Source organism: Myotis yumanensis, unplaced genomic scaffold, assembly GCF_028538775.1.
Source record: "Myotis yumanensis isolate MYYU_CA2020_CCGP unplaced genomic scaffold, mMyoYum1.0.hap1 SCAF_1, whole genome shotgun sequence".
NCBI lineage: Eukaryota > Metazoa > Chordata > Mammalia > Chiroptera > Vespertilionidae > Myotis > Myotis yumanensis.
This window is the reverse complement of record NW_027223752.1, coordinates 95,750,923-95,823,011: the sequence shown is the minus strand read 5'-3', so window position 1 is coordinate 95,823,011 and position 72,089 is coordinate 95,750,923. Positions and strand designations below refer to the sequence as shown.

General features: G+C 44.5%; 1 protein-coding gene across 3 annotated transcripts; it reads left to right on the top strand.

Annotated features, from left to right (window-relative positions):
• Positions 1–41,469: 41,469 nt before the first annotated feature.
• On the top strand, positions 41,470–45,242 carry NKX2-1 (NK2 homeobox 1). Of its 3 annotated transcripts, none has more exons than XM_070428204.1 (3): positions 41,470–41,592; positions 42,304–42,686; positions 43,597–45,242. In XM_070428204.1, the coding sequence occupies exons 1-3, from the start codon at positions 41,516–41,518 to the stop codon at positions 44,331–44,333; spliced, it is 1,197 nt and encodes a 398-aa protein (XP_070284305.1). In that variant the 5' UTR covers positions 41,470–41,515; the 3' UTR covers positions 44,334–45,242. The 3 variants fall into 3 exon arrangements, with proteins under 3 accessions (XP_070284305.1, XP_070284295.1, XP_070284286.1); XM_070428194.1 differs by lacking the exon at positions 41,470–41,592 and adding an exon at positions 41,692–42,203; XM_070428185.1 differs by lacking the exon at positions 41,470–41,592 and having other exon boundaries at positions 41,692–42,686.
• Positions 45,243–72,089: the final 26,847 nt, after the last annotated feature.

Below are 72,089 nucleotides of genomic sequence, written 5' to 3'. Positions count from 1 at the left end.
ATATACATTTAATTCAAGTCCAATCAAAATCCCAATAGTATTTTCTCAGAAATAATACATATATTTTCTTGGAACTGAAATGATATATGAAATATATAAATTTTTTTATTGATTTCAGAGAGGAAGGGAAAGAGAGAGAGATAGAAGCATCAATGATGGGTGAGAATTATCGATTGGCCGCCTCCTGCAGGACCCCCACTGGGGATCGAGCCCACAACCCGAGCACGTGCCCTGACTGGGAATTGAAGCATGACCTCCTAGGTCAGTGCTCAACCACTGAGCCACACTATTCATGTGAAATAATAAATACATCAGAATTGCTACAGAATATTTTTGAAAAAGGAAAAATGTGTCCCATATAAAACCTATGAAGATATAGTGGTCAAAACAATATGATAATGACACATAACTAGAATAGATCAAGAACCTGTTAGAAAGTTCAACCATAGATCCAAGTTCATATGCTAAATGTGTTATTTCAATTCAGTAAGAAAAGAGTAGTTTAATAACAACTGTCCTGGCAAAAATCTCAGTAAATCATGCAGAATCCCCAAATTCAATGTTTCATTTTTTAATGTATAGAGGGTATTAATTAAGAGAGCCAGACTAGGAGAATCTTTTGTATAAGGTTGCTCGTTGAAACTACTTTTTTGCTTAAAAAATATAATATGTATTTATTTATCTTATAAAAATATATAAAATGGACACTGATATTCTCACTTTTTGGATAAAATGTTAAATTATCTTGGATGCAGGATGTAGGGGGTCGAAGGGGGAAAGAAGAGGACATTGTAATACTTTGAATAACAAATATAAATTTTTAAAATTTTTATAAAATATTTTTCAATTTAAAAAATGTTATTTTATCTTATTCTAAAGAGCATGGATGACTGAAAATAAAAATATTAGAGCCCCAGATTCTAAAAATTCTGATTCACAGTTCTGTGGTGCCTCCCTGTTTAAAATCTTCTTCCTGTTCTGGTCTCAGAGCTGCAAGTCCTGCACGCCAGGGAGGTCCCCAGTCCAAGGGAAATGGACAGGTGGGCCTCCCACAAAAGGCCAGACACATTAGAACAGTGATAGAAAAAAAGGATGAAATTAATGAACCATAACTTTGATGAGACTTCTAATATGAAAAATCATTATCAGCTTGAGGAATTTTACTTTTAATTATAGGCAGCACTATATGAAATATTGAGTATGGGTCCCTGCAGAGAAAATCAGTAAAGTATATATGTGAAATTGCCATCCTAACTGACAGGAATATATAACAAATGAAGATATCAAACAAATAAATGATAAATATTTATAAATAACCAAGTTTAGCCAATTTGCTCATTACTTTTTCAATCTCTGAACACATTAGTTGCCAAATTGCTAAAAGCTAGCTAGATGACTATTTAGATGAGTGAGATCAATCTATGACAAATCTTCAACCTTGAATTTCAAAAAAAAAATCATTTCATTTTCTTTCTCTATTGTTTTTAGCTATATAATTTGTATCGTCTACATTCAGTTAGTATTCATGTAAGTAAAAATTATAATGAGAAAGATTGATTCTTAAAAATCTGTAAAATTCATATACATTATCATAAACTTGAAAGAGATTCCTTTTTCCTTGGAATCATCAAATCTAAGCTAGCTCTGTATTGAAGCCCAGATATGGTCGAGTAGGAAGAGTTCACACTTTGGAGTCAAACAGTTTTAATGGTTGTGTGATTTGAGGCAAGTTACATAGCCTTTATAATTTTAGTTTCTTCCTTTATAAAATGAGTATAATACCAACCATCTCAAAAAATTGTGTGAAAGTCAAATGGCATTGTATATAAACTGCGTAGCAAGTAGAAGATCCTCAGGAACTAATAACGGCACATGCCATGATTAACAGTAACAATGGATGATACTAAGATGCAGTTAGAAATACCACAAATCTGGCAAGTTTAAGGTCAAACTTGTCAATAGAAACAGACTCATCAAAGATCAGACTGATGCTTGCCAGAGGGGAAAGGGTTGGTGGTCTGAGTGAAAAAAGGTGAAAGGATCAAGAAGTACAGTTTGGTAGTCACAAAACAGTCATAGGGATGTAAAGTACAGCATAGGGAATATAGTGAATAATATTGTAATAACTATGTATGGTGCCAGGTGGGTACTTGAAATACCAGGGGGATCACTTTGTAAAAAATAGCCAAACCGGTTTGGCTCAGTGGATAGAGCGTCCGCCTGCGGACTGAAAGGTCCCAGTTTTGATTCTGGTCAAGGGCATGTACCTTGGTTGCAGGCACATCCCCAGTAGGAGGTGTGCAGGAGGCAGCTGGTCGATGTTTCTCTCTCATTGATGTTTCTAACTCTCTATCCCTCTCCCTTCCTCTCTATAAAAAATCAATAAAAATATTTTAAATATATATATATATGGTTATCTAACCACTATGATCTGTACCTCAAACTAATACAAATTAATATTGGATATAAACCGTAATCGAAATTTTTTAAAAAATACATTGTGTAAAAAAAAAAGGATCAAATTTTTCACTTACTAACCCGACTTTGAAATATACACTAAACAGTTTTGACTTTCAGTTTCCTCATCTGTAAAATGGGAACTATTTGTCCCTGTGTACCACAAAGGATTTTAGAGCTCATTTTGAAGCTCAAATGAGATAATATTCCTCAGAGTGTGTTGGAGTTTGAAGTACCAAACCTCAGTTGACAATTTTAAAAAAATATAAAGAAGACTCTGATTTGCAACAGGGGTTTTCTTCCTGTTTTGTTTCAACAGTTTAAAGTTAACAATGACTTGATATCATGAGAAGACCCTTCAGCTTAAAAAGTGATATTTTGGGTGGAAGCATCTTGCACAATGTTTTACTACTTTCACTTGTCTGGAGAAGAGTATAATGAGGAGAGTATATTTATTTCCAAGAATGAATGACAACAGTAAATGAACAAAAGTGAATATAGTGCTTATTTCACATTGTTCTTCTGAAACTGGATGTATGTTGGACTGTCTTTTTATTTTTAATTTTTTTTATTGATTTTAGAAAGAGAGAAAGGAAGAGAGACAGAGAGAGAGAGAGAGAGAGAGAGAGAGAGAGAGAGACTTCGGTCAGTTGCTTCCTGTATGCACACTGACTAGGGATCAAACCTGCAACCTGGGCAGGTGCCCAACTAGGAACCAAACCAGTGACCTTTACGTGCTTGGGATGACACTCAACCAATTGAGCCACACCGGTTAGAGCTTGGCCTTTCTTTGTTTTAAATTTGTTTTTATTGATTTTAGAGAGAGAGGAAAGAAGAGAGGAATAGAAACAGAAACATCAAGGAGAGAGAAACATCAATATCAGTAGCTGCCTCTTGCACGCCCCTGCTGGGGATCAAGGCTGCAACCAGGCATGTACCCTGACCAGGAATCCAGCTAGCGACCTCCTGGGGCATAGGTTGATGCTCAACCACTGAGCCGTGCCAGCTGTGCTGGAATCTCTTTTTAAACAGAGCAAATAAGATAGAGCAGGGGTCAGCAAATTTTTCCTGTAAAAGGCCAGGAAGTAAATATTTTCAGCTTTGCAAGCCATATATGGTCTCTCTCTCTCTGGGATTCAACTTTATTGTTGTAATGTAAAAGCAGACATAGACAACAAATAGACTAATGGGTGTAATTGTGTTTCAACAAAAGTATGTTTACAATGTTCTCTCTCTCCCTCTTCCTTTCTCTCTCTCTAAAATCAAAGCAGGTAGCAGAGGTTGGCCTATGGGCCACTGTTTTCAACCTAATATTAGAGACTCATTTGTTGGCCATTTGTACTCCACCCCTCAGGACTATTGAGTCAGAATAATAGAGTAAGGCCACTAAGCAAGGTTGTTAAAGCAAGAGAGATCAGTATAGAACTAAAATCTTAGTAGCAGGGCATCATTCCTTTTTATATCAAACTAGAGGCCTGGTGCACGAAATTCATGCATGGGGGGGGGGGGTGTCCTCAGCCCAGTCTGCACCCTCTCCAATCCGGATCCCAGAGATCAGGCCTAAACTGGCAGTCAGACATCCCTCTCACAATCCTGGACCGGTGGCTCCTAACTGCTCACATGCCTACCTACCTAATGGCCCCTAACTTCCTCCCTACCCCCCGTCAGCCTGATCACACCTAACCACATCTGCCTGCTGGCCTGATGGCCACTAACTTCGCCCCCTGCTGGCCTGGTCATCCCCAACTGCCCCCCCTGCCAGCCTGGTTGCCCCACGCAGCCTGCTGTTCAGTCATTTGGTCATCCCTCACTAACCTCCATGCCGGCCTAGTCGTCCCACACAGCCTGCTGTTCAGTCATTTGGTTGTCCCTCACTAACCCCCTGCTGGCCTGGTCGCCCCATGCAGCCTGCTGTTTGGTGTTACTGTTACTGTGATAGCGTGCCAGACAATTTGCATATTCTTCTATTATTAGTATAGACTAGAGGCCCGGTGCACAAAAATTTGTGCACTCAGGGGTCCCTCAGCCCAGCCTGTGCCCTCTCGCAGTCTGGGACCCCTCAGCGGATGTCCACCTGCTGGCTTAGGCCTGCTCCCTGGGGGATTGTGCCTAAGCTGGCAGTGATACATCCCTTGGGAGATGTCCACTTGCTAGCGGGCCGAAGCTGCAGTTGAACATCCACAGAGCTGCTGAGGAGGCAGGAGAGGCTCCCACCATCGCCAATGTGATGCCTTCAGCCTGGCTTGTGGCTGAGCAGAGCTCCCCCTGTGGGAGTGCACTGACTACCAGGGGGCAGCTCCTGCATTGAGCATCTGCCCCCTGGCGGTCAGTGTGTATCATAGTGACCAGTCATTCCCAGTCGTTCTGCTGTTAGGGTCAATTTGCACATTACCGCCCTAACAGGTTTGGCTTAGCGGATAGAGCGTCGGCCTACGGACTGAAGGGTCCCAGGTTCGATTCTCGTCAAGGGCATGTACTCTGGTTGCGTACACATCCCCAGTAGGGGGTGTGCAGGAGGCAGCTGATCGAAGTTTCGCTCTCATCGATGTTTCTAACTCTCTATCCCTCTCCCTTCCTCTCTGTAAAAAATCAATAAAATATATTTGGGAAAAAAAATTGCATGTGCACATTACCCTTTTATTATATAGGATAGAAGCCTGGTGCACGGGTGGGAGCCAGCTGGCTTGCCCTGAAGGGTGTCCCAGATCAGGGTGGGCAGGGGGCCCCCAGCTCCCTACGATCGCCCACGCCGCCCATGCAGCCTCAGCCCGCAGCTGCAGCTTCCCCCAATCGTGGGCTCCGCCCCTGCCCGGGCCTAAGGCCTCTGGCCCAGGCGTTAGGCCCGGGCAGGGGATCCCCCAAGCTGCAGCCGCCCCTGATCATGGACTCCGCCCCTGCCCGGGCCTTATGCCTCTGGCCGAGACGTTAGGCCCGGGCTGGGGACCCCCCAAGCTGCAGCCCCCCCCCATCGTGGACTCTGCCCTCCCCGGGCCTTACGCCTCTGGCCGAGGCGTTGGGCCCGGGCAGCGGGGACCCCCAGCTGCAGCCGCCCCTGCCCAGCCTAACGCCTCTGGCCGAGTAGTTAGGCCCAGGCAGGGGACCCCCCCAGCTGCAGCCACCCCCTGATCGTGGACTCCACCCCTGCCCGGGCCTTACGCCTCTGGCCGAGGCATTGGGCCCGGGCAGGGGACCCTCCCAGCTGCAGCTGCCCCTGCCCTGGCCTAACGCCTCCTCTGGCCAGGCAGGGGACCCCCCAAGCTGCAGCCGCCCCCCTTTCGTGGGCTCCGCCCCTGCCCGGGCCTTACGCCTCTGGCCGAGGCGTTGGGCCCGGGCAGCGGGGACCCCCAGCTGCAGCCGCCCCTGCCCAGCCTAACGCCTTTGGCCGAGTCGTTAGGCCCAGGCAGGGGACCCCCCCAGCTGCAGCCACCCCCCAATCATGAGCTCCGCCCCTTCCCGGGCCTAATGCCTTTGGCCAGGCTAGGCCCAGGCAGCGGGGACCCCCAGCTGCAGCTGCCCCAATTGTGGGCTCCGCCCCTGCCAGGCTGCAGCCACCCCCGATCGTGCGCTCCGCCCCTGCCCGGGCCTTTCGCCTCTGGCCGAGGCGTTAGGCCCAGGCAGGGGACCCCCCAAGCTGCAGCCGCCCCCCCCACCCAGCTCAACCGCTCCCTGATAGTGGGCTCCAGGCAGCGGACCGACAGCTGCAGCCACCCCAGGATCTCGGGCTCCGCCCCTGTCCAGCTCCCATCGCTGGCTCCACCCCTACTTCCCACTATCACTGGCCAGTGCCGCAAAGGCCAGGATTCTCCGATCATGGCTGGGGGGCCCTAGGGGCCGCCTTTGCCCTGTCCCCCGGCTCTTAGCTCCCCGCTGGGTTTCCGATCACTGTCAGTGCCAGGGTGCTTCTTCTGTGCTTTCCCTTTTGCCTTCCTGCATTGTGCCTACATATGCAAATTAACCGCCATCTTTGTTGACAGTTAACCGCCATCTTGGCTGGTGATTAATTTGCATATCTCGCTAATTAGCCAATGGGAAGGGTAGCGGTTGTACGCCAATTACCATGTTTCTCTTTTATTAGTGTAGATAAGGCCTTAAACATTTAGAAATATTGAAATGTGGCATATCTATATATTCCTCAATATTCCTGAAAGTTTAATGACCTTAACTTAATATCATATTTTATATCATATCATATTTTCTCTGATCCAAAAATGGCAGTAGGGAGAGGAAAAATGTAGTTTTTTAGAATTTTATTTTTATTGAGAAATAATTTACATATAAATTATATTAATTTCAAGTGAACAGCATGATTCAGTATTTGTAATGTTATGAATGTTCACCACAATAAATCTTTGTAGCATCCATCACCAGACATAGTTACAATTTTTTTTTTGTGGTAAGAATTTTTAAGATCTGCTCTTTTATAAGATCTGCTCTTTTAGCAACTCTCAAATATATAATACAGTATTTATTAGCTATAATCACTATGCTATACATTACATCTCCATGACATTTATTTTATAACTGGAAGTTTGTATCTTTGGACCATTTTTACCCATTTAACCATTCCTGGCAACTGCCAATCTGTTCTCTATATTTCTGAGCTTAGTTTTTTTTGTTTTTTGGGATTCCACATGTAAGTGAGACTATACAGGATTTACCTTTCTCTGACTTATTTCACTTAGCATAATGCTGTCAAGGTCCATCTATGTTGTTGCAAACGGCAAGATATCCTTCTTTTTTTTTTAGCTGAATATATATATATATATATATATATATATATATATATATATATACTAGAGGCCCGGTGCATAAAAATTTGTGTACTGGCGGGGGGGCGGGGGGGTGTCCCTCAGCCCCACTTGTGCCCTCTCACAGTCTGGGACCCCTCGGGAGATAATGACCTGCTGGCTTAGGCCCGCTCCCAGGTGGCAGAGGGCAGGCCCAATCCCTAGGTGCAGCCCCTGGTCGGGCTCAGAGCAGGGTCGATGGGGAGGTTGCGGCGCCACCCCCTGTCACGCACAGAGCAGGGCCGATCAGGGGGTTGGGGCGCTGCACCCTGTCACACACAGAGCAGGGCCCATCAGGGGTTGTGGAGCTCCCCCCTGTCAGGCACAGAGTAGGGCCAATAGGGTTGTTGGGGCACCACCCCCTGTCACACACAGAGCAGGGTCGATCAGGGGGTTGGGGCACTCCCCCCTGTCACGAATAGAGCAGGGTGGATAGGGAGGTTGTGGCCCCGCTCCCTGTCACACACAGAGCCGCAGGGCGATCAGGAGGTTTGGGCGCTGCCCCCTGTCATGCTGCTCCAGGGGCCAGGAGGCCTCAAGGCTCCGCTGATCCCAGTGCTGGGAGGCTCCGCTGATCCCGGTGCCAGGAGGCCTCGTGGCTCCACTGATCCCAGTGCCAGGAGGTCTCGAGGCTCCGCTGATACCAGGTTCGGGAGGCCTTGCAGCTCCGCTGATCCCGGTGCTGGGAGGTATTTTACCATTTTACTATATAGGATAGAGACCTGGTGCATGGGTGCGGGCCGGTTGGTTTTCCCTGAAGGGTGTCCTGGATCAGGGTGGGGGTCCCACTTAGGTGCCTGACCAGCCTGGATGAGGGGATGATGGCTGTTTGCAGCTGGTCACACCTCCTTCAGGGTGGGGGTCCCCACTGGGGTACCTGGCCAGTCTGGGTGAGGGGCTAAGGGCTGTTTTCAGGCTGGCGGGTGATTGAAGCTCCCAACCTCTCCTTTTTATTTTTCTGGGATTTATTTACCTTCTATGGCTGTCACTGGAACTGAGAGCCGGCTTTAGCTCTGAGGCTCAGCTCCAGCTCTGAGACCTCGGCTGCTGAAAGCAGGTATCTGGTTTGTTTGGGTTCTATAATTGAAACTCTGTTGCAACTCCAGCTCGGCCACCTGGCTGAAAGCATGGGGATTGTTTAGCTTCTATAATTGCAACGTTTCTTATACTGCAAGCTCAGCACCCAGCAGCAGCAGGCGGGGAACCTTGGCTTCCTCCTTCACTGGAGCAAGCAAGCTTCCTGTTCGCTTCAGCTGCCTGGCTGCCAGCCACCATCTTGGCTGGCAGTTAATTTGCATATTGCCCTGATTAGCCAATGGGAAGCATGTCAGAGGTACGGTTAATTACCATGTTTGTCTATTATTAGATAGGATATTAATACATATCATATTCTCTTTATCCATTTATCCATGAGTGGACACTTAGGTTGCTTCCATGTCTTGTCTATTATAAATAACTAGAGGCCCGGTGCACAAAAATTTGTGCACTCAGGGGTCCCTCAGCCCAGCCTGTGCCCTCTCGCAGTCTGGGACCCCTTGGGGGATGTCCACTTGCTGGCTTAGGCCTGCTCCCTGGGGGATTGTGCCTAAGCTGGCAGTGATACATCCCTTGGGGGATGTCCACTTGCCAGCGGGCCGAAGCTGCAGTTGAACATCCATAGAGCTGCTGAGGAGGCAGGAGAGGCTCCCACCATCGCCGCTGTGATGCCTTCAGCCTGGCTTGTGGCTGAGCAGAGCTCCCCCTGTGGGAGTGCACTGACTACCAGGGGGCAGCTCCTGCATTGAGCATCTGCCCCCTGGTGGTCAGTGTGTGTCATAGTGACCAGTCATTCCCAGTCGTTCTGCTGTTAGGGTCAATTTGCACATTACCGCCCTAACAGGTTTGGCTCAGCGGATAGAGCGTCGGCCTACGGACTGAAGGGTCCCAGGTTCGATTCTCGTCAAGGGCATGTACTCTGGTTGCGTACACATCCCCAGTAGGGGGTGTGCAGGAGGCAGCTGATCGAAGTTTCGCTCTCATCGATGTTTCTAACTCTCTATCCCTCTCCCTTCCTCTCTGTAAAAAATCAATAAAATATATTTGGGAAAAAAAATTGCATGTGCACATTACCCTTTTATTATATAGGATAGAAGCCTGGTGCACGGGTGGGAGCCAGCTGGTTTGCCCTGAAGGGTGGCCCGAATCAGGGTGGGCAGGGGACTCCCAGCTCCCTACGATCGCCCACGCCGCCCCTGCTCACGATCGCTGGCTCTGCCCATGCTCAGGCCTAACACCTCTGGCCAAGGCATTAGGCTTGGGCAAGGGACCCCCAGCACCCCACCATTGCCAACTCGGCCCCTGCTCCCTGCGATTGACGGCTCTGCCCTAATGCCTCTCACCCAGGCATTAGGCCTGGGCAGGGGACCCACAGCTCTCCAAGGGACCTCCTGCTCCACCCCTTCCCAGGCCTAACGCCTGTGGCCAAGGCATTAGGCCTGGGCAGGGGATCCCAAGCTCCCACCATCAGCGACTCTGCCCTTGCTCCCTATGATCGCTGGCACCGCGCCCCCCAGCTGCAGCCGCCCCGTGATCGCTGGCACCGCCCCTGCCCAGGCCTAATGCCTCTGGCCGAGGCTTTAGGCCCGGGCAGTGGCGACCCACAGCTGCAGCCACTCCTGCCCGGGCCTAACGCCTCTGGCCGAGGCATTAGGCCTGGGCAGGGGACCCCCCCAAGCTGCAGCCGCCCCGTGATCGCTGGCACCACCCCTGCCCAGGCCTAACGCCTCTGGCCGAGGCATTAGGCCTGGGCAGGGAACCCCTCCAGCTGCAGCCACCCCGCGATCTCGGGCTCCACCCCTGCAGCCACCCCGCAACCGCGGGCTCCGCCCCTACTTCCGGCTATCACTGGCCAGTGTGGCAAAGGTGCCCGATTCTCCGATCATGACTGGGGGGCAGGGCAAAGGCGGCCCCCAGGGCCGCCTTTGCCCTGCCCCCTGGCTCTTAGCCCCCCCTGGGTTTCCGATCACTGTCAGTGGTAGGGGGCTTCTTCCATGCTTTCCCTTTCGCCTCCCTGCATTGTGCCTACATATGCAAATTAACCGCCATCTTTGTTGGTGGTTAACCGCCATCTTGGCTGGTGATTAATTTGCATATCTCGCTAATTAGCCAATGGAAAGGGTAGCGGTCGTACGCTAATTACCATGTTTCTCTTTTATTAGATTAGATGCCGCAATGAACCTGGGGGTACATATCCTTAGAGTTAGTGTTTTCATTGGAGTTGCTGAATTATACTACTTTATAATTTTTATTTATTTATTTTTTATATATTTTTATTGATTTTAGAGAGGAATGGAGAGGGAAGAGAGATAGAAACACCAATGAGAGAGGATCATTGATCGGCTGCCTCCTGCACGCTCCCTACTGCTGATCAAGCCCGCAACCCAGGCATGTGCCCTTAACCAGAATTGAACCTGGGAGCCTTCAGGCCTCAGGCTGATGCTCTATCCACTGAGCCAAATCAGCTATGGCTACTTTATAATTTTTAAAGGAAACTTCATAGTAAATGCACCAATTTACATTCACACCAACAGTGCACTAGGGTTCCCTTTTCTCCACATCCTCACCAACACTTATTCCTTGTCTTTTTTAAAAAATCATTGTTGCCCTAGACAGTTTGGTTCAATGGATAGAGCATTGGCCTGCGGACCAAAGGGTCCCAGGTTTAATTCTGGTCAAGGGCACATACCTTGGTTGCTGGCTCCTCCCTGGCATGGGCCCTGGTTGGGGCTCGTGCAGGCGGCAACCAATCAATGTGTTTCTCTCACATTGATGTTTTGCTCTGTCTTTCCCTTTCTCTTCCATTCTCCCTAAAAATCAATGGAAAAATATCCTCAGGTGTGGATTAACAACAACAACAAAAATCATTGTTAAGACGAATGTTAAGGAGAAAAATGCATTTTCTAACATGACTGTTTTCATATTATTTATGCCATGCTAACTAAGATGAGAATTGGAACTCAAATTCTCAACACAAACTAAAGGATGATTTCTTCACAGCCAAAAAAATCAGAATATTTTCATCACAATATTCTAAGAGTTAAATGTGTAAATTCCTCTGTGTCAGGAAAATACATCAAGAGGCACCTTGAACTGTTAAGAAAAGAAAATTCAGAGTGCAGATGAAGAATTTCATCCTTAACTTTCTGAGGTGAACTGGAGTTTTCCAGTATGCTACCACAGAAGGAAGCAAAATGCAAGCACTCTAAAATACTATAACTCAACATTGGAATGCAACAAGTTGGACTCTGAATGGATTTTATGGCTTTATTTGGGATTAACACGCCCTTGATAATAAATATTTTAAATATCCTATATAATAAAAGGCCAGCGACCATAAGGGTGTAACGACCAGAACGACCGATCAACCAGTCGCTATGAGATGCATTGACCACCTCTCGGTCCCTCCCCACAGCCTGCAGGCTCTGATCACTGGATGGCCAATGGGGAACCACAGGGAACAGGGGTGGGTGTCGGCGGCAGGGCGGGACTGGGGACTGGTGAGCGGGCAGAAGATGGCCCTGATCGCAGGCTAGGTCTAGGGATCCTATCCATGCACAATTTTGTGCACTAGGCCTCTAGTTATACCTATAAAGAGAATTTCTCAACTTTTATAGTTATTTGTGTACTGAATTAAGCATCATTCAAACTTGCAATACCATTTGGTTCTATTACTTGTACTACAAAAAATAAGTTGTTTTTATAACCAAGTAATATTAATAGTCCACTATTAATAGTGCTGCTATTTCATTATGTTTTCTGAGTAAAAAGGACAAATGCATGTAGGAAAAATTTATGTGGGGCTAGAAAAACATGTACACATTCTGGACCTCTTGAAAAACATTTCAAAAACCCTTTGTTAATTTTTTTCTTTATCTTTTAATTGCAGAAAAGTAAAATGAAATAAAATGTACTTTCAAAATCTCTCACAACTCCCACTCATGTGATGGTGGGTTTCCTGGCAATAATTACCTTCCCACATATTCATGTCCATACATCAGCTTATGTCCCACAAGTTTTCCTCCCATGCCCATCTTTTAGGCCCCCATGACCTCCAAGCTTGGCCCATAGTTGGCTATTTTGTTCCTTCTCAACCAAGATAGGGCTCCTACCTCTAGCACAATTTCTTGCCCCTTAAATGGGGTCCTGGCATGGTCAGCTACATAATTTGCAGAGCCCAGTGCAAAATGAAAATACCAGGAAAACAGTGCCACCAAACTTAATAAATACAAAACGTAATAGTCTTACCATGTGACCCAGCAATTGAGCTCCTTGGTATTTACCCAAAGGAGATGAAAACTTATGCCACACAAAAATCTGCACATCATAATTGCCAAAACTTGGAGGCAATCAAGCTATCCTTCAGTAGGTTACTGCATAAACAAACTGTGGTATATCCATAGAATGAAATATTATTCAACAATAAAAATAAGTGAGCTATCAAGCCATGAAAAGACTTGGAGAAAACTTATTAAGTGAAAGAAGCTAATCTGAAAAGGCTACATGGCATTCTAGAAAAAGGCACAACAATGACAATAATAAAAAGATTAAGGTTTCCAGAGATTAGTGGGGTGGGAGGGCACAGAGAATTTTTAGATAAATTTTTATGATACTATAATGGTGAATACATGTCATTATTAATTTGTCCAAACCCATAGAATGTACAAGAGTGAACCCTAATATAAACTATGGACTCTAGGTGATACTATGTCAATGTAAGTTTATCAAACATAAAACTCTTGTGGGGGATATTGATAATAGGGAAGGCTATGCCTGTGTAGGAGCAGCAGATATATGGGAAATCTCTGTACCTTCCCCTCAATTTTGCTGTGAACCTAAAACTGCTCCAAAAATTAAAGTCTATTTAAAAATGGAAGGTGTGGTTGTGCTCTTGATAAATTTTGCCCACTATTCTTCCTTGGATAGATTGTAACTACATCTTATATTAGTTATTTATTCATCACATTTTCCCAAGAGTCCATGGAAACTTTCAGCACTATGATTTCACTATGTAGCACCCACAGGCCTTCATTACCCAAAGTTCTGTTATAATTGTCCAAGGAGAGATTCTTTGTCCTCCACCTTTTCCAATACCTATATCCAGGGCATTTTTTTCTCAACTACTGTTAGTATCAAGCAACTCTAACCTTTAATAATCAGTTTTACTGTCTGATTGAAACTATTTCTTCTTTTTATTCAAGTCACTATGGCTTGATTGAAATACACTAGTGTGTTCAGATTTTATGAATTATTCTTTTATAAATAACTATAACTCATGTCTTACATTTCTCAGCAGAGACTTAATATCAGGCATTTTCACCTGAATATTAAAGTAAAATTATAAAACATTCTTTAAGAATCAATGAAAGGAATGAAGATACATGATCCAACATGGTCAAATATCAAAAACATTATGGTAAGAGAAAGAAACCAGACACAAAAGACTACATATTGTATAATTTGATTCTATGAAATGTGTAGAATAGAATATATAGAGACAGAAGTATATTACTTATTAATTAAGACTGCAGGTGATTTGAATGGGGAGTGACTATTAATGGGCATGAGATTTCTTTTTGAGTTGATGAAAATGTTCTAAAATTGCATTGCTGTGGTGGCTACACAACTCTGTAAATATACTAAAATAATTGAATTATACATTTACAACAGGAAATTTTTATGGTGTGAAAATTTTTCCTCAGTAAAGTGGTTTAAAAAAAGAAAATCAATGGAAAGCCACGTACAATATGATTTCACCATATGTGGAATCTAATGAACAAAATAAACCAACAAAATAGAAACAGACTCAGAGAGAACAGACTGAGAGCTATTAAAGGGAAGGACGATTGCAGGGCTGGGTGAAAAGGTGAAGGAATTAAGAAAAAACAAATTCACAGACACAGACAACAGTATGGTGATTACCAGAAGGAAAGGGGATGGAAGGAGGTAGAAGAGAGTAGAGGGGGCATTAATGGTGATGGATGGAAACTTGACTTGTAATAGTGAATACACAATACAATATACAGTTGATGTATTATAGAATGGTACACATGAACACTATATAATTTTATTTACTGATGTCATTTCAATAAATTCAATAAAAAATAAAATCAATGGATATGAGCCTCTGTTGGACATATCTAATTCTAGCTCCCTTTCTTCTTTGCCTCCCCTTTTCTCTTCCTTTTAGTAATTTTCTAGTTTCCCCTTATAGAGTAGCTTTCTAAAACTCATTCTGTCATTTTAGAACTGAGAACATCACACATTTTCTTTAAAATGCAATAAATACATGAAAAGTGTGAACAGAGACACAATAACAAAGTATAAAATTATTATTTGTTTTATGAAATCTTTCCTAGTTCCTTTAAATTAGCAAATTTGCCTAACAAGTTTTGAACATACCCATATGTTTGAAAGGTTTATTTAAGCACTTGAGACATTTCACTTGTTTTATGAAAATCATCTAAGTAGTGTTAGAGAAGGGAGCTGGCCCAAACTAGGGCTGAGGCTATGAACTGAATGTTTGTGTCCTCCCCAAACTCCTATGTTAAAGTCTAATCCCTAATGCCACTGTATTAAGATGTGGGGCCTTTGGAAGGTCATTGGGTTGTGCAGGTGGGACTCTCATGAATGGGGTTAGTGACCTTAGAACAAGAGCCATGTAAAACTTGCTTCTTCTATGTTCTCAACCAAGTGAGGACACAATCCAAAGATGACCATCTGCAAACCAGGAAGCAGGCCTCACCAGAAACTGGTGCTGTCAGCACCTTCATCTTGGACTTTTCAGCCTCCAGAATGGTTAGAAATAAATGTTTGTTGTTTACAACACGCAGGCTGTGATATCTTTGTTACAGCAGCCCCAAATAAAGATAGCTGCTGAGCGGGAGTACTAGGGTCAGCAGAGCCAGAGTCCCCCAGGCTTCACAACCACAAAGACAAAGTTGCTGCCAATATCAAAACTTGGGCTACATAAAACAGTCCCTAAACATATATTAGTTGTCTAGGTGTAGGAACTGAGGTGAAAAAACACGCAGAAAAAAAAAGCTAAATATAAATTAATGACAACTGACACTATTGTCCACCACTATGGACAAGGCACTGTGCATACTCAGTTAATCCAAACAACAATTATATGGGGTATTATTACCTCTAAAATATAAATAGGGAAACTGAGACCCAGAGAAGTTAAATAACCTGTGCAAAGCCTTACAGCTAGTAAACTGATCTCCATATGTGTAATATTAAGAAGATATCAGACCTCTCATTCAGTGATGAACCCCAGAAAATTTCTTGTCCGTCCTAAATCCCAGAGAATAGGTGGGACCTGCAGTTCCATTTTGAAACTCACTAGTTGCATCGTATAGAATTAAAACTGATGTTATCATCAATGAGGTAGTTGTTGCCCTAACTGGTTTGGCTCAGTGGATAGAGCGTTGGCCTACAGACTGAAGGGTCCCAGGTTCAATTCTGGTCAAGGGCATGTACCTTGGTTGCGGGCACATCCCTGGTAGGGGGTGTGCAGGAGGCAACTGATCGATGTTTCTAACTCTCTGTCCCTCTCCCTTCCTCTCTGTAAAAAATCAATAAAATATATATATTTTTTAAATGAGGTAGTTGTTTTCTTCATATTTGTCTCTTCTGTTCCAGACTGCCGAATATCTTCCCCAAGTGTATAAAAATGCCCTTTAGGTCTTTAACTCATAACAAAGGGCACGATGTCATGTTACTTATTTTAAACTAACCCCTAGAGTGCTGTGACCTGTACATCTTTGATCAAATATTCTTCCAAGCAGTCTGATTTTGTGAATTTTCCTGCGCTGTGTTAAATGGCATCCCATTAGCATCAACATGAATGAGGAGCAAGGGGTAGGCTCAGCACAAAAGCATGACCTCTTATTAGTTGCTATTCTGATACTTTATTTGTCAGCACTGATTCAATGACAGGGAGAGAAGACTCATAGGAGATTATGTAGAAAGACGATGCTATATTTTACAGCTTCTCCAAAGCCATCAGGGTAAAGAATTGACTGCTACTTACATTCATAATTATATGTGGCATTTTGACTCTATAATTAAATTCAAAATAAATCTCATGCAGCAATTTGTTAAATTTAAATAATGTTACAAATATAAAAAGATCAGTGAATGAAATGAGCTTTTGGACTTAGGGATATGATTTGAGGAAAGACTGTCATTCATGCAAACTATCAGTGTTTGTGGTTGTAAAAATAAACTCAGTAACACTTAACTCTTATGAATATAGGATGTGATGAGGCCATTAGAATCTGTGCTATTGGACTGGATTATACAGGAAACAAGTGTAATAAACCCTCATGTACAGGAAATTCTAAACTGTAAGTTCAAAATAAGTAATGTTAATAGACTGGTTTAAATTTATTTTCCAAATGATTTAAAGTCCCTTAAGAATTACACATAATATTTATTAAAACCTAATGGGACCTTCCCAGTCTTTCACAAGAAGCTGAGGTACAAAGAAGAAATTTATCCAAATCAGTATCAGGACTAGAATAAATCAAAGTAACTATATATAACAGCAACAATACTTCATGCTTGCCCAATATTTTTTGGTTAAAAAGCAATCTCATATACATTTAATAGGTACATGTATCCTGAGAGAATCTAGAAAAAGACTTTTGATTTGTGGTCACTTTAAGCTGCTCATTGTGAGTTGGGGAGAACAGACAGAGCAGAACAGGGTGAATGGGGTAGCCCAGGGCTAGATTTGCCCAGTACATGTGATGGGCAGCGGGACAGGGGATTTTCCCAGTGTTGTTGTTGTAGGTGGCAGGAACAGGCACCAGGTGTCTGACCCGTGTAGGGTCAGACCAAACCTGTGTTCTGCAACCTCGGTACTTGGATTCTGGCTAGGAAAGCATTCAGAGCCAAGACCCAAACTGTAAGAGAACATTTATCTGGTAAATCACAGAGGTAGAAGAAGTAATTCCTGGAAAAATATGGGCTTAGGAAACGAGTTATAGAGGTAAAGGAAGAGTCCTTGGAGTTTGTGAATAAGGAAGCTAAAGGTAAGGTGCCTGGGGCAGGGAGAGGGAGGGAAAGGGAAAGGCACGGCTGTGCTCCTGGAAGGAAGAGCATGCTGGTTCCTCCTTCCTAAGAGTTTTAATGGTGGAGACTTTAGGGGAAGTCCCAGGGGAAGATGTCAATAGAATATTCAGTAGGTTTCCAGGTGTGTCCATTCAGGGGTTGTGGCCTCCACTGATTGATTGGCCGGCAGCAGGGCAGGGGGTTATTATTCATTGCAGCTGGTCCTGACAGCATCCGTGGCTGGTTTTGTTGCTTATCTGGGCCTGGAGCTAAAATACAAATGAGGCCTAAATGTCATCTCTAGGGAGGAAAGGTCAGGGGGTCCAAACCACATGACCAGTGACATGCCAGGGAAGGAAAGTCACTCTGGGGGTGAGGTCCCACCCTACAATTGATTGTCCATTGCTAGGCACCTTGCTCTGCTCATGTCTGTCTAACTGCCTACAACATTGTCATAGAAATCTGGACAAAAAGGGGTCACATGCTAACCTGACAAGCTCAGAGAAGGTTTGCATGGCTGGCCTTGCAAACTCTGAGACTGAAAGTAACCACAAAGGATTGTCTGAAAATAAAACTTCTTAACTGAAAGCAATTTATGGCAGGTAGTCATGTCTTAGGTTAGAATCTTCCCTGACAAAAGTCAGTCTTTACCTTAACTACCCCTGTCTATTATCTCTTGCATTTAAGAAAACATACTTTTGGGATATCAGAGCAAATTTCCTTTTTCTGCCCCCCGCCCCCAGGCACAACCAATGCACCAGAGTAGAGACTACAAATCCTCTCATTGTTATTGTTATCATGTTGATGGTTGACTATTAACTATCCTGTACCCACATATATAAACGATATACATGTCTGTCATTTTACTTTTTATCCAATCCCAGAGGTTACCCGCCCCCCCCCCCCCCCGCCACACTTTACTTTCTCCCATCTCCCTAATCTATCACCAGTGAATTTCATGTAACCCACTGTTTTCACTTTTGATTGTAATGTGTAAAATAAGGTGCGAAACTTCCATTCTCTCGGAGCATTTTCTCAATTGGTTAAGATTTTGCTTCCCAGCAGTTGTGGACAGTTTGATTCAAATAAACTCACAAGAATTCTCTGCAGGTCTGAATGTTTCTTACATTGACAGAAAGAACTTCAAGGCCTAGAACCTGGACAGTAGGCATGAATGATATAGATGAATTATCATTTGAGAACATAGTGTGCTGGTATGGCTATAGATATAAAGGTTTCTGCTTCTCCATTTGGGTGGAATGCCAACCAAAATATTTTTCCCATTAGACATCCCTATAAGAAAAGGGATGTTAATCTTTTGAAGATTAACATAAGAAAAACAAATAAAAGTTTAATAACATGTATACCTCCTGTAGAGACCCAGGAGAACTGAGTAACTCTCCAAAATGGCTGAAGCCACTACCTTAAATATCACTTCAGCTGAAGGAAAAAAAAAAAGATGGGGGGTGTGGTACAGGGGAGTCAGTTATGGGAGGTTAAGAGTTTCTAGAGATAAAGTCATCCCCCTACCCCTTCCTGGTACAGAGAGGGAAAATTCTTACAAATGGAGATTTCCCTTACAATTGTAAATGCCTTTTACAAAGGTTAACTGTACTTGTTTTTCAGAGCTTTTCTATGTCAGTTATTCCTAAAATTGACTAGCCTAGAGAGTGACATCAGAGGAATGGCAGCATGAGGGAATCTCTTGGCCTTTCCTTCTGAAATTTCAACAAGTCAACCAACTATACTAGTAATTCAACAAAGAATTCCCTACCCGATAGAGAGACATGCTGAGAGACCTGTGCATTGAAACATCAAAAGGTGGACAATCAGGAATAAACGGGGAGATTAGAAGGGAGGGAAGCTCAGATGGTCGGCCACAGATGCAGCCCTGCATCTGGGAGCTTGCAGCTCAGTCTGGAGAGGGGAGGAAGCCGCTAGTAGCAGTTGCTTCCTTCCACCAGGAGGAACAAAGAGCTGGGGTGGGCAGTCCAGCAGGGTAAGCAGAGAAAACAGTGACTGAGCCAGCAGACACTTGACAGAGCACGGGGTTCTGCCTCACAGCTTTGGTGGTGTTTCAGACAAAGAAATGGAACCAAAGAGCCCTGCTGCCCTTTGGACTCCCAAAACTTGCCTCCTGTTGCCCTTGGTGTTGATCCTTGGGTCAAGGAGCACATTATTGGTAAAACAAGAGCTATTGCAGTAGGACCGCTATTTCCCTCTGTGACTGATCCCCAGTTGGGGTGCTTGGGGCAGGACCCCACGGAGGTCCCATTAGAGTGAGGGCAAACACACCCCAACCCCAAGCAGCATAGTGTACTGTCTTACGGAAGTCGTGGAGGTCAAGCCTAGGAGATCACAGAGGTAAAAAAAATCTTCTGATTCATCACCATCAACTGGAAAGTAGTAGAAAGACCTCTCCAGAAAAAGCTGCTATAGAAAGGTCATTAATATAGACATATATCCATGCTTAGACAAAGAAGGGCAGCAACTACCATGAATAACCATGGTAACAAGGATGATCAGAAAGAAAATGAAAGATCCCCAGAAAGCAAGCTGGAACACATGGAAATGTGTGATATAAGTGACATAGATTTCAAGATTGCAGTTCTGAAAATACTCAAGTTGTGTGAAAATACAGACTGGTAATTCAATACACTCAAAAAACAAATCAATGAACAAAACAAGTACTTTACCAAAGAGATTAAACTTTCAAAAAAGGACCAACCAGATATCCTAGAAATGGCCCAATAGGTGTGGCTAAGTGATTCAGTGTCGACCCATGAACCAGGAGGTCAAGGTTTGATTCCCAGGCAGGGCACATGCCCAGGTTGCAGGGCACATGCCCAGGTTGCAGGCTTGATTCTCAGTGGGGGGAGTGTAGGAGGCTGCCAATTGATGATTCTTTCTTATCATTGATGTTTCTTTCCTTTTTAAATCTTTATTGTTGAGAATATTACAGATGTACCCCTTTTTGCCCCCATTTGCCCCCCTCCAGCCAGTGTGACACAGAGGACCAGATGGCTAGAGAAGTGCTAATCTGCAATCAAAACTACAATGAGATACCACCTCCCACCAGTGAATTCTACCAAATAGTAAAAGATGATTTAAAACCTATCCTTCTCAAACTCTTCCAAAAAATTGAAGATGAGGCAATACTTGCTAACAAATTTTATGAGGCCAATATAACCCTGATACCAAAACCTGGAAAGGACAACACACAAAAAAAAGAAAACTACAGACTAATCTCTGATAAATACAGATACAAAATTCCTAATCAAAATACTAGCAAATTGAATACAACAATACTAGTACATGAAAAAACTAATACATTATGATCAAGTGGGGTTTATTCCAGGGGCACAAGGAGGGTTCAACATATGTAAATCAATCAATGTAATACACCACATTAACACAAGGAAGGATAAAAATAATGATCTTCTCAATAGATGCAGAAAAGTATTTAAAAAGATGCAATATCCATTTATGATCAAAATAATAAAATATAATTGGTAGGAAAGAACATCAACATAATAAAGGCCAAATATGATAAACCCTTAGCTAATACCATACTCAGTGGTAAAAAACTGAAAACAGTCTGGCAAAACCTCAAAAAATTAATAATAGAGCTGCCATACAACCTAGCTATCCCTCTCCTGGGAAAACCCTGAAAAACTCGAAAACATGTATTCGCAAAGATATATGCACCCCTACGTTCATCACAGCATTATTCATGGTTGCCAAGACATGGAAGCAAACCAAGTGTCCTGCAATAGAGGACTTGATAAAGTAGATGTGGTACATATACACAATGGAAAACTACTCAGCCATAAGAAAGGATGAAATACTGCCTTTTGCAACAACATGGATGGACCTTGAGAGTATTATGCTAAGTGAAATAAGTCAGTCAGAAAAAGGTAAGAACCATATGATATCACTCATATGTGGGATATGAAACTGAGACTCATGTACACAAACAGCAGTGTGATGGTTGCTAGAGGGAAGGGAGTGGAAGGTGAAGGGGAGCCTAATATATGGTAACAGAGAAGATTTGACTTTGGGTGCTGGTCACATGGTGCAATATACAGATCTTGTAACATAGAAACCCACATCTGAAACATTTATGATCATATTAACCACTGAAACCCAATACATTTTTTTAAATGACAAGCCTAAAATAATTCTTATACCAAAGAGACACATTTGGGGTGGCAAATTCGGTTCCCCTGTAGTCCAAGGCTACAGACCTGTGCAGCATGTTACTGTGCTGAATACTGTTGGCAATTGTAACACAATGGTAAGTATTTGTGTGTGTCATGCTACAACACTAAGATGGCTGCTACGTCACTAGGTTATAGAAATGTTTTAGCTCTGTTATAATTTTATGGACCTACCATCATATATGCAGTTTGTATATGCAGTCCATTCATAACGGAGTAAAGTGCTCAGACTCTGACTCTTTTTTCAAGCTTACTTTGTGTCCATGTTCTTCCAGTTAACAGCTTCTTGCATATAGACATGCTACTCAGTAGAGCAGGGGTTGGAATTTTTTTTTCTGCCAAGGCCATCTGGATATTTATAACATCATTTACAAGCCATACAAAATTATCAATTTAAAAATTATCCTGCTATATTTGGTCAAACATTTAATTATTTCACCCCTAATGCCTTGGCAGGGCCAGATCAAATGAGGAATTCTGCTTTCAGCTAGAGTCTTGCAAAGACAACCCCTTACCAAAAGATGCCCAAGGAGATAAGGGAAATATGTGTAAAAATAATGATTGTTTATCAAAGATTTTCAGGAAGCTCATGACTGGACTCACATCAACTAGTCAACAGATTAAGGACAAAGAAGTTTCACAGTGTTCCTTGGACCCCTGCTTGTGCCCAGATGTCTGTGGCTGTCAATTACCTCTTGCCCCTCTCATTTCTCCTTCCCTTGACATGAAACATTTAGCTTGAATTCTGTACTTTCTTCAGATGGATTTGAGGTACCACTAAGTCTCTCATCTTCTTAGTGAGCACTCCATCAATAAACCTTGCCTTACACCAGGCTCAGATGTTTTGAGTTTGGGACTTTTGAAACATCAGGCAGAAGACTTTGGACTGGTGACACATTATTGACCAAAATGTTGTTATGCGGCACATGACTGTAAAAGAAAAATTGGTAGTTGGAAGTGAGGTGCTGTTTGAAACAAAACCATGTGGTATTGGGTAATGTTGACACAAGAATGTCCAAACCTGTAGAAAATTTGTATAAGTGTTTGTTTGAGCCAAAACTGATGACAATGCTGGAAAGCAAGATCTCAAATGTTCTGGAGAATGATAGTTTTGCAGTTTCTTTTATACATTTGGAGTTAAGGAGGAAACATAAATGAGATTACATGAAAGTGGGAAAAAAATTGGATTACAGCAGCGATTTTCAACGTTTTTCATCTCATGGCACACAAAAATTAATTACTAAAAACCTGTGGCACACCAAAAAAATATAATTTTTGCCAAGCTGACAAACAAAATAGGTATAATTTTGATTCATTCACACTGGATGACTATTGTTGGGTTGGCTGTTGTCATTTTTTTATTTAACAATCTTAGGGAAAAGCGGTCAGTGGCCCTGACTTAAATAGTCAGGTATTGCATGTTTTAAAAATTCTTGCAGCACACTGATTGAAAATCACTGGATTACAGGATAGTTAACAAGATTTTGTGCTCTTTTGAGGGTAGTTATGCTTCCAAGGGTTCTGAAAAGAGGCAATTCAAAGGTGTGTTAACCTCGATGCACAAAAACAACAGACAGGGCTTGCTTAAGACAAAATAAACCTTTTACTAGTAGTAAGGAAGTTATATGCCTGAGGTATAACAACCCATCATGATCTGCCCAGTTAGGAATTTAAGATCAGATCACTCTGTGAGGTTACTTTTGGTGAAATCTATTACTGGGCTCCTTTGTCACCTTCAGTAAAAAGTAACTATATGCACATTTTCCTGGGGAGAAGATCAATAACTTTATTAAAATCTTTACAGGTATCTAAGACCTACAAAAAAGATTAAGAACCTTTGATCTTGAGATATCTCTATAAAAAAACTTAATGTCAAGATGTGGAAGATTAAATATGATCATACTTTTTTCCCTCTAATTTAAAATTGTCATTAATACCTGGAAACTCATCCATGGAGAACCTCAAGTTAAAAATAGGGCTTGCCAAAAAAGAATCCTTGCCTCAAGTATTGATGTATTTTCATTAATTTCAGTTAATCCTTTCCATCTGCATACAGTTTTTTACTTAGCTTATTATTTTTTCATTGTTATATCTTTTTTGCTTCTGTTTCAAGTCCTCATGATTTATCTTTATAAGCACCAATTGTCTATTTATAGGCCCTGTCTTTTGTTATCACTAGCTTCTTGTCATTTTCATCTCTATCTTTTCCATTGTAATTTTGCAAACTTCCCATGTATTTTCTCCATATTACTAATTGTTTCCTTTAGTGTCAGTTTTGTTCTTTATTGACATACCACTTAAAGGCAATGTGTGTTACAGTGATGTATGCTAATTATTTTTCAATAAAACTGGGGGGAAAGGCAATGTGTGGACCTGATTTGAATTCTAAGTAGACAAGCCACAGACTTGAAGAAATAATTGTTGAAATAACTAAGGAAATCTGAACATGGTCTGGGTATTAGTTGTACTAAGGAAGTTTTACTAGGTGTGATGATGGAATTGTGGTTATGTTGTGTGTATTTTTTAAAAGAAAGACTATGTATTTGAAATAATTACTTAAATATTTACAGGTGAAATTATATTAAGTTTGGGATTTGATTTAAAATATTTTAGTCCAAAAAAAAAAAAAAGAGTTGGGGAAAGGCAGATTTTAAAAATGATTCACAAAATATTGGTAACTATCTAAGATGGATGATAAATAAATGCTGACTATTATTTTAATCTTTCTACTCTTGCATATCTTTTAAACATCCCACAATATTCAGTATCAAAATTGTGAAAAAAGTATGAATTTTACTGCTTTTATTCCAGATTTAATATATGCTAGCTATTTCATTGTTTAATGTCTTTCCTTAAATCAAACCAGTTCCTTCATATTTCTGCCTGCCTCTCAATCAACAGAAGTTATATAATCTTTTATGTCTGATTTCATAGAATTTGTTTTAAGGCTTTTTTTAGAACACTTAGCAGATGTTCTGTTTGTACAGAAATATATTTTATTTATTTATTTATTTATTTTAAATATATTTTTATTGATTTCAGAGAGGAAGGGAGAGGGATGGAAACATCAATGATGAGAGAGAATCATTGATCAGCTGCCTCCTGAACGTTCCCTACAGGGGATCGAGCCCGCAACCCAGGCATGTGCCCCCGACCGGAATCGAACCTGGGACCCTCCAGTCCGCAGGCCAACACTCTATCCACTGAGCCAAACCATCCAGGGCAGAAATATATTTTAAAAGTATGTTCTTTTTGCCCTTATCCGGTGGTTCAGTTGGTTGGAGCATCATCCCATATACCAGAAGTTTTAGGGTTTGATTCCTGATCAGGGCACATACTTAGGTTGGGAGTTCAATCCCTAGTTGTGCTGCATATGGGAGGCAATTGATCAATGTTGCTCTCTCACATGGATGTTTCTCTCTCTCTCTCTCTCTCACTCTCTCTCTCTCTCTCTCTCTCTTCCTTCCTCTCTCTCTCTCTAAAATCAGTAAATATATCCTTGGGTGAAGATTTAAAAAAAAAAGTATGGCCCTAGCCAATTTGGCTCAGTGGATAGAGTGTTGGCCCACGAACTGAAGGGTCCCAGGTTTGATTCCAGTCAAGGGCATGTACCTCAGTTGCAGAAGACAACCAATCGATGTGTCTCTTTCACATCGATGTTTCTCTCAATCTGCCTGCCCCCTGCCCAACTTTCTCTAAAAATCAATGGAAAAATATCCTCTAGTGAGGATTAAAAATCAATCAATAAATAAATAATGCAAGTCTTTGAAAAAATTATTTTAAAAAATTATGTTCTTCTTACCTATCTTAAACTGATTTTCTCCATTTTTTATTTTTTAGTACATTTTCATATTCCTTGTGTTAGTTCACTTTTTTTCCTATTATCCTTAAAGAAGAAACATTCTCTGGGCCTGGTCTTCCCCTTAAACATGGAAGGTTCCCTCATTGTCCCTCAGGTTGTTGTTATACTTTTCCTTACAGTCAGAAGTCAAATTGATATAAATTGCAGTAAACCAGAATCCTAGGGCTCATTAGAAGGATAATGAAACACTGAAAAGCCCAAGCAAAAGAATGCCATCTCTATAGCATCTCTCCACTGTGCCTAGTGAAGCCACTATATAGGCTGGATTCTAAATGTCTGTATTGGGAAAGCTAATATTCTGTTTCTATTTGGCCAGTTATTTGTGTTAAGTACAGTTTTGCAAAGTTTCCTATCAACTGTTGCCAATTTCATTGGCCTCAAGGCCCTGCCATTGGACCCATTCTGTTCTAGGTGGTTTTCCATTGCCGCTCATTTTAATAACTGCTGATTTGCACCGGTGAAATGGAACCCAAGTAGTTTCCATGGAACCAAGTGCTCCTCTGTGTTTTTGTGATGTGTTGACTGGCCAAGCTGAGCTACATTTCACAGAATTATCTCTCCTATATGTTTCTAGTTAAGGTGGGCCACAAGATACATTCTTGTATTGAATTTGAAGGACAAAAATGAGCCGTGGTCATTTTTTTATATTTCTCACGTATTGTTATTTACCTGCTGACTCATCCTGTTGCTCTGTCACAGCTCCACTTCCTCTGGAACCTCCTTCAGCTTTTCCAACTGCTAGATCAGGTGTGTGTTTAGCTCAATGACCAAGAGCAAGTTGCTCCTGCAGGATACCCATGCCATTGAGAACAGAGGCAGTGAGAACTGATACAGTTCATGCTTGTGTGTTTCAGGTGTTTCTGTGGATCCCAGTTTGTCCTTTCTCTCCTGCACTTTAAATCCTTCTTCCCTTTCCAACTACCTACCCTATAAACTCCAAGCTCTAATATCAGATTGAAATTAACAGCTTTACGGAGACTTCTAGACCAGCTCCCACAATTGAAGTCGAATTTCTATAACAAAGCACATGCACCTCTTGCTTCCTCTCCCTCTCTGAAATATATCTCAATATGGCTATATCTGTATATCTTATCTTATCTATCTATCTTCTATCTATCTATCTATCTATCTATCTATCTATCTATCATCTATCTGTATCCTGGTGATTCTACTTCTTTAATTGAATCTTTTTCAAAAATATATTTTAATTGATTTTAGAGAAAGAGGAAGGAAGAGGGAGAGAAACATCAATGATGAGAGAAAAATTTCAATTGGCTACCTCCTGCACACCCTCTATTGGGGATCGAACCCCAAACTAGGGCATGTGCCCTAACCAGGAATCAATCAACTGGTGACCTCATTGTGCATGGGATGATTCTCAACCAACTGAGCTACACCAGCCAGGACTTTAATTGAATCTTGATTGGTAAAGCTCCCCATCTAACCCATGACCCATGTTACTTCCTGTTATTTCATTTCAAACTTTGGAAATACTGCTTGGTTTTTCCCACCTCTCTTCAACTTGTAGTTATTTTGTTGTTTCTCATGAGGAACTTCTTTCAATCCAGTTGAATGTACACTTTATTTAACAGAAATGCCTTTACTTTGCTGGCACATGATATTATCTTTACCTAATAAATAAGAACCAATTGCCGAAACCGGTTTGGCTCAGTGGATAGAGCATCGGCCTGCAGACTGAAAGGTCCCAGGTTCGATTCCGGTCAAGGGCATGTACCTGGGTTGCGGGCACATCCCCAGTAGGAGATGTGCAGGAGGCAGCTGATCGATGTTTCTCTCTCATCGATGTTTCTAACTCTCTATCTCTCTCCCTTCCTCTCTGTAAAAAATCAATAAAATATATTTTAAAAAAATAAGAAGCAATGATCAAGCCATGAGGATTTTATTGCTAGGACTTATGTAACATTTTCTTCAGCTGCCTCCTGGGAGGAAAAAGATTATTTGCCCAAATTGAATTCTATATATTCTATGTCCATAAAAATGTCCAAAAAATTATTTGAAGGCCAAAATTTTTCTAATTTGATGAAAACTATAACCCCACATATCCAATAAATTTAAGAAATTTCAGTCATAATAATCACAAAGAAAATCACACCAAGATGCATAATGAACAAATTGCCAAAACAGTAACAAGGAGAAAAATTAAAAGCAACCAGAAAACCAATGATAAGAATGATAGAATTCTCATTAAAATAGTAGAAGGCAGAAGACAGTGGAATAACATCTCTAAAATGCTGGAAGGAAAGAAATTGCCTCATTAAATTGTGTATGCTAAATATGTACAGCTTTTTGTAATGTCAATTATAACTCAATAAAGTGTTTTGTAAAGAAAAAGATTGTCAACCTAGAATTTTATATCCAAAACTAAAATCTTCAAAAAGAGGCAAAATATTTTCTGACCAATAAAAATTGACACATTTTATTGCCACTGCTTGCACTACAAAAAAGGTTAAAGGGAGTTCTTTAGACTGACGGAAAATGATACCAAATGGAAACTAGAACCTACATAAGAATAGAGAGTACCAGACATGGTAAATATATGAGTATATATAGTAGACCATTGCTTTGTTTTTTAAGTTTAAATAATAGAGTGTGTATATAGAAGTAAAATGTATGACAATAGCAAAAATAATGTGAAGAAAAAATTGAATTATATCATTGTAAGGTCTTTATATTATATATGAAATGTTATAATATTTTAAACTATGGTAATTTAAAGATGCATATTATAACCCCCAGAGAAACCACTTTTAAAAAGAGTTAAACCAAACTCTTAGGTTAGGTTAAAGTGAAATATTAAAAAATACTCAACTACTGCCGAAACCGGTTTGGCTCAGTGGATAGAGCATTGGCCTGCGGACTGAAAGGTCCCAGGTTCGATTCTGGTCAAGGGCATGTACCTGGGTTGCGGAGTACATGATCAGGAGGCAGCTGATCGATGTTTCTCTCTCATCGATGTTTCTAACTCTCTATCTCTCTCCCTTCCTCTCTGTAAAAAATCAATAAAATATATATATTTTTTAAAAAAAATACTCAACTACCAAAAGAAGGCTGAAAACGAGGGGTGGAGGAGAGAACAAAGAACAATGAGAACAAATACTAGGTAAATAGTAGGGAAGTAGGGAAGAATTAAACCAACCATATTAAAAATTACTTTAAACATATATGGTCTATAACCAAAGTTGTCGTTTCCACCAAAACTTTAGTGGTCGAGGTGGCTTTGGTGGCAGCCGTGGTGGCGGTGGATATGGTGGCAGTGGGGATGGCTATAATGGATTTGGTAATGATGGAAGCAATTTTGGAGGTGGTGGAAGCTACAATGATTTTGGCAATTACAACAATCAATCTTCAAATTTTGGGCCTATGAAAGGAGGAAACTTTGGAGGCAGAAGCTCTGGCCCTTATGGTGGTGGAGGTCAATACTTTGCCAAACCACGAAACCAAGGTGGCTATGGTGGTTCCAGCAGCAGCAGTAGCTATGGCAGTGGCAGAAGATTTTAATTACTGCCAGGAAACAAAGCTTAGCAGGAGAGGAGAGCCAGAGAAGTGACAGGGAAGCTACAGGTCACAACAGATTTGTGAACTCAGCCAAGCACAGTGGTGGCAGGGCCTAGCTGCTACAAAGAAGACATGTGCTAGACAATACTCATGTGAATGGGCAAAAAAACTCGAGGACTGTATTTATGACTAATTGTATAACAGGTTATTTTAGTTTCTGTTCTGTGGAAAGTGTAAAGCATTCCAACCAAGGGTTTTAATGTAGTAGTTTTTTTTTTGCACCCATGCTGTTGATTGCTAAATGTAATAGTCTGATCATGAAGCTGAATAAATGTGTCTTTTTAAAAATATATATATATATGGTCTAAATACCCTAATTAAAAGGCAGAAACCATCAGTCTGGATAAAAAAAGGAAGACCCAACTATATGCTGTGTACAAGAAAAAGATTAATATAAAGTAAAAAATACATCAAAAGTAAAAAGATGGACCCAACCGGCATGGCTCAGTGGTTGAGCATTGACCTATGAACCAGTAGGTCACGGTTCGAGTCACGGTCAGGACACATGCCCAAGTTGCGAGCTTGATCCTTAGTGTGGGGCATGCAGGAGGCAGGCGATCAATGATTCTCTCTCATCATTGATGTTTCTATCTCTCTCACTCCCTCTCCCTTCCTCTCTGAAATCAATTTTAAAATAGTGAAAAGATGGGGTTTTGCTTCTTATAATGGCCAACTAGCTCCTATTTAACCAAATCTTTCACTGGTAACTATACATTCTAAACAAAATGTTAAAAAAAAAACAACTCAAAGAGTAACCCAAAGCAGGCAAAAACTAGAAGGGAGCAGCACTGAAGGAATTTCTGACTTTTATGGCTTTTTTTTATTAAAGAGAGGGCACAGTTGAAATAAAAACTCAGTTAGAAACCCACAGAGCCTCTACAATGAATCATTTAAAATGGATGCAATCCAATATTACTATGAAGAAAAAAAGAAAATAAGGAACATACACAAAAGATAATCAACGCAGCCCTAGCCAGTTTTACTCAGTAGATAGTGTTGGCCTGCGGACTGAAGGGTCCCAGGTTCGATTCCAGCCAAGGGCATATGCCCAGGTTGTGGGCTGGATCCCTAGTAGGGGTTGTGCAGGAGGCAGCTGATCAATGACTTTCTCTTATCATTGATGTTTCTATCTCTCTCTCCCTCTTCCTTCCTCTCTGAAATCAATAAAGAAATTTAAAAAAAGATAATCAATGGATACCAACCTGAGGATGACTGAATTATTGAAATCATCAGACAAGGATTTTTAAGCAATTATTATAATGATGCTCAAGGACATAGAGGAAAATATGCTTATAATAAGAACAAATGGAAACTATAAATAAGAACCAAATGTCAAGACAGCACCTGAGTACATGGTAAGGTTGTAGAGCTCATGGCCAAACTGAGCTGGAAGGCCCTGAAGAACCCAGGCCAAGAATTAAGTTTTGCTTGTGATGCTTGCAATCAGAATCAGGAATTTGAAATTGCAAGTTTGCCTGAGACAGTAATGTCCTCTTTATTCAATTTCATAACGTCTCTCTCAGTTTAAGAACCTTTTAAAAGCATTAACCGTCCAAGACTTGATAATTAAACCCTGTGAGATAAATTGGACCGCTATTACAGAATTGTCAAGTTAACATTGCTGGAGTGCCAAAGTCCAACAGGTGTCTTTTCCACTAAAACAGGTGATGATGACCAGAACACCAAGATCCAGTACAACCCATACTGTGCTTCTGGGGCTTGGGTTTTAACCTTGCATATAGTCACATGGATTGTGACAAGAAAAGAACCCATGAACTTAGCTATAAAATGTTTGAGTGGTATTCTCTACCGCTACATGGATCAGGAGGATATGATAAAGCCCAGCAGTTTAAGCAGAACCTAGCCTAATGCCTAGAGAAGTTAGCAACCCCTGCTGGATCACTTGCAGCCTCAATAGCATGGATGTTGACTGAACAGGCATCAAATCAAGGAGTCTTTGAAGAGAACTTCCCTTGGGTTATCTAACCATACATGCCAGATCCTGCAAAAAACAAAACAAAACAAAAAAAAACACTCAATGCTATTGTTGTACCTGGGAAGCATTTACCATACCAATCAACTTGACAGCTTTGATCATATATGAGAGAAAATTCTTTCTCTTTGAAGACATGTGGGAAAATACCAACAACCTAAAGGACAGATAGATCATTGTGAAGTTAGTTATGGTTATACTCATTGTACTGGAAAGAAATCTTCAACTGGTCATCTTCACTGCAAAAAAAAAGAAAAAGAATTTAAACTCTTTAGGTACATTAATCACACTGCTTTAATGGTAAAAATAAAGTCCTACAAACACAATAACTATATTCTTCCCCACAGTGTGTTCCTTATTATGGGACTGGAATTTGTTTGTTGGAAATAAGAGAAACATTGTAATAGAGTGGAAAGTATACAGTGTGGTAATGCCTAAGGCAAAAATTTACTAATATCAAAATTATCAAAGAAAATCCTATAAAATTGTGACAGAATGTTGTGTTTATAATTTGATACATTATTTTTATGCATATTAAAATTGAGAACTACTGGGATGGACAAAAGGATTATACTAAGAAATTCTCTATGCAGGTGAGTGAATATTCAAACTATGTTGCTGTCAAAAGTAGCAACATAATTAGGAGGTGTAGAATGGAGGGTAGGTAGAGAATTCTTAAAAGTTCCCATTTGTCTAGGGCCTAGACTCTAGGCTATGACTTCTCTTGTGTTTTGGAATATAACACACTGACAATCAAAACTTAGCTCTATTACTTACTAGCTATGTTAACTTCAGCAATTTACTTAACCATTCTGAGCCTTGGTTTCTTATCAATAAATATTAGGAAAATACTACCCCTCTCTTACAATGCAAATGCTAAAATGCCTGGAACATTTCCTGGGTCAAGTCAGAAGGAAGGGTCCTGGACTTTCCCTTTGTCTAAGCTTGTTTGCAAGCTTTGTTTTCAAAAATCCCAGGCAAGTGCACTTCTTACAACTGGTTTGGAATTCAGTCTATGTTCTGCTAATACTTTGTTTTTAAAGGGGGCAAGATTTCAATGAACAACTTCAACTTCAACACAAAGTAAGCTTTTGAAACTTATATTGTAGTTGCTCTTCACTTTCCCAAAAGAATGCACCTTGGTGGATAATTTATAAGAAGAGAATTGGGCAAGAGAAGGACAGCCATGAAAATAGCAATTTCATCCTGGAAAGGCTTCAAGTAATGGTTATAGAATGTCTGATTCTACATAGCAACATACTGACTGCTGCAGTGACAATCAGTGGCAGTTCCATAATTTCCACATAGGATATTGTGACAGGTGACAATCTTGTGTGCCTTTGGGGCAGATGGGAAGCAAGGCCATGAAACTGTACTTACACAGGCAATAGAAATAAAACTTTCCATATCAGAGGCTGGAGGGAGTATATAGAAATTGTTGGAAGAGAGCTAAAGCCCTCCCAATGCTTCTTTTGTCCTGTTCCTGGAAACAATGTAAGCCAGAAGACAGTGGAGCAACATCTTTAAAATTGCAAGGAAAAAATACTGTCCACCTATAATTCTCTGTCTAATGAAAATATCTTTGAAAAATGAAGATAAAGACATTTTTGGATATGCAAAAGCTGGAAGAATTCATCAGACTTGTACTACAAGAAATATGTTAAAGAAATTCTTCAGACAGAAGGAAAATAATACCATATGGAAATATGGATCTACTGAAGAGCACCAGAAATAGTAACCATGTATAAAATATAAAAGACTCTTTTCCTTAGTATTTACAACTCATCAAAAGATAACTGTGTAATGTAGAGTTTATAATATATTTAGAAGTAAAATATGTGACACCAGTAGCACAAAGGCCAGAATTGATATGACTTTATGACCAGTTGGATGAGGTAGAAAAAAAGGTTGATATTCAGGTTTCTAGCTTGGGAGTTGCTTCAGATTAATTTTTTAAGTGTGTTTTTATTGATTTTAAGAGAGAGGAAGAAAGAGGGATAAAGAGATAGAAACATCGATGAGAGAGGAACATCATCAATTGGCTGCCTCTTGCACATCCCCTACTGGGGATGGAGCCTGCAACTCACCCAGGCATGTGCCCTGATCAGGAACTGAATTGGTGACCACTTGGTTTTTGGTTTGATGCCCAACTGCTGAGCCACACAGGCCAGGCCAGATTAATTTTATCCCTCCCCCCCAAAGTCATATGTTGAAGACTCTAATCTTCAATGTGACTACAGCTGAAGATAAGGTATTTAGTTGATAATTAATATTAAATGTGTTAAATGAGATCATAAGCTGATAGGACTGTGGCTGCATAAGAAGAGGAAGAGAGAAATCTTTTTCCATCATATGAGAACACCATGAGAAGGTGCCTTATTCAGGCCAGGAAGAATCTTCACCTAAAAACTGAAACTTGCGCCAAACCGGTTTGGCTCAGTGGATAGAGCGTCCGCCTGTGGACTGAAGGGTCCCAGGTTCGATTCCGGTCCGGGGCATGTACCTTGGTTTCGGGCACATCCCCAGTAGGGGGCGTGCAGGAGGCAGCTGATCGATCTCTCTCATTGATGTTTCTAACTCTCTATCTCTCTCCCTCTTCTCTGTGAAAAATCAATAAAATATATTTTTTAAAAAAACCTGAAACTTGTGGGACCTTGATCTTAGACTTCCCAAGCTTCCAGAACTGTGAGAAAATCAAGTTCTATTGCTTAAGCTACCAGTCTGTGGTATTTAGTTGTGGCAGGCCAAGCAGACCAATACAGAGTTAATGGGGGTTGTGAGGTATTAGAGAAGGGGAGATGTTCATGCCATTCACCTCGATCAAGAACAGAATAAGAGGCAAGTTGGGGCAGGGTAATGAGTTCAGATTAGGGTATGTTACATTTGGTGGACTTCACAGGAGGAGATAAACAACTGGAAATATAAGTCTGAAGCTCTGGAGAGAGTTTGGCTAGAGGTACATATTTGGGAACCATCAGCAATAGGCGGCAATTGAAGCTATGGAGATTGTGTCTACAATGGAGGAGGAAAGCCCTCCAACAATGGAGAAGAAATGGCCAGAGACAGAGGAGAAGAAATGAGACTGAGTGGTGATTTTGAAGCCAATGAGAGAATTTTGAAAAGAGGGGATAAACAATGTCAAATGCCACAGCATAGTAAGCACATTCCTGGGGACATGTCCAAGGATTGGACATCGTTCTTAAAATTAAAAATCAACAAAAATATGAAACAATTAGGAAACAATTCAATTAGGGTGAATTGCCTCATTAATGTAACGGAGAAGTGCAATAAAGATTCACCCATTTCTTTTGCATGTTGAGCTCCCACTATGTGTCAGACATTTAGTTGTTGGAAGTGGCAATTGAGCTTTTAAAAAGGAAGAGTATGACTTAGTTATGGGATGGGGATAATGATATTCTGGCTAAGTGGAAAAGAACAAGCACAGAATTGTTTAGGCATAAAGAGGTGCGAGGTGGAGAGAATTCAGTCTTGACAAGAGCACAAGGAGGGGGAATAATTGAGGAGGAAGCCTGTCTGGGTGAGTTGATGCCAGAGATCAGAGGACTGGAGGGCACCCTCCCTAGAGTAGCTAGGCCCAGAAGTAGTCTTGTTTTAGACAAGTAGACATGTTTTAGAGGCTTTGCAGCTACTATTGCAACAGCAGAGCCCCCTTGTGTTGAGCAAGTAGAGCCATTGCTTTCTGCGGGCTTTACACATGAAGAAAGTGCAAGCTATTTCACTGGCCATGAAATGTGTGTTCAATTGCAGATCAGATATGGAGAGGAAATTCTCATAATGAGATTCCAAGGCAAAGCCTACTTAGCAGAGGGCTCTAAGTATCACAGCAGCTACCATGGCCCTGATCTACACACCAGATCTTTCAAATAGCAGGTGCAGGAGGCTGGGTGATCCCAAGAGTCCATCATAACCTATATTGTAGTGCAGTGGTTCTCAACTTTCTGTCCCTTTAAATACAGTTCCTAGCCGAAACCGGTTTGGCTCAGTGGATAGAGCGTCGGTCTGAGGACTGAAAGGTCCCAGGTTCGATTCCGGTCAAGGGCATGTACCTGGGTTGCGGGCACATCCCCAGTAGGAGATGTGCAGAAGGCAGCTGATCGATGTTTCTCTCTCATCGATGTTTCTGGCTCTCTATCTCTCTCCCTTCCTCTCTGTAAAAAATCAATAAAATATATTTTAAAAATAAATAAATAAATACAGTTCCTCATGTTGTGACCCAACCATAAAATTATTTTCGTTGCTACTTCATAACTGTAATGTTGCTACTGTTATGAATCGTAATGTAAATATCTGATATGCAGGATGGCCTTAGGCAACCCCTGTGAAAGGGTCGTTCGACCGCCAAAGGGGTCGAGACCCACAGGTTGAGAACCGCTGTTGTAGTGGCTTTGGGTGGACTGATTGGCAGGTGGAAATATGGTCAGGTGGATAATATGGTGAATAGTTAGATAGGTAAGGTCATGGCAGATGAACCACTACCAGTCTCAACAGGATCAGTCTTTTTTTTTTAATCCTCACTGGAGAATATGTGTTGTTGTTTTTATTTATTTATTTATTTGTTTACTTATTTATTTATTTTTATGAGAGAGAGAGAGAGAGAGAGAGAGAGAGGGAGAAACATCCATCGTTTGCCTTCCATAGGCCCCTGACCAGGGATCAACCCGCAACCTTTACCTTTTGGTATATGGGACGACGCTCCGACCAATTGAGCCACCCGGCCAAGGTCAAGGTACCAACAGGACCAGCCTTGCCCAGAGGACCTAGTAACAAAGCTTTCCCAGGACCACCCTGAGGATGCAGTTTCCCCAATGGCCGGAAGAGGGCGCTGTGGATCTCCTCGGTCTGCAACTGTCAGAGACAGAGTCCTGCGCCTTAGTCACTCTCAGAAAACCCACAGCCACCGAGATATCGCGGAGAGCTCCTGGGGTTGCTACTAAAGCTACCTGAAACCGCCCCCCACCACCCCGCAAAAAAAAATGTTGGGGGCCGGGAGGAGGAAGGATGGGAGGTTGGAGAGTAGAAAGGATCTGAGGAAGAAACCGCAGCGGTGCTAGCGACTTCGCGGGAAAAGCGAACACTGAAGCCCATGGACGCACTGCTGGGCTGCGGTTTGATGGGAGATGGAAATTAGAACTGCAGGTTTCCGACATCTAAAGTCGAATATGGCTGTACAGGTCCTGGGACGAAACAGCCTCACTGTCCTGAGGATCCTTGCAGCGCCGATCCTTTCTGTCTCAGCAGCTCCTGCAAAACTTTCCTTCGAGCTCAAGCGCCCCAGGTTGCCTCCCTGGTGGCCCTGCTTCTAAGGATGGGGGCTCCCCTCTGTCCAGAGTATGGTGGAATCACCACTATCCGCTCTCTCGCCCGCTGAGAGGCTCTCAATTTAAACAGTAAAGAAGAACCGGGAGGAAACAAGCCGACTGGGTGCTGTGGGGCTCGGACTCAGCCCGTGCATCTGTCCGTCTCCCGCGGTGCCTGGCACTGGCCTTGCGGGGCCCTTGCCTCCTCCCCCACTTCCCACCTCTGTCTTGGTTTCTCTGCATTTCAAAGGGTGCTGCTAGTGCTGGGTTCCCAATCTCTCCGAGCGTCACTCAGCCCCCACATTCGCTCTGGCCCCAGGCCCCTCCCCGCCAGGGGATGCCCTTGGGGTTAGTGGAGAAGGTGAGGACTGACTGACTATACCTTGGGGCCAGCTGAATCTAGGCCTGAACTGTGCAGGTTTCAAGACCACAGGTTTCGAACTCTTGGAGGGCTTGGCCTGACAGAGGACAGGGTTCTTCGGTCCTGAAGGCCTGAAGGCGAGACTCGCCTCTTCTTCAAGAGGAATCTGGCCTTCAGTGCGGGACCTCACCTATTCCAACCCCGGAGCAGCTAGTGCAGGGAGGGGGCGGCACCGGCGCTGAGCTCTGACACCCTCCGGTCTTCGCACTCCCACCCCCAGGGCCTTCCCAGAGTCACAGCTGGGGGACAGCGACCCCAAACAGACCCTAGGTGGTCGAGCCAAGACGCAGAACACTAGAGGGAGCGCGCTTTTGCGCCAACCTCTGACTATCTCTTCCTCGCCCTCTCGGAAAAGCTGCCCTCCTGCACACCCACGGGCTGGGGCTGCGGGAGGACCCTTGGGAGCTTCTTGGTCCCGGTGCCTGCGGAAAGGGCAAGGGCGAGCAGGGAGCTGTGAGATCCTTAAGGGGAGGAAGAGTCCTCCAGAGGATCCTCCTTCCGTTCCTGGGACCTCGGGATTGGAGAACAGCGAACCGCAGTGCGGGGCTTCGCTCCTGCTCTCAGCTCCCTGGGCGGGCTTGCCTCCAGGGAGCCTGCACTTGGCTGAGGAGACCTCGCCCTCCGTGGGCCTGGGCCTGGGCCTGGGAGTGGACGAAGGAGCCAGGAGCTTCTTGCAGAGAGTTAGAGGCCTGGAGCCACAGTTTCTAGAAACCTCAGTTACAGAACCAGCAGTAATAACCCCTTCCGTTTGCTAGCCATTTCTGTGATTTACAAACTCATGCACATGCTCTCATCCTTAAATGCCTGAGTCCTTAGCACAGCACAGAGCAGGTTATAAGCATTTTCACAGCCTAGGAAACAGGTGCTAAGAGGCTTTATTTCCTTAATTCAACATTTCTTGAGGCACTGAAGGCTTCAAGGAGAAATAAAATAGGGGCTTGCCCTCGAGGAGGGGGAGGATCCGGAAAACAACGTCCTCGTTTATGCTGGCTGAGATCGGAGTGGCTCCAGGGTGTGTGGGCTCCGTAAGAGCCATATACACCACAGCTGAAAGTGGCAAAGCCCGTGGGAATCCCAGGACTTCTGACTTCTACCCCAGAGCTCTGCCCACCACCCCTGAGCACTTGAAGATCAGGAAATGGTGTAGAAACCCACAGGCAAACTTTCATTACAACTCTGTCTTTCTCGGTTGGATCCCGGAGTAACACTTGTCACCAAATAACTACATATTACTTGGGTGATTTATTGTTAATTTGTAAGCTCCGTGTGGGTAAGAGACACATCTTGTTTTTCTACGGCTGGATTTTTAGGCCCAGCACAGAGCCTGGCACAGCGCCACCAGCACTCAAAAATTATTTGTTGAATGAATCACGGATTGCAATGAAACCCGGAGCAAAATAACAGCATCATGAAACAACATGGTCATCACCGCCCAAGAGGAGGTGTGAAGTACCAAGAAGGGAATTAGAAAAATGTGAGGGGTGAGGTGGGAGGGCAGAGAACAGACATTCCCTTCTTATCCCCAAAGCGGGACCTCACCTCCTATTCCAGCCAAGTCTGGGCCTCCGTATAAGCCCCCAGTTCTAAGTTCTTAAGGAAGTGCCCCTGGAGGGAGCGAAGGACTGTCCCTTGGGACCACTCGGGTGGGTGTGGTGAGCAAAGGGGGGTGGCAATTCCAAGCATCCCTGACCTGGCCTGGGCCCAGGTGTCCTAGGTTCCGAGCGGATCCGGATCCCAGGCAGCAGAGCAGCGCGGCAGGGACTGAGATGGGCGTGTGCGGCAGCGCCCAGGGAAAGCTCCTTGAGAGACCAGAGCTGGGACCTGTCCTGCCACCGCCCTACCGCATGCATCCACCCCGCCTCAGAACGGGTTAGATGAGGGGTAAAGGAAGACGCCCCTGGGCCCTCTGGGGTGGACTCAGGGTTCCCAAGTCATCTCCTGCAGCCATGAAGAAATTGCTGGTTTAACCAGGCTGCCTATTACAGATGACTCTGAGAGGCAGCTGAAAGGACGCTCTGAACAGGGAGGGGTGTTGGGGCCAGGGGCGGGGCTCTCAAGGTCTTGGACAAGCTCAGAGACATAGATATAAGCCTTCCCCCCATAACACACCTTATTTTGGGGCTTATTCTTGGCAGTGCAGCACGCCTGGGAAAGAGTGCAGAGCAATGTGTGTGTGTGTGTGTGTGTGTGTGTGTGTGTGTGTGTGAAGGGATGGGGGTAGGAGAGGCGCTGCAAAGGCCCAGGCCAGTCTAAATGAAGGCGGGTGCCAGTACACAATGCCTGGGGTGGGGCAGAGATGGGACAGAGGGGGGAGGTTGTCACACAATCCTGGTTTGGGGGGAAAGGGCGGAGCAGGAGTGGAAGCCTGTCCACCCCACTCCTTGCAGCTTTGGCTGCAGTTCAGTAGCTCAGACACAACTCCTGCTGCGTGGCTCTGGAGCCTGGTGCCCTCAGCCAGCCAGGGGTGGGTGTGTAGGTGGGGAGCTGAGGCCACCTGAGCTGGTGCCTGATGCGGAGCTGGAGATCAGCTGAGGGATGAAGGCCCAGAAGGCACGGCTCAGGGTCTGTGGAAGATACATCCAATTCTTCCCTTCACTCAGATTCAGGGTCTTAAGGGCAGAGGGAGGTATTAATGGTAACAATACAGAAATCTCCAGCGCTGACACTAAGCTTAAAGATTGCCAAAGCTTCCAAAGCATGGATATGTGCCCAATCTTATGTTAACATCACAAAAAAAACCTGTGAAGAATTGCCTCTATTACTAAATTGCATTGAGATTGGGAGAAATGTTCAACATTCTGCACTTGGTGTTCCTTACACTTACCAATAATGTGACATAATGGAGAGGGAGAAAGAAAATAAAAAACTGGATTACTGTGAAACCCACCCCGTCCTGACATTAAGACCTCCCTGGAGATGCAAGCCTGCGGCTGGGGTCCCGCCTGCAGATGAGATCGGTGTTCAGTTTTGTCCGCTCTGACCATTCACTTGAGCCCAGTGTCGCCTTCCCTCCTTGCTCCCTAGGCTTAGACATGACATTGACCAAGCACAGCTAATGTGGTCTGAGTCCTTCCTGAGAGCGCCCCCCCCCCCCCCCCCCCCCCAGGGAAGCCCTTTGGAAGGAAGGGCAAGGTACCGGCTTGGCATTTGTCTTCACAGCACAATCAGAAGCACCTCTTTGCACGCCAGTACACAGGCTGCTTGCTTCCAAGCCACGAAAGAGGCTGCACAGAAATGTGGGCCAACAGGGGGGTTGGGGGGGAGAGGGGGTGCCCTGAGCTTTCTCTTGTTTCTCTTGCCTAGTAAGGGACGTAGGTGGCAAGGAAAGCAAATGTTAGTATAGAAGTTGGCTTTGTACTGAGGGAATACAGAGCAGTCCTCACAGAGAGGATTGAAATAAAAAGCCAATAAAAAAACAACTTTCCTACTACAATTGCTATTAATGGAAAAGGCGCCTAAGCTGCTGAATTATATCATTCAAAGCGCCTGTTCATCATTGGGAGTTCCTCCTCTACAAGGAGGGGAAATAAAATTGGAAAACAAAAACCAAATTCAAGAATCCTCCTTAACCAGCCCCCACAGTTCTTGGAGGCCCCAGCCTCGGGAGAGCTCTCCCCCCTCCCAGCCCCAAGGCCGGAGAGGAAGCTAAAGCAGCCAAAGAGAACCCAAACAAAACAAAGCGGTTAAAATCCATGGGCAAAATCAGAGTGGGTCTCAGGTATTGCACAGCGCAGAGCTACGCTGTTCTGTAGTCCGCTCGGCCAGGGGCCGGGGCCTGGCTGGGGTGGGAGGCAGATGCCTCTGGACTGGCTGGGGATCGCAGTCCGCAGCTCCTCCTCTCCAGGCGCCCAAGGACCCTCCAGGCGCCGGGCTCACACTTGAAGCCTGGGAACGCGCAGACAGGAAACCCACTTCCTCCTAAGCAGTTCCTTGCTCGCTGGATGAGAGGCGTCCAATTGAAGCAGAATGATCCTCATCTACTAATATCCAGCGTGGCCACAAAGCGACCGGCCATTTACGCTGCCACTTTAAACAAAGATATTTGGTTATTCCCGAGGAAGCAAGTGCACTTTTGCATGGCTGAGCTCCGGGAGGAGGACAGCCTCAGCCCAGCCTCCCGCCCGCGGGGCTGCTCGCGCCTCGGGATTCGCCCCTTCCAGGCCAGCTGGGCCCGCGGGGATTCAGGCTCAGTTCACCCAGGACGCTCCCTGCCCACACCCTCCCTGAAGCATCAGAGGGGAGATCAGCGTGACCCTGGGCTCGGGTGCTGGGGCTGTGATGTCCTTGGAAAGTCAGCTCCAGTCCCCGAACCCCGGGCCTCCAGGCGATGGGCGAGGGCCAGGGACACCAGGTTTGTTTGAGGTGGGGCAATTTAAGTGACGGCCCCTAGCGCTCCCCCTCCCCCCTGCCTCCCAGCTCCACCGCCCAGTGACGTGCTTGCCTTGGCCAGGGGGTGGAGGTGGGGAAAGGGAACCGCGGGTGGGTGTGGGGGGGGGCGTGCTGAGGGGGGGGGGGACTGGTCTGCGGAGAAGACCCTGAGCTGGAGGGAGGGACGCGGGGATCTGGGCAACCTCCCGTAGGCAGCCGTTCCCCTGCTCAGCGCCCCCTCCGCCCGCAGGGAATCTCTCCTGGGTAGAGAAAGGGGGCGGGGAGCAGAGGTGTCCCTCTGACAGGGGCAGAAGGAGACAGACTGACAGACACGCAGCCCACAGTGCGGCTCCAGGGTTCGTCCCGACTCGCAAGCTCCTTGGCTGGCGATTGGGGCTCTGCGCCGCGACGCCCGATGTGGTCCGGAGGCTGTGGGAAGGCGCGGGGCTGGGAGGCCGCGGCGGGAGGGAGGAGCAGCCCCAGCAGGCTCAGGTGAAACCCCCAACCCAGCCCTTGGCCCCCTCCCTCTAAACACCTGCCTCCGCCCGCCCGCCCGCCCGGGGAACCCCAGCCAGACTGGAGTGGTTCACTTTGTAACTCCGAAAGTTGGTTGCAAAGCAGCATTCACCTTCCAGCCTCACCACCATCCATCCCTCCTCCTCGGCTACTCCGTACCCCACCTCCTGCCCTCCCTCTCTCGGTCCCCTCCTCCTTCCCCTCCTCCGCCCCCCCCTCCCCCGTACGCCGCCAGCACCCCACAAAATACGGGGGGAAGGGGGTGGGGGAGGGGGAAAGAAATGCTTCGGGTCGAGTGTCTGTCCCCCACCCCCCCTCTCTTTCCCCCTCTTCGAAACCTAAAAATCCTGACAAGTGAAACTTAAAGGTGTTTACCTTGTCATCAGCATGTAAGCTAATTATCTCGGGCAAGATGTAGGCTTCTATTGTCTTGTTGCTTTAGCGCTTACGCCCCGCCTCTGGTAGCTGCCTAAAACCTGGCGCCGGGCTAAAACAAACGCGAGGCAGCCCCCGAGCCTCCACTCAAGCCAATTAAGGCGGACTCGGTCCACTCGGTTACGTGTACATCCAACAAGATCGGCGTTAAGGTAACACCAGAATATTTGGCAGAGGGAGAAAAAAAAAAAGCTGCGAGTCTTCGCCTTCCCCCTCTCCCTTTTTTTTTCCTCCTCTTCCTTCCTCCTCCAGCCGCCGCCGAATCATGTCGATGAGTCCAAAGCACACGACTCCGTTCTCAGTGTCTGACATCTTGAGTCCCCTGGAGGAAAGCTACAAGAAAGTGGGCATGGAGGGCGGCCTCGGCGCTCCGCTGGCGGCTTACAGGCAGGGCCAGGCGGCGCCTCCGGCCGCGGCCATGCAGCAGCACGCGGTGGGGCACCACGGCGCCGTCACCGCCGCCTACCACATGACGGCGGCGGGGGTGCCCCAGCTGTCGCACTCCGCCGTGGGGGGCTACTGCAACGGCAACCTGGGCAACATGAGCGAGCTGCCGCCGTACCAGGACACCATGCGCAACACCGCCTCGGGCCCCGGATGGTACGGCGCCAACCCAGACCCGCGCTTCCCCGCCAGTAAGTGAGGCCGCCCCGCCGCGGGGCCGCGTGCTAACCGCGGGAGGAGCGGGGAGAGCCGCCGGAAAGGCGCGGCGCCCGCGGGCAGTGCGCCGGGAATCGGGGTGGGCGGCCCGGCAGCGGCGCCAGGGAGTCGGGCGCGGGAGCTGGGGATTCTTCCCTTTGCTGGGCTGAGGGTCCAGGAGACTTAGTGGCGGGACTTTTGGGCAGGCGCCGGCATTCGGCGTCTCCAGAGGAGGCCCCCTAGCAACTCTGCTTGGCGCTGGAGACCTCGGCGCGCCCGCGGAGGAGTCCCCGAACTTAGGGAGTGGGGGCAAGCGGGGTGCCTACAGGTGCGGCCTGTCCGGGCGGGGAGCTGCGGTGCCGGGACGCGCTCCGGCGCCGGGCGGCTCCTCTCCAGTCTAATCAGGTGGGAGGGCGCGCGGCTCCAGAGCGGGATCTAAATGGTCCGAGCAAGTGCCAGCACTGGGGCTGACAGGAGAGCGCGGCCAAGGCGCAGAGCGTCCGGGGGCTCTGGCTTTCTGAATAGCTCGATCTCCTAAACTCCCAAAGTTGGGGTCTCGCCGTCGAGCCCCACCTCCTGGCCTGGGCCCACTTCGCCGCCCCGCCGGGGGCCCGTTAACCCCGCGACTCGGGCCACGGTTGGGTGCGAAAGGAACGACTGTACTTTTTGGGTGGGTTACTGAGGCTGCGGGAGGTAACCGGGGTTGAGGCGGGCACTCTCCAGTCAACCCCTCGACAGCACGGGCAGGGCAGGCGCTGGAGATGCCCTCTGCTGCGCCTCTCAGGGCGGGCGAGGCGGCCTAGGTGAGGAGGGCGCCGTCGGGGCCGGGCCGGCCAAGGGCCCGGACGGGAGAGGTGGCCTGGCCCGGCTTGGCCCCGGCCGACGCTGTGCGTTTGTCGCTTACAGTCTCCCGCTTCATGGGCCCGGCGAGCGGCATGAACATGAGCGGCATGGGCGGCCTGGGCTCACTGGGGGACGTGAGCAAGAACATGGCCCCGCTGCCGAGCGCACCGCGCCGCAAGCGCCGGGTGCTCTTCTCCCAGGCGCAAGTGTACGAGCTGGAGCGACGCTTCAAGCAGCAGAAATACCTGTCGGCGCCGGAGCGCGAGCACCTGGCCAGCATGATCCACCTGACACCCACGCAGGTCAAGATCTGGTTCCAGAACCACCGCTACAAGATGAAGCGCCAGGCCAAGGACAAGGCGGCGCAGCAGCAGCTGCAGCAGGATAGCGGCGGCGGCGGCGGGGGCGCCGGGTGCCCACAGCAGCAGCAAGCGCAGCAGCAGTCGCCGCGCCGCGTGGCGGTGCCGGTCCTCGTGAAAGACGGCAAACCCTGCCAGGCAGGCGCCCCGGCGACGGGGGCAGCCAGCCTGCAAGGCCACGCGCAGCAGCAGGCGCAGCAGCAGGCGCAGGCCGCCCAGGCGGCGGCGGCGGCGATCTCAGTGGGCAGCGGCGGCCCCGGCCTGGGTGCGCACCCGGGCCACCAGCCCGGCAGCGCGGGCCAGTCTCCGGACCTGGCGCACCACGCCACCAGCCCCGCGGCGCTGCAGGGCCAGGTCTCCAGCCTGTCCCACCTGAACTCCTCGGGCTCGGACTATGGCACCATGTCCTGCTCCACCTTGCTATATGGTCGGACCTGGTGAGAGGACTCTAGGCCGCGCCTAGCCCAGCACACAGCCTCATTGCTTCCCCTCCTGCCCGCCATACACACCAAGTACCCGGCTCTCCTAGCCTAGCGCTTCGGCTTTTCTAAAGAACCCGTCCGGTTTAGACCAAGGGAAAAAAACACAAAGACCAAACTGCTGGATGTCTTTCTTCTCTCTCTCTCTCTCTCTCTCTCTCTCTCAAATTTGTGGGATTTTTTTTTTAAAAAAGAAAATAAAAATAACCAAGGGAATCCAACCCTTTAAGGAACCTTTAAACAGAGAAGGACATAACAAGAACAACTTTCCAGGTGTCTTTTAGGTGGTTCAAATGGTTTCCCACGCTCGGGCAGGGCACCCTCTATGCTGACATGGCTCCGGACTCTAAAGATCACAAACTTCACTCTGGGTTCACTGTGCCAGCCAGCGTATCGTGGACTCACTTGTAAATACCAAGATTTCTTTGAAGGGGAGATGGGGGCTGGGGAGAGGAAGGACACTTCCACAGAACCCACTTGTCACTGACACAAAGGAAATGCCCCCTCCCGCAACCTTCGGCTGCCCGGCTCAGCCCGCTGGCCCTGGCGAAAACTGTTTCATGTTTGATGTGAACCTGTAGCTGTAAAATGCTGTCAAAAGTTGGACTAAATGCCTAGTTTTTAGTACTATGTACATTTTATTGTAAAAAACAAAACTAAACAAAACAGTCCCGGTCCCACCCCCAGCCCATCATTTTTTTTTTTTTATGGGCACTGACAAATCTGTGTATATTATTTGGCAGTTTTGGTATTTGAAGCGTCAGTCTTTTTCTGTTGTAACTTATGTAGATACCTGACTTAAATATAGTTCCTAAGAAGCTTCTAATAAATTATACAAATTAAAAAGGTTCCTTTTCTGATTAAAAACCCACCTTTTGTTTGGTTTTGATTTGGCTTTAAATGACATTTTTGGTTGGAGGGGGCAGTCATCATTGACCTGAATGGATTTGAATTGTTTAGGGTCTCAAAGGATCCTGAACCAGCAAAGGAGCCCTGGCCTTCTGCCTCCGAATCGAGTAGAACCAAAACTTGAGCGGTCCTGAGACTTGGCAAGAAAGAGAAGAGCTAAACTCCTTCCTTCAGGAGGGAAAGGGAGGAAGGAAGAGAACCAGACCAAAGGACTAGTTTTCAGAACCAGGCTTCTGTTTTTTGAAAGTATCTACTATGGTCTTATACAGCTAAGTCAATTACCCTGAATGAGCAATTATTTTTACTGAACCGGTTGCCCCTGTAGATTTCTGCATCAATCTTTTATTTCTAACTCGCAGCCTAGTCTCCTTGGAATTAGAATTTGGTGGGAGGTTGTTCTCAAAAGTGGAAAAGTCTGTTACCAGTTCCGCTTCTACTCTGAAATGGCTATCCCCATCCAAGGTTGGCCGCAGATCCCTGCTTTTCCAGGCCTCTCCCCTGGGAGGTGTCCAACTGGGCTGCTGGCCTGGGGACACCCTCCTTCCCTCTCCACAGGACTTTGGGAGCTGGGTTTTCCTCTTTGTTCTACTGGTTTCTATCTCTGGGCTCCTAAATCTTATTTTTCACTTATTCCCAACTCTCTGTCTCTCCCTGACCAACCTACCCCCAGCAAAAAAATTGAAATATTTAATGTTTCCTCCGTCCTCTTATTTCCTGGTTTCTTTGGTGCCCAGATGTGGCTATTGGGGAACTCTCAGGGTTACCTGGGGAGGAGAGGAGAAAGTAGTGGTTCTGTATAGAGAAATCATAATACCAGGATGGGCTGGTGTCCCTTCCTCATCAAACCCTGATAAACCTGCAAGGAAACCTGGAGAGTGGGCTGCCTGCAGATGCCCTTCCTAGCACTTTTTCCTAGGCCTGGAAGTGTCTGATTGTGGGGGATGGATTTATATTTATCATGTACTCACTTCTTGTCTAGAATTTCAATTTTTCCCTTTTTGCTCTCCCTTCCCCATCATTTCTTCCTCTCTTCACTTCATTGAATCGTCACTTCTCTTCTTGACTTCCACCCTCACCCCTCAGGAACTTTTGAGGGAAGTCCTCAGGCCTCAGGCCTTTTCCCATTACTGCAGTCCTCTTGGTCGACTTCCTCGGGCTTCTGCTTCTCTCCAGTGGTGCCTTGGGACTGGGACCAGGATGGGCTTCCTCCCCTTGGATTCTGGCTGCTTGAGATCTGCTTCCATATCCTGAAAAGACTTGGGGATTTAGAAAGGATGATTGGTTGGGTCTAGGGAGTGTGCTAGTTGGGGGAAATTTCAGCAGGTCTCACCTTTTGGAAAACAAGCAAACATCCAGGACCGGATGTTTATACACGTGTGTTGGGAGGGGCAGCAGTGATCCTGGACAGGGTGTGTAAGTGGTCAAGCCGCCCAGCTCAGGGCCGGGAGATGTTTGGCACCTAAGGTCCCAATTCCGTGGGTGTGGGAGCTTCTGATCAACATGGCCAGTGCTCAGCAACAAGCCTGGTGGGGGACAAGATGGACAGTGCCCGGCCAATGGCCAGAGCCGCTGCCATCCCCGCCCTATGCTAGCCGAGAGCAGGTTTCTGACAGTCACAATTTTAATGGGCTGTGGTACTCTCAGCAGTGGATGGAGTTTCTATGGAATGCATTCTTCATCCGTTTGGCTGGAAAGCCAATTTAGTTTGAAGTCTGTTTATTTGTCCCGGGAAAGGGTAAATTCAATGGGTCTGCGGATGGGATGCAGACAATAGGGCTTTGGGTCCACCAGCTCCCGCTCCTGGCCAGGAGATTGTGGCTGCAGGAAGCAGGTTTGGAACGCAGTTTGAAGCCTTTGATAGGGAAGTAGGTGCAAGCTCAGTGTAGCCAAAAACGCATCATGGAGACACCCTCTGCCCCCCACATCACCCCCTGCAAAGGCCTGGAGTGGACCTCCTCTAGGACTCCAGTACCTCTGGCCTGGGTCAGTTCTGGCCTCCCCCGAGGGACGCATCAGCCTTCTGAGGACGCTCCTGGCGCTGACATGCCTGGAAGAGCCCAAGGCTTCCCCAAGCGTGGCGGCAGCGGCGGCGCAATTCGCCTCGAGATCCAGGCGACGCTGCTGAGCGCCCCCCTCCCCCCCAAGCACCCTAGGCCCTGACACTTGGGAGAGTGGGGGGATTTTGCAGACAGCATTCCCCCTTTCCTCCTCTCCCCACCCCCACCCTGCCCTGTGAACAAGAGGACTTCCTCGAGAGCCCTGGAGAGAGGCTCTAGTGGCTCGGGGCCTGAAGCCCCAGGCTTGGCTTGTTTGATGTTGAGCATCTCGGAGCGGCTTCCCACCCCCGCTCCAGCCTGGGAACCCGGATCTGTCGGTCAGAGAGGCAGGACAGCAGCCCTCTCAGCTGGCAGGGCCGAGGGCTGGGGGCCGAGCCGGGTTCCGGGGAAGCCAGAAGAGCGGGGCACAGATGCTCTGAGCCGGTAGAAGAGAGCCTGGGCTGCGGCCGCCCGCAACAGGGGCCAGAGCAGGTACAGCCGAGTCCTCGAGGCCAGGAAGCGGGTGAGGGGCCCGGACTGCCTCAGCGGCCCGCAGGGGGCTGGCCCGGTGGGAAGTAGCCAGCTTAAGATTCCCCCGAGTGCAGTCAGAGCCAGGCCACAGCCCACGCCGCGGGAAGCTCTCAGGACACGGACTCCAGGAGGCGGGGAGGCCCGCGCGCTCCAGTCCAAGAGCCCCGGGAGGCAGCTCTTCTTCCCACGGCTTAGGGATTGGCCTTTCAAAGAGGACGACCTGCTCGGGAGCTTTCGAAGGGATTGTCAATCCTCCCGGGGCTGGGCGAGGCCTAGGTCTGGCAGCGAGGTCTGCGATTTTGAACCCAGAGAGGAATTCTCAGACTTTAGAGGCCGAGACGCTCTCCCGGCGCTCCCCCGGCCTGTGCGCGCCGGCGAGGGGCTGTCTCCCGGCGCGAGGGCACCAAAGGTAGCGCGAGTCTCTTCCCAGGCGACCCAAGCGAGATAAGAGGAAATGAGAGCGGGGTGTTCTGACTTCCACCTCATTAGGGATCAGGTAAGGTCAATGCTTTCTCTATTATGTCTTTATCTTAAAAGCGGGTCAATTTAAGATAAAGGAAAAAAAGCCCAGGATCTGTGTGAACTGTGCTGATAAAAACTGACCCCTTTTCTGAACTAAAAGCAAGCCAGGCAGACCATTCATTTTCTATAAACAAGAGAGTTGTGAGAAGCTGCTGTGAATTCTGATCGAATGTCTTCTCTCTCCAGACATCGCCCCCCGCCCGCCCCCCAACTGTTAGCGGGGGAGCAGAGTGCGCAGCGATGTTATTTGTGGAGAACTAGAAAGCCTGCTGGGAAATGTGAATCTGAGATTAAATGGCTCCTAGGCATGGTTTGCTGATTTGTGTGTTTCAAATTCGGCTTTCTTTTAGAATGGAAGGAAAATGACCGACTCGAGTACTGAGAGGCATGAAGCTGAGTTTTCCTTGCTCAGCCAGGAGAGCCTGGGCACCGCCTTCCTCTGGCTCTCCCTACCTTCTTGGTTGGTGTGTTTGTGGTTGTGCAATTGTATTTTTGCAGCTTCAGGCCACCCTCTGTGGAGCCATTTTGACCTCCTGCCTCAACTTCGAGTTCAGAAATTTTTCTGGCGCCTCTTTGGCCAGTAGCTTCTGGAAGGAGTGTCCTTATCCCTCGTCACCGTCTGCAGTGAGCTTGTCCACCCCAGGGCCCGGAGGAATTGGGTATGGACGGGAGTAAAGATTGTTTTATTGAAGGGGAAGTCCAGGGTCCGCATGCCTCCACCCCGGTGTAAATGTGTTTCTGAACTTTTCCGGATGATTCTCAGAGGAACGGAGGAGGAGCAGGCTGTGCCGGAGCTCCCGAAGCCATGGCTGAAGTGGCTGGCTGCACTTCCCACTGACAGTGACCTAATGCCCTACTTGGAGGGCATCTAGGAATGGCCCCAGGCTCCTCATATGATAATGTTTCCCATTTGGCCTCTGCTTCTTAAACATGTCCTGTCTTTGTTATTTATGAATTGTAACAGTTTTGGGAAGCATAAGGTTCAAATCCATTTTCCCGTTTTATTTCTTTTTAGCTACTTGCAGGGCAATGTAATATAATCAATCACTGTTAGTGCTCTGCTTGAAATGGAGATACATATTTTAAAAATTGCAGGCAATGGGCCTTGCTAAAGAGGACCCTTTCCTCCAACACAATAGTGACATCTGATTCTGCCCACTCTGTATCTAAGTATAAGTGCTTGCATACAGACACCTGCTTGTGTGTGTATCATAATAGTACATGCACACATACATCTATCTTATATGTCTATTTTATAATAGACTTAAAAAATTTTTAACATAGGATTCTCTTAGTAGGGGATCATAGAGAACCTGTTACATGCAAGAAAGTTGAACACATTCATCAATTAAAATGTCATGTGAAACTGAGTTTCCCCGAAAAAAAACAACAACAACTAAGTAAACAAAAACTTTCCTAAGTTTTGCCAACTTTGAATTGGACCATTAATTTAGCCTCACGTGAAATGAGAACTAATTACATTATGGGAAAATATTAAAATTGATTCTTAAAGAAAATGAACTTGTTGCCTGAGACACAGAGCTGTAGATGAGACTTCTTGAAGCAATCTATAACAAAAATTGCTTTCATTTGTCGCACCTTGATCATCCACTAGTAAAAATCATTAATATAAGTTGTTTGTACTATTGCCAATTAACAAAAACAATGGAAATGTTTCTGACCCTTGTTAGTAGCAAATGCTCCCCGCCCCCACTCCCACCCTCCATTCACGAAGCAGTGGAAATAAGAGGGCAGGTCTGAATGTAGTCCGACAAGGAAAAGTATTTCATGCATTTCCGGGAACCCTGTCTTTGACTGCTACATAGAATTGTCAGTAACACCAGGCTGTTGGTGCAGTGTTAAACATTGCATTTCTAGGGATTTGGGTGATTGTTGATAGTGTCTTTTCTACAAAATAAAAGATCTCAGGCCACATGAAAAGAGTCATTAGATAACCTTCCCCAGTTGTGAAGCCCTGTAGTCTTTCTTGGGAAAATCAGAGAATGGCAGGGCTTCTGCATTGCCTAGCACTCTCCCTCCCAATGCTGCTGCATGAAAGTGTCCACAGCTCTAGGAAAACAAGGGTTTATTTGGTCCAAGTGCCTCCGATTTACCTGATCTCTCCAGAACACACAGGGCTGAGTGCATGCGCTCAGATGTAAACCTGGGAATTACCGTAATGACACGAAGAGGACTGAGAGAGAGGTAGTGTCCTCTAAGCTAGCTGCTGGCTCTGTTCTAATTTAGGAGACCAGGTTGGTGTTTTAACACATCTGGCTATGCCTGTATAGGGAGTGAACCCAGCCAGTTAGGGTCCCTGCAGGCTCCCCCCAAAGCACCAGGTTTCTAAACTGACTTGGAGGGGCAGGCTCTTTCAGAGGAGATGCTGAAGCCTTGGAGGATTAAACCTCTCTCCCCACGAGGCCACTCCACCACGCCTGGAGGTCTGCAAGGGTGGGAACTAAGGGAGGAGGAGTGAGCTGGGCAGGAGGGCTTCATCCTTCCCTTCTGAGTGTGCTTCAGAAAGAATTGCAACCTTTGCAGCACAAGCTTGCACAGAGCACACCACCCCCTCTAGCCAAGGCCAGAAGTTGTAGCTAGTTCATTACTACCCAGCAACCTGTGATATTCACTGAAAAGTTGATTCCTGCTCCCTGGCAGGACTGCTGAGGCTGAAGCCTAGGCGTGGTAAGCTTTGGAAGTGCTGCAATCCATCATACCCGCAACTCACACAGCAGATAAAGCTCAGATATCTGTCTGTACATCACAAGGGCTTCATATAGAAATTAAACAGGAGACCCTCTGAAAATATTTAACAAAAAGTCAACCCACCCACAGCCATAATCTAGCACTAGATGGAGGCAAAGAGAACGTCTTTGAGATGTATGGTAACATACAAGGACTTCATTGCATCCTTAACAGTTGACATTCACTTTCCTGTATGAACTGTTTTCCAACAACTACAGGTGCCACACCAACACAGAATTAGTTGTTGAAAAATTTTGACATGACTGAATACTTAGATTTTGTTGGTTGGGTGTCTATGGAAACTGGGAGTTTGTGTTTATGCTTCTGCCCATTGGTAAGACAAGAGAGGGAAGGAGAGGGGCCTGGAAAGGAGGCGAGGGGAAGAGGGAGGGACGACTGTGCCTGGGAAAGTGTGTGGGATTCTGCTGGTGCTTTTAACATAGCTGAGTCTTGCTGGTTCTAGCTGGTCTTTGGGTCGAAGTGTTGGGGCAGAAGTGGTAGAATGTTTGGTGTGCATGATGTTTCTGGAGTGATGCTTGTGGGGAGGGCAGGGGAGCCTGCTGGGAGGCAGTGTGTGTACCACGTATTTGCCTCGGGCCAGTAATACAATGGCCACGTAATTATCCAGCTGAAACAGGCCCAAATAGCAAAAAGTTTCAAAATAGATCAACCTTCCCGAGAAGAGAGGGAGCTGGTTACTGAGGTCTGCAGCCATCATCCTTTTTTCAATACATTTTAAACAAGAGGATCTGGGGAGTGATTCCAATTCAATACACATAATCAGTTTGCAAGTCTTATTTCCATTTGAAAACAGGGCCATTTGCAATCATAAGAGCCGGACACGCTGAAAGATACCGAGTGCTTTCTGAGCAGATGATGGGTGACAGAATCTGCAGGCAAGCTCTAAATATTTCTTCAAGCCTCAGGCCTTATGCATCAATCTTCAGTCCCGTTGTATTTTGAAGCGAATATTCCTGTTGAATATATAACTTAATTGCTTAGAAAATCTCAGCTCGACGGTTGGAGGGGTGGGGGTGGGAGGGACCGACAAAAATGGTGAGAGAGAAACCAGTTTGTGCTTCTCGGCGCTGGTTAAGAGTTATTCAGAGAAGAGTACACAGGTACAAGATCTGATGGAAAATTCAAACCTCTTTCTAAAGTGAGGGCCGCCAGAAGAAGTTGTCCGAGGCTAAAAATCTCGCTGGGAGCCGCAAAGCCTGGCTTGGGTGTGGCGGGGCCGGGGCACAAAGCTGCGACCGAAGTCGGAGCGGCCCGCGGCCTCCCAGTGACATCGCCCAAGACCTGGGGGCTCCTGGCAGCCCCGCGGTTTCCACTGGTTGTCAGAGGTCTCAGCGGGAAGTGTGGGCACTGACAACCTGCGGCTATTTTTCTGGTCTTTCTTCGTAGAAAGTTTTTGTTCCCAGGACCTGGAGAAGCAGCTGTCCGGGACCGAGCCCTTCTTGACCGCGGACTCCGCGCTCCAAACTCGGCCCAAGGACCCCCTCCCCCGGCCTTCCCTCCAACACCCAGCTCGGCCTCTCAATCTGCTCCCCGCAGCCTCCCCTGCACCTCTTGCCTGGCCCCAGCGGGCGGTTTCTTCATCCGGTTCCACATCCGGAACCACGGCTCCCGGTCGCCTGCCCAGCGGGCCCCCAACCCCTTCTGGAGACCAAGAAGCCTGGTGCGCAGATGAGCAGAAATGTCCTGTGAATTTCTACCCCAGAATATATAGATATTAGTTCACTGGGTTCCCAAGGGCACCCAAACTGTAACTTGAAGGAATTTCTTAAACAATCTTAAAACACAATAGTTCTTTGAAAACAAACAACATCAAATGAACGAATGGCTGCTATTTCCCTGATGAGTTTTCCTGAGGTAAAGGTTATTGTCTCTGCTCAGATAGCAACATCCAAGGAGAACTTTCTAGTTATCTGGAACTCATACTAGTAATAGTGTGTGCTCAATGCCATTCCATTTTTATTGTGAAAGGGGATAACTTATTAACTTCCAGTTGGCACCTCTTGGGCAGGCACTGTGTTTTAGACATTCTTACAAAGCATTTTTGCCCCTGGGAGGACCTCAGGAGACCCAACAGATAGAGGGGCCTGTGGGAGGGAGTGGGGTCTGCACAAGTCCTGCTGGCTTGCTCAATTATCTGCAAACTTTTCATAAAAGCCCAGGTTCTTTTAACAGATGTCAAATTACGGAGACCACAAAGATCTAAAGCCTCTCTCTCTCTCTCTCTCTCTCTCTCTCTCTCTCTCTCTCCAGCTGTAAACTCTCTAGATTTTTCCTCTTTCTAGAATCTATCTCTGGATAAACAAGAGTGGTCCTGAGGCCCTAATTCATTCTGAACCAAGGATGAAAGGTCAGGCCTCCCACAACAGAGAGCCTCCAGGCCCCTATTTTCTGCACGAGGAGGACAGAACTACCAAACTACCAGCACTGACAGGAGTGAGGATGAGGCTGGGGCCGGTAGGACCCAACCTGCAAGGGTGAAGGGGAGCTAGCTAGCTCACTCACCTGAGGACAGGGCTGGGCTGGGCTGGGTAGGCAGAGGGGGGCACAGGAATGTGCCTCAGAGCAGCCGTGCACCAGAGCAGGCTCTCAGGGCAGGAAGTTTCAGCCACCTGACCACCCCATACCAGTGCGATGACTACGCACATGACCATTTCTAGGAGTGGTGGCTGATTTGTGCTGACTCCTTCCCACCCTCCTGAGCCTCCCTAGGAACCAAGGATGCGTAAGGCTCAGGACTGTTGCCTCATCGGGAGCAATCCCCCCCGCAGCGAGAGGAAGCCCCAGCCTTCCTGCTCAGGGAGCCTCCTCCCTGCCTCCCGTGGTAGATACGGGAGGCCCTCATTAGGGTCTAAAAGGTCACCAGTAAGAGCATCATATCCTTGTATTTATAACCTGACTTGAGTGTATTATCTACTTTTCATTCTTTTCCTCATTCTCCTCATTTTCTATTTCCACATTTCGATGCCCACGTTTCACTTGTTTTCTTGTCCAATTCCAGCCTCATGGCGCAGTCTTACTTCACAGGCAATTCCGTATCATTTTCCTAACGTCAGAACTAGGAAAAGCAGATAAAATAGATGAGCGAAAGCCAGTAAAGCCCATGTGAAAGGCCAGTTGCGGGATAAGAAGGCCAGAGGCCCCCAAGGTCACCCTACCAGAGGCCTAGCGAGAAAAATGACGGAAGCAAAGAGAAGCCACTGCACAGAGAAATTCAATTAATGTCTGTTGATAGGGAGGAGTGAATATAGCCCCGACCTGAGGCATATGCCTGGTCTAGTCAGGCATAGACCGGGATGGAGAGGAAGCAGAGGCACGTATTGTGGTTGGTCTCTGAGCTGAGAGACAAATCTAGCAACCCTCTCCGTCCCCAGGGCCACAATTTAAGAATAGGGACTTTCTGCCAGAGCAGTGAAAGGGCCACGGAGCTGAGGGCCAGGGGCGGGGTTGGCCTGCGAGGCTCCAGCCTACTCCTCCAGCCTGGCCAGCTCCGAGCTCTGCACCCTGGGGAGCAACAAGTTAGGAGGAACCTGGAGTGCAGAGTGTGAAGCTACCGGGAGAAGAAATAATGGTTTCTGGAAACTTCCGTGGAAACACAAAAATCCTTTCTTTCGCACAAATGCCTTACCCCTCCTCTCTGCAGCTGAAGGGGAGCCTTTAGAAACAGGAGAGCCTCTGAGTCTTTAGAGACCCTGGTGGGTGTACAGCGCCCCCTTTCGTTCCTGCCGGCGCGGCCCGGAGGAGGTGCCACGTGGAGGGAGCCCAGCGCCTGGGAAAAAGGCAGCGATTCTGCCGCGGCTCGGAGCTGAGCCCGCCCCGCCGCGCGCACCTTCGGGTCGGAGCCACTTCCCAGGAGGGAAGGCAGGTCCCGAAAGGGCGACCGGGTTCCTGCCCTCGGCCGGGCACGGCCTGGTAGCGGGCGGGTCTTGCTCCCCTCGCGGTCCCTTCCGCCAGCGGGGCGCGCTTCCCGACCCCTCCTCCGGCCGCCCGACTCCCGGGGCGCTCGCAGCCTGAGCCCCGCTTCTGCGGCTCCTGGGTCTCGGCCCGCGGGGAGGAGAAGGGAATCTGCCCCCTCCCACGACCCCTCACGCCTTCCCCTCACCCCCTCCGACCCCAGCCGGGTGGGGGCTTCTCCGAGGGTCCCGGATCCCCAGGAGCGTCCCTTTCTAAGGCTCTCGCGCACACACTGTTGCTATGTTTTATCTGCAACACGTTAACCCTTAGAATGCCCCGGCTCGACGCTGTGTTAGCGAGGACCGCGTCTGGTGGGGAACCACAGAAAGGCACATCCCAGAGGCCTCCCAAAGGCCCCGGGCCGGCGAGGGAGGTCAGGGAGAGGACCGCGGCCGAGCGCCGCCTGGTCGGGGCTGGAGGGCGGCGGCTCAGATCGCGCCGCCGGCGCCCGCACCGAGCCCCGCGGCCGCGGTCCTCCCGCGAAGGACGAGGACCCAGGGCGCGCGGTCGGCCTCCGGGTTGCAGACGCCCGGCTTCTCCCTCTTCGCTTCGCCCCCCGGCCATCCCTCCCTCTTTAATAGCCTTCGATAATTTCGAAGGCACAGATTTTCAACTTTTGAGGGAATTTGTTTCATCTCTCCTAAATTTAGAAAGGGAGTCTTCCAAGTCTGAGTGTGTGTGTGTGTGTGTGTGTATTTTTTTCTAGCATTCAAATGAATGCGAAGCCACGCATCGAATCCTGTCACTCATTTGGGGTTAGTTTCTCCCGATATTTCACACGGAAAACAAAACTGGGTCTCTCTTATTTGTACTTGTCCTTAACCTTTGCAGCCACTGCTGTAGATGCGGGCTCTGTCCATTCTCTAATAGATTTTGCCAGGGACTGGTGACAGAGAACCGATTTCTTTTCTATTAGGGTTTAGCACATCTTTGTGGAAGGCCAGGAGAATGACCAGGGATTAGATTTGCATCTCTTAGACGCCCTGTGTGGTCTTTGTGCGGAGCTTGTAACTGTTAAAAATGACTTGTTAGTAAGCGTGTGGGCTCTCATCGCTCTCCTTTTGACAGAACGATTGTGAAATTCAGATTGGCCCTGTAGGATTTAGCCCGCAGATTCCACCTGAACCCTAAGCAATTAGACCCTAATCTCACTGCAATCATATTTGAGTTAGGATTTGTTGCACTTTGTTTACTTCAATTAAAAGCAGTGGAATTTTTTTCCCCAGCTTTTAAAGTAAAATCTCCAGAAGTAAAACCTCAGGACTTCTTACAAACGGTTTTGGTGGTGATGAGATTTTTTTTTTTCCTGTCGGTTTCCTCCCAGTCCTCCCGCCCGCCCCCGGTGCACGCTACAGCCCGGAGCATCTTCGCCGGGGGAAGGGTTCGGGTCGCCTGGGAAGAATTGCGTTGAGATGACTCTCAACTGCGAGGGGCGCCCAAGCTCTCCCCGCAAATCCCAGACAGGGCAGGCACTTAGGTGCCGGTTCGGCCGAGCTCTCCGATCTTCGCAGCGGGCTGGTCCCCGCGTGGCTCCGGGCAGGCGCTCAGGTCTGCGCCTCGCTTCCTGCGGCGGAGCAGCAGCTGCTCAGGTGCCCGGCGCCCCCGCGCCGCACGGTGACTGCGGAGGCGGCGCGGGCAGCGCGGCCGAGGCGCGGGGACCGGAGCTGCCCGGAGGGGCCCGGGGCGGCCTGGACGTGGCTGAGCTTCGGCCCCGCGGCCTGTGGAGGCACCGAGAGTGGGCTCACCGCCGCCGGTGCCGCGGGGGTGCCCACTGGAAGGGCGTCGGGCCCCGGGCGGCCTGCAGCCTCTCTCCTGGGGCCCCGGGGGCCCGGAGCGCGCGTCAGGGGCGCCGCCGCCCGCCCGACTGCGCAGGGCCGGCCTTCCCGGGCCACCGGATCTCCGCAGTTGTCGGGGCTTTTAACCCCACGCAGTCCCCAAGGGTCGCCACGGTTACTGCCAAGTCAGTTCACCTTAGTTGTGTTTCTTGATCCCTGTTGACGTTACCGCCTTCTTATCTGGTGCGACTTTGCCAGTTTTATGTCCTCTGACATCTCATTTGGGAGACACAGGACAACGACTCTGGGTTATAGTTTTTGTTTTCTGTTTTTCCATTTGATTCACGACCACTTATCTGCTCCCACTGAGTTTAATCCGGTTCCCTCAGTTACGGCCCCGTGAAGTGAGTCCACGTAGGACGCACACAGAGGAGTTTTCTGGCGGGAGGACCCCGATGCCTTTATTTGAGGGGGGAAGGTGGGGACACCGCTTTTTAAACTTTCCAATAAACTTTTGAATGGCAAGTACTCGCAGTATCACTTGTCAGGGAGGAAAAAAATAAGTTTTTTTTTAAAATTCATTCCATAAGAATGAAGGAAAGCCAGCCCATAATCTACCTCTGTCTGCCTTTGCAACCAGAACATTTTAAATGAGGAGAAAGTACTTTGCTGACACTGAATACTGTATAAATGGGAGCGATGCTAAGTAGTTTAAGTTAGTAGTGCTCTCCTATATTTTCTGAGGTGGGGTCTATTTTAAAGAGGCTCATCTCTGGATAATTCTTAAAGCTAATTATTCTTAACTTTATTAAGAATTCTTAAGACTTTGGGGGAGGGGAGGTGGTCTTGGGGTTAGGGAAGAGGGGGGAGCGAGACTGTGGTAATCTCTGAGACCCACCAGGAGGAAGTCCTGACCGGTTTGCTGGAAGATCCCTGCTTTAAGTCAATCCTGTGTGCAGTTCAGTGCAGTTTTTCATCCGTGACTAGGAACTGTATCAGAACCTTCGTGTGACCATGACAATTGGGTAATCACACACAAGGCATCTTTGCTAATGGAGAGATTCTGTAAATACGCTCCTAGTGAATACACAGATAGCAGCCACCACGGAAGGGTCAGGTGCCACAGAGCACAGATGACTCTGCCAAGGGCTGCCAGCCATCTGAGGCCGGGAAGGACATTAACTGCCTTTGCATCTCAGAATACTCTCCTCAGTTTGTGATTTCACTTACTTGACCCGACTCCTGTTATTAAAAAGCTGGCAGGCACAATCAGGGGCAAGCAGGTTGGCTACCTCCTCCTGGCAGCTCTCCAATCTTCCCATTTAGCTGCCAGGAGACAAGGAGAGGAGCGAATTCATCAAAAGGTAGCATCAAAAGGTACCAGGAAAACTTTAGTGGCAACAGGCGAGTCCACCAATTAGCCTGTTTCTAAATTCTCCAATATATATAAGGAAACAAGCAGTTTCCTTGGAAAGTAAATTGTAAGTGCGTTACTTGATAGTTCCAGTTTTGAAAACAGCCACGAATAGAAATAGGATTCTCATGACTAACAGGGAGCAAAAATCAGGAAAGGTGTCCCTTATCAGATAGTAGCAAGGGAAAAAAAATCAAGAGCTTTTAATGAAATCTGGAGGATTATTACTTCTTGTCACTGGAACAAAGTTCTGGCTCTTCACAATTGCTTTAGTAGAGAAATTATTGCTCACTTGCTAAGATTTAGGTGCTCAACTTTCAGAGAAATGTGAAATTGTATTAAAAAAGTTCCTTCCTACCTCAAATTGAAACATGCAGGTATCTGGCATACAGGGACATTGTAAAAGCACAATACATCTCTGTCTAATGTTAGTGTTCTTTCCTTGAGGATGTAAAAAACCTAGGTGTATAACATAAAATAATTGTAAGTGTGAAACAAGACATCCTGGGTTCTCTTTGTTGGCAGGATAGGCCATTTTCTCATACTCTTACATTGGAAGTGGCTTTGGGACCTGGAATGAACTATCATTATTGATGATAAGGTCACACCTTTTACTAGTCGTTGCTATGAAATGTAGACTGACTTCAAATAAAGTCTTCTCCAGGGGATTTGCTCATGGGAAAGGCTTTGCAGCTCTTTTTGAACAGAAAAGTACAATTCACTGAAGTGTGAGTGTTCAGGAAGACTAACAAAGTGTATTTTCAGAAGAATATTATATTTTCTAATATGTCAGGAGGTTTCTAGATGTGAGATGAAAAAAAAACTAATTTTTTTTCAAAATTATACTATCATTACATTAGCATAGTCTTAAAGAATGGAGATTATATTACTCATCTACATTACCAAAGGGGAAAAATATTTAAAAACCAGATGACAGATTTGTGCCTTGTAATTTAAACAATACTGAATGGTGAACAGTCTTCCGAGTTCATTTAAGTAGGAATGGGAGAGAATCTCTATAAAAGTGAATAAAAAAAAGGTTATTGTAGAGATATGCCTAACCCCCTATTTTATTAGCTTATAATGCAAATCATTAGTTGTTCTTGCTACTAAGAGCCATTTTAGTGTAATGGATTCATTTCAGTTGCTAAAGAAAATGGAAGCTTATGTCTTTTTATAAGTTCATGAAGAACTTTCAAATTACCTCACCCAAGTTGGAGACATAGATATATTTTTCTTGCTTTTTAAGTTATAAAGTTTGAACATTTTCCATCTTGACTAACATTGCCCGCCAGAGAAGTTTTTTTTTTTTTTTTTTTTTTTTTTTCAAGAGAACAGACATCAAGTAGACAGAAGGAAATTCTGAGCCAATGTGATTTGATAGTGGTCACATTTCACATTCTTAAATTAGAGCTGTAGACAACCATATTCTTTTTCCCCCGTTAGGTGTATCTGCTATTAGTCAGTACCAGTATGGTGTCTGGCACATAAACGTTGTTCAATAAGTTTGCTGAATGAATAAATTTACCAAACACTTTCACTATTTCCCTTGTAATCTTTTCTGATATGCAACAATATAAAGATATAGGAGTATGATTAATATTTTTTTATTTTTAATGTGAACAAAAAATTGTTAAATTCTAGGTGGATTGACTCAAAATGACAGAAAAGAGACCCAATTCTATGTAATCAGCAAGAGAGGATCTCTTACATTCCCCTGCCTATTCAGATGAAAACTGAGGAAATGCTGTAATGTTTAAAACAAACAACCTTCCCGAAGCTTATATACAACACAAAATGAGCCCTAAAAATTAATGACTTGAAAAATCCTTAGAGTTAATATCTTTTTTCATTCCAGACTTAAACTTTCTATGGCACACCCACTATTCAAGAACTTTAAAATTCTATAATTCTTCTGAAGTGGTGAGGGGACAAGAAGGTCACAAATCCTTCTTGGGAGTGAGAGTGGGAACTGGCCAGTGTGGTATTATATACATAAAAGAATTTAAAAACTAGTGTTGATTGTTAATGATAATACCACATAGAGCTACTCTATGAAAGGTAGTCCGATGGCAAGAGGAACTCATTCGTTATGCAGAAGCAATGGCTACTATCACAGTGTTCCCGACTTGTATCCCTTAGTGAACGCCCTTCACGCTTGAGTAGGAGCTGCAGCTTTGGAGCACAGTGGAACCAGTGGAATGGAGCCAGGAAGGAATCAAAAGATTGCAGGTAGCTTCAGAAGTGAGATGCCTTGCGCCTTATACAAGGGGGAGCAAAAGTAGGTTTATAGTTGTGAGTGTGCAAATCAGTTTATTCTTGTATTATTATTTATTAATTATCATATTATTTATTTATATTACAATGGTAAACCTACTTTTTCCCATCTCAAACAGCTATGGGAACCTCTCTTTATTGATTTGGGAACTGGCTCAAGATTATGTACATGTTGAAGGGAGACTATACTGGCAAATTCTTTTATATTTTGACGTGAAGCCTTTTATCATTATGAGGGTATTATTTCAAGTGGACAATGTATGTTTATGTATCAAGGATATCCCTGGTTTCAACCTAGGAGGCTCTCGAAAAGACATTTGCATCTAGGCAGCATTTGCTCAACAAGATGGGGAAGACTAGGAGTCAAACAGCAATAGAACGCCAGGAAACTAAATCTTAAATCTAAATGTGTTCCCAATAAAAGAGAGCCCTCGGAGGTATGTTCTTCACCAATGTCTGAACAACGATGACTCAATATTTACCCCCAAATTCTCCTATTCATTCACAAGTAGATAGGCGCTAACGTTTCATCACCAACTCCATGCCACAATCAAACCATTATAGTGAGAACGTGATTATAAAATTGTATTTAGAGAAAATAGTTGCTAGAAACCAAAAACAGAAGTTGATATAAATATTCTGTTGTCACTATATATTCAGTTTAGACATTATGCAAAAGAACTAGGGGATATCGCCCTGAGATGTAAAGATTGTGATAGGAAGAGAATATGGTAGTCTATTTATGAACTTATTTCTTCAGTCAGTAAATACTCCCTGAGTGCTTACATCAGGCAAAATAACAGGCATAGAGAAAAAGATACGTCTTTGACCTCAAAGATAATGCGTTTGAGGAGACAGGCCTGTACATAGACAATACAGTTCAATGCAACAAGTAAAGTAATGAGAGGTCCGTGCAAATGCAGTGGGATTCCAGGGAAGGAAGTGTCTGTATTTGGCAGGAAGAGGAAGAGGTAGTGTTTGAGCTTACCCTGGAAGGAGAAGCAGAGTGTTAGCAGGCATTGCAGGAGGAGGAAACAGAATGTGCAAAGGCCCGCAGACAATGAAAAGCATGTCATGCACAGGGACTCATACCTACTTTATGTTGCTGGAACGGAAAGTGTGAGGAGTGTTGGAAGTAAAACTGAAGGAGTGGTATGGGTGAAATGTTTTGAATCAGACTGAGAAGCACAGAGTCATCTCATAGCAGATAGAAAGCCATTGAGGAAATTTAAACACAATTAGATGTGCATTTTAGAAAGACCATTCAGTCAGCAGACTGGAGAATGGATTGGAACTAGGGACAAATTAGTGACAGTGAAACTATATAGTAGTTGCTTTTACCAGCTGGCGTGGAGGAAAAGTGCTATTTCACTAAATAGAAATAAATCCTCAAACCCTGGCAAGAATGAGTGCGTAAGGATATTTTCCACAGAGGAATCTCTTTAAGGAAAATAATGTTCACATCGGGCAAAGATAACTGATTAATTTTGTATGCCTGGTACATATCTTCTAGGGTCAAGGATGCAATGCTCACTGTTTTACTTAATTGTATGATTGACATCTACCTGAGCTGACATTTCTGTTACTGCATTGAAAGACTGTGCAATGTTGTAGAAAGAGTGCTACTAGGAGTCAAGAGACTTGCCTCTAGTTCAGCTTTACATCTTAGTCTTTGTAGGGCCTTGGGGAAGTCACTGTACCTCTGGGCCTCAGTTTTCTCAGTTATAAAGTGAGGACACAATGCAAATTATTTGTAATGCCACTTTATTTATGTCATGCTATGATCTGTGACTTTGTTTGTACTTATTAATCTCTCCTAATATTTATCTCTTACCTCATCTTTATAGTCTTCCACAATTTTAAGAGGGACGGAGATATTTGAAAGATAATTCCAGGATGTGTTATGTAGGGCAAAAATTCCATTTTTTTTGAAATTCCATTTTTATTGTACTACACTAAATACACTTTGTCTTCCTCCTGGAGATAGTAGGATGTTGGTAGCCATCTTGAAACTGTGGACATGAGTCCCATTTATCCTCATATGAACAACAACAAAAAAAACTAATAACTTTCAATGTCTACAACCTAAATTAAGAATTTAGCTCTAATTTTTAGGTTATGGATTTTCTTTTCCCAAATAATTGCTTCTCAGGGCAGATAATTGTATATTTTCAAAAAGCTAGTATATGGATAAAATTGTGGTTCTTAAAATTATAGAAAGTGTACAGCTTATAATAATGCGCTCCTTATTTTAAATTCTGCATTTCCTGGGAAACTTCCTGTTATTTAGTGCTCTTTTTCTTTTTTTCCCACTTAAGAGCCTGTTTACATTAGTAATATATCTTCTAGAGCTCTGGGAGTTCAAAGGGTTTGTACCTATAAAGCAGCACTGTTACTATGCTTCAGAGACATGCAGGGGTCCCACGGCAAATCAAAATGTTTTTAAATGTATGACATGTGTGAAGTTGATGAAAATTCATGACTTCTCTCTGTCAGGGCTGCTTGAGTTTAAATCATCAGAGAAAGGTGAGTGCAAAGAATTTTATTTAATTCTTTTAATTCTGAAATCTTTCCTGTCCCTTGCTCATGGTCCCTTGTTTTAGCTCTGTTCTGGTTAATAGTCTGCTTACAAAAGAAAAAAAAAAAGAAAGAAAGAAAGGGAAGAAGAAAATTAGCTGCATGCTCTAAATTGCTTTTCAGAATTTTCTGCTTAAACCATTGCTCAGATGTATAACTTTTAAAGAGAAACTTAAATGTGGTTTGAGAATGTAATCATGTACTATAGAACATGCAAAATACATGTGAAAGACCACATGAGTGCTGTTAATTTAACTGATTATACTTTATGCTTTAGAAGTATTTTCAAATTTATCTTTTTAAATTGAAAAGAAAATATTGCAGGAAAAATTTAAGAGATAAGAAAGCCAAAAATGCTGTGGATATTGAAATCAGCTGTTTCTAAGTAAAAATCCATTCAAAGCAAAATAAAAGGCATTGTGTAGTGTGTGCCCGCTAAAACTGAGAACACAAGAGCATCACAGCTAATTAGAACCAATCAACAGGATGCTTTGCAACATTTCTCACATCAGCACACCATCTGATCTTCATAACACAAATTTCCCACAGTAGATGCAAAAGGAGTAGAAATAGATATATGAATCATTAAAATATGTGCTGCATTTCAATTGTTTTTTCCAAGAATTATTTTTAGTTCATTGTTATGAAAATAAGATTATGAAAATCCCCAACTGTTGTTCTCTTTGTGTTTGGGGGGATAATCTTTATTATATTTTTGTTTTAATTTTATATATGTTTGAACATGAGGAAAAACATCAATTTTTGAAAAGAAAATTTGGTGCGTGTATTTGAATTATTATATGATTTATGTATAGTTATTGTACTTGTGTAAGATAAATGGGATTTTTTTGTACTGTTGAGCCATTTATTGTGAATGATTAATTAGTATTTTACAAAAGAACAAAGTACTGCATTTTAGCTATTTTCATATTAACAGAATATTGACCTAAGTTAACTGCATTAACATCTATATCACATCTCTTAAATTAATATGCAATACTTAACACTATTATAGTTCTAGAATTTATTCAATGCTTGGTTCTGCTCAAAAGTTCTACTTTAGTTTTATTTATTCTACATCAAGAATTGTTCTACTAGGGCAAAAATGTTGCTTTTGTCATATTCTCATGAAGTTCATAGTCTGTTCCTTGTGAATAGGATTTGTTTTTCCTCCCCCATCTCTGTGTGTGTGTGTGTGTGTGTGTGTGTGTGTGTCAGATTCTTTGTTAGGTTGTCCTCTCATATTAAAGGTAGAGCTCCCTCTGGGCCACTGAGGTGCTTCAAAACAGATTTGTAAGATGGTTTGTTAAAATGTTTAACTTGAATTAGAAATATACACATCTTGATGGTAGTTTTATCTCCCTCTAAGAGCTAATTTGTGAATGTCTAGCAGGTGCCCCCTTTAGAGGCAAAAATAGCTGTGAAACTGGTGCTATTAATAAGAGAATTGTCTTCCAAATGAGTCGATGATCTGTTCTCCTGTATTTATAAAATACACCTCACTGATGCGAGTAATTTACTCTTCAGACTCCAGTCATCTCTTGCCGAAGAAAACATGCTTTAGAAGAACACAAATAGAGTTCGCTTCTGACTGTTTTGTTTATTATTTGTTTGTTTTATTTGAGTCTGTATGTCCTATCCCTTCACATCACACAAGGTACTTTTTTCTCTCCCTGCTCTGGCAAAGGTTTTTGCTAAATATTTTCCTTCTTGAGTGTTCATTATATATTTCCATAGGAAGGAAAAAAATAGTTTCAAAGAACTACTTCTCTCAAGCACTGAACTTTTTCTTTGTATTCTTTTCTGCATTGATTTGCCCTACCTCATTGCAGGAAGGTGTCTCTTAGCTAGGTTCTGTAGGACATTTATTCTTTCTATTGCTTTTCACAAATAGCTTTGATGACAAATACTTGAGAATGCTCACCTTACAATACAGAAAAAGGCTATGTTAGGATATAAGTATATTTTCTGACTAAAGAGCTATTAAGTACATAGGCATATTTGTGTTAAAAAATTTTAAATCTGATATATTTTCATGTCAGGTTTGGAATACTAGCTACAAATGTTCACTGCTCCAATAAAAAGCAGTTTCAATAAATAACAGCCCAAAATTAAATGCAGCTCTCTTGCATTTAGTTTGATTTATAGGAATTGGAACAATAATGCTGTTAAAATGCAGGTTGAAATAACTCTGCTTATCTCTAACGTCATTATTTCTTAAAGCAAACAATTTAGATAGAGAAGTCATCTGATAAAAATAATTGGTTCGGGCGAAATGGGACGCACATTCTTCTGCCAGATAATGGTTCAGCAGCTACTCTAACTTCAGTGGAACTTCATTAGACACAATTCTCATTTATCTTAAAATCTTACGAAAAAAGGCATGTTCTTTATTTGTAAAAATTACATTATTTTAAAAGAAGTAAACAAATATAGGAGAATGGAATAAAATAACAGAATTTACTGGCTGTTATTCAATTCTTTAAAAAACATTTTTAGGGGACAGTAATGCCATATGTTTAGTTTCAGGACAAAGGCACCTTTTAAAATGAAGAGCTTAAAGAAAATTTATAAAGAATTTTGTTTAATAGAAAGTAAGCGAACTAAGCTGTTGGTTCTAAAAACTATCTACATTACAAAATTATAAAATGACCACTATTTAACGAATGTTAGAATCAATATTAGGCTAGTATTTAGTAAATGGCATCTTAAAAAAAAAAAAAAGCAATTACAAGCAACTTCTAGAATTCACTTTGAGTAATATGTCCAGGAGGCACATTGTATTACTGCTTTTCTATGGTTTTCTGTGGTAGAGCTGATTTAACTTGGGAGTTAAGAAAACTTATGTTTTGGCATGTTTCCAGGTAGTGGTTTTATGCACGATTACTGCTGTGCGGTTAAAAACAAAAACATATACCTTAGCATCATACAATATTAATGAACTCATTTGACAATTATTATTTTGCTTAAAAAATGACCAAGCTATACAGATCAGGAATGAAAACAATAGGGGTTCTTATCAATCTTATAAAGTGTTCTTTTAATAGTTAGGCAATTAGTTAAAATCCCCATGCATGTGATTCATTAATATTCATTTATATATTTTGAGTCATATGTATTTAAAAATTTCATATCATTAAATGGTATTAGCTGAGTATTGTGTTAAGGTTTTAAAAATTTATTGTAAACCGGTTGAGTTCATTTAAGAGAATATTTACATTTATGTTGCTTTTTAATGTCTTTATTTAAGAAACAAAGGCATTAAATTTAATGCCATTATTATTTTGCTAAAGTTGCAAACATTTTGTTAAAATGTTTTATGTGGTAATGAAAATAATTTCATAGATAATAAATCTTCGCTTTCTTGACTACTTTCTATTAATTTAAATTTCTTTAATAATATAAATATATTATTTATTTTTAAAAGAATGAGTTAGTATGTTTAGTTCAAAATCATCCTAATAAAAGAGTTTAAAATTTTCAACAGGATAGTGAACTATTTACTCGGCTTTAACTTGTCTGTCTTGTACATGATTTGACAAAACTAACTAGTGAAAACTAACCCAAACCAGAAATCAACAGGGAGAATAGTCAAGAAGGAAAAAGGAAGAGTTGCAGGAAATGATATTTTCCCATCAGTGGATAGGCATGCATACATTAAAGGCATAAAAGGCAGCAGGAGGAGAAACAAAAGCTGTATACTGAGGATTCTGCAAGTCTGAATTAACTAAATGGGGAAAAAAATGAAATAATTCTGCTTAAACTTGTTCACTAATAAAAGGAGAATTGCTTTTGTTAAATATGCTTGCTGTGATTATCAAGCAAAATTTTTTTCTCCCAGACATCTATGAATAAAACATGTGTTTGAGCATTAGGTAAACAAACAATAAATGGATGAGTTCAGTTGCAACATAATAACATTTTATTTAGAAAACATATATAATCATATTTGTATTGGCAATCCAAATTTAATGACTTCTTTCAGTAAAATTAAAGTGCCTCACAAATAACATCTTATGCATAAGGATTGCTTATTCTTTGCCCATTTTTTTCTATTTTTTCAAAGAAACAGATTTTTTAAGGTCTCTGCTGAATCATACACAAACCAGATGAAGCATGATTTCTCAGAGGAAAAAAATTCTCTTGAATCATTTTAATTTTAGGTTACAGATGTATAAAAATACATTTTAAAATACATTTCAGAGATGGAGGGAGAAAAATGTTAAGTCTGGTATAGCTTGGGCTGATTTGAACAAGGCTGTGTGTAGCTGAAATGCAGTCTTTGGCTTATTAGCCATTTCATTAACACATCTTCTGAAAACTATGAATGAGAAGAAACCATTTACAATAAGGAAAGCAAACAACAGAATGAATTTCCTCTGTTGGTGTTTTATAAGACTGTTAAACAGAAAATGGAGGGAAGAACTCTCTTTAGACGATATCACTTAATTAAGTAAAGCATCCTAATCAGAGTCCCCTCCAATTGTAATGACTGTAGGGAGTCAAGTACATTTCTGTCTGTATTAGAGTATCTAACTGCAATGATTTATTGATATTTATTTTAGAATACAACACAAAAGCAATAAAACAGGGAGAGAGGGAACCTGCCATGGCTTACTGCAGGTACAACCAGAGCACTCCAACACACTTCCCGATTTCCTTGTGGGGGATTTTCCTTTCTAAAATCAGAGCACACCTTTAGACGAGAATGTTCCTTTCCTGCATTCTCCAAATATTCGCTGTGATGTTTCTTCATCCATTGGGTCAATCACTGATTCACTTTCTTCACTGTAAGAATCAGCACAAATGAGCGGATGAGCACCTGCAGTGACATGACTGGATTGCATTCTACACTGATTTTAGTCTTAAAACACAGCTTCTCTGTATTGGAGAAGGATTTGAGGAAGGAGAGTAAATACACTGTATAGGCAGACAGACATTGGCTGCCCTCCAAGCTGCACACAGCATTAACCTGTTTATCTGCCACATTTCACAAATCTCAAAAACATGTGAATAATCAGGCAAGCAACTGGATAAGTGATTCACACTAGGGAATCCAACCAGTATTCTGATGAGAGGGTACTATGAGCCTAAGACATTGGAGCAAATAGACTCGAATTGTAGAAACTGCACATAATAAAGTTGATTAGTGGTTCAAAGGAGAAAATAGTCTATGAATTTGAAGAGGTATCCAAACCCTGTGGACTTTGGTTGGGTATTTATGTGTAAGTTGTCTGTAGAATTGAGTCCAAAAATATTCTCTCATGCATATCACTCCAATAATGGGGCCATGTGTATTTGGATTTCATGTTAGTTGTCAAGATCATTTATTTCTGGACACCTGGATTTAAATATTGGAGGCTGGTGCCTTGAAACCCCAAGTTACACCAACATATATATTTGAAATTAAATTACCAAACTTGCTTAGAACCTATTCACTTTGGGGAAGCAAAATTTCCTTAGAAAGTTATTCATTTTTAAAACTGAAAATAAATTTCTTGGTAATAAGGGAATTAGTCAAGCAAAGGTATAATTATTGCTATATTACTGCTTTATTTTCCTCTAAATTTTTCTTATTTCTTCCTCATTTGCTAACCTGTTAACCCCTCTTTTTCTTATTTCAATGGTTATTGTGCATTTGCTTGCAAGTGGAAGTTCTTAAAGGTTTGGGGGCTAACCTCAGAAGTATACTTTAGTTTTTAAGATCTCTTAAGATAGTTTATTAATTTCAGGCTTGGATTACTTCCATAAACTATACCTGGTTATAATCACAACAAGATAAATTATCTATTTGCTTGGTACGTCTGTCTATAGCTTCTACCATCTTACTACCAAGGAAATATAGGTTTTTCTATATTTGCAAACAAAAAATATGACTACAAAAACACAATCAATCATGCAAGACATATAAATTAATGTTTTACACCCTTCAACTTTTTGTGTGTGTGCACCACAGAAAGGCAGGTTGCTAAAAACTTTTTGATACTTTAAAACTTTGTTAGATTAGTAACCAAAGACATCATCATCTTAGCAACTGGAAGTCTTTTTTAAAAAAAAGTATGTTTTTATTGATTTTTAGACAGAGAGGAAGAGAGAGGGAAAGAGAGCTAGAAACATCCATGAGAGAGGACATCATCAATATGTTGCCTCCTGCGTGCCCACAACCTGGGTATGTCCCCTGACCAGGAATCAAACCTGCAACCTCTGGGTTCCTGAGTCGATGCTCAACCGCTGAGCCACACTGGCTGGGCTCAACTGGAAGTCTTAAAAAGGTAGGTGACCTGGAAATTGATATTCCAAATGAAATTTTGATATGTTCATGTTTCTTGATTAGAGCCTTGCTTCAAATAGGCCTACATTTGAGTTTATTTAAATTGTATCTACCAACTGTGTTTGTGGCATTTTCTCATCTTCTCACTTCTTGTCTCAGGTTCTCTTTCTTCAGGATCAGGCACAGAGACTAATTGAATGGCTCCAATGATCAGGATTTGAAAACCTGATATCAGCATTGACCACTTTGTGTGAATCTGTCCTGAGCAGTCTCTTCTTTATTGACAGGACACTTGGCAGAATATGGGGGCATCTTTTCTTCTTCACTCACTCCTGGACTTGTAAAACATGGTACAAAATTTTTCATGATTTTTAAGTCTATTGCATGGGAAATTTTGCCAGAAACACAAGATACAAACTAAAATGCATTCCTTAGAGGATATATGCAGGTAAGTGTCAAAGGGAAGTTTGTGGGCAGTCAAAAGTGATATTAGAATTATTGACAACATCATCAACAGTTTGGGGGCTCAACACACTGATTTTTGTAATCACAGAAAGTTTCACTCAGGTTTCCAGAGGAGCTGGATTTTGAGTTTATGTCCACAAAGTTGAAGTTGGTTCTGCGAACCTCAGTTAACGTTGACCATAGCTCTTAGCCATAAAGAAGTCTTTTGGATGATTTTTTAAGTGATGGCTATTCGGAGTCAAAAATGATCACTAAACCCTATACAATCTATACACCATAGGAACCGAAGAAATAATAGACTGGCTGTAAGTGAATGTTTTAGTTATAAAAAACAATACAAACAAAATTAAAATTTTAAAAAGTTTCTTTCTTTCCCTCTAGCTCCCTCAATCACATTCCCCAGTGGTAACCATTAATCATACTTTCTCATATATTTTAACAGACATTTTAAAAATTCATATGTAAGCATCTCTTCTTTTTTTTATGATCCTCTCCCAAAGATATGTTTTTATTGATTTTAGAGAGAAAGGCAGGGAGAGAGAAAGAGAGAAAAATGTCAATGTGAGGAACATTGATTGCTTGCTTTCCGTCTGTGACCCGGCTGGGGATGGAACCCACAGCCTATTGGTGTACAGGGCGACACTGCAACCAATGAGCCACCTGGCTGGTCAAGCGTATCTTCTTTTCTTTTATTTTTATATATTTTATTGATTTTTTACAGAGAGGAAGGGAGAGGGATAGAGAGTTAGAAACATCGATGAGAGAGAAACATCGATCAGCCGCTCCTGCACACTCCCCACTGGGGATGTGACCGCAACCCAGGTACATGCCCTTGACTGGAATCGAACCTGGGACCCTTCAGTCCGCAGGCCGACGCTCTATCCACTGAGCCAAACCGGTTAGGACAAGCATATCTTCTTTTAAACCACAAATGAAATCATATACTATATTTACTATTCTGAACTTGCTTTTACTCAGTTAGCAACGTATTTTGGCTACTGTTCCATGCCCTACACGTTCTTACAGAAGCTGCACAGGATATTAAGTAATATGCTATTATGAATATAACCATTCCATATTGATGGGTAGATATTTAGGCTATTTTTTAGTCTTTTTTCTTTTTCAAATAATATTTTGGCAAACATATACATATTTTTGTGTACTTTTATAAGTGTATTTGTAGAATTAATTGCCTGAAATGAAATCAACATATAAGAACACATTGACAATTTTTGAATATTATTGCCACAACAAAAGAGGTTCACCAATATACCTTTCACTGATAGTTTTTGGGATCAGTTCTGTGTGTGACATACAGTATTTGCTTGCCATTCCATCTTTTTAAAATTGACTAAACATAGTCCAATGGCAGCTGGGATGACCTAATGGAGAGATAATTTGAATCCTCTAAGGCTATGTGCTAGGATAGCAGCGTGGCTGAGGAGGGGGCAGCGTGGCTGGGGAGGGGGCAGTGTGGCTGAGGAGGGGGCAGCGTGGCTGGGGAGGGGGCAGTGTGGCTGGGGAGGGGGCAGCATGGGATGGCGAGGGGAAGAGCTGAGGAGTACCATGGCCATCAGCTTAGGACCCAGTCTGAGTTTTCACAAGGCTCCTTGCTAGCAGCCTTCCTGATAAGAGTGGGGCCACAGAGCAGAATCAAAAGCCATTCACACAGTCTTTCCCTCTGCTCCGGTTCTAATCCAGATGTGCATTTACGTTTCGTCTCTGTCTTGGGTAGGACTTCATTGAATAAAATATAAAAAGATTAGCTGCCTTGCCACAGAAATGCAGCTCCATAAATTTCCCAGAACACCACATTACGGTGGTTTGAGGAAAGATAGTGGGATAGAATTAGATTGTGAGAATCCTCAGATTACTTCCATGAACTGAGATTATGAGGTTATAAAAGAGGTAGAAAATAAATAACTTGTGAGAAAAAAATGTTGATGATGATTTGATGATTGTAAAAGACAGTGTCAGGAGATGGTTGAAGGGTGTTACGGTCATCACACAAGCCACGGGGACTGAAAAGGCCGCTGGTGGATGTGGGTGATTTTACTTCTCTACCCATTTCTGCTCTGCATCTCCTCACTACTACACTGTCCCTGCCTTTTCAGCTCATTTTAGCCAGTTCTATACATAAGGTTATGCCAAATGATAAGCCCTTCTTAGCCAGGAAGCTATTGGCAAGGGATTGGAAATGAGGTGGGTGAGTATGAAGGCA

Excerpts from the sequence above, each read along its gene's own strand:
- NKX2-1 (XM_070428204.1), top strand. The coding sequence starts at position 41,516 with ATGTGGTCCGGAGGCTGTGGGAAGGCGCGGGGCTGGGAGGCCGCGGCG. Across the intron at positions 41,593-42,303 it reads AGCAGCCCCAGCAGGCTCAG|CCGCCGCCGAATCATGTCGA; the intron begins GTGAAACCCCCA and ends TTCCTCCTCCAG. Across the intron at positions 42,687-43,596 it reads AGACCCGCGCTTCCCCGCCA|TCTCCCGCTTCATGGGCCCG; the intron begins GTAAGTGAGGCC and ends TGTCGCTTACAG.